Source organism: Anomaloglossus baeobatrachus, chromosome 1, assembly GCF_048569485.1.
Source record: "Anomaloglossus baeobatrachus isolate aAnoBae1 chromosome 1, aAnoBae1.hap1, whole genome shotgun sequence".
In the NCBI taxonomy this organism is placed as follows: Eukaryota; Metazoa; Chordata; class Amphibia; order Anura; family Aromobatidae; genus Anomaloglossus; species Anomaloglossus baeobatrachus.
Window position 1 is genome coordinate 952,334,791 of NC_134353.1, and position 71,694 is coordinate 952,406,484.

A 71,694-nucleotide genomic window follows, 5' to 3' on the forward strand; every position below is an offset into this window, starting at 1 on the left:
ACAATGAGGTGGGGGGACAACAAGGTACAAGTGCTTATTTAGAATGACAATCCAGCCATCTCAAGGAAATGAGGGATAGATAAAGGCTGCCTTTACCAGTCAGCCAAAAGTTAGCGCATCTCCTAACAACACTGAGGATTGCTGACCATTTCTCTGTCCGTGTTTCCCCCTACTACTCCTCTTCGTCCACCTCCTCATCTGGTCAGCATAACACATACACGACCAACCTCAGCTCAGGTTAGCTAGGGGGAAACAACAGCCGGCTGTTCTGAGACCCTCACCGAGCTGGAGCTGTGGACGGACTCTGTATGGGCCTTTTTAAAATTGATGCTCTGTAGGGGAAGTCTGGTAATCTTGACTGTGTGGGTTAATTGGGAATACAGGCTCTTTAAGGGCCCTTTTCTAGATTGGTGGTCTGTATAAAATCTCTTAAATTCATCACCGTGGGGATCATTGCAAAAATTTTCAGTTTCTTCGTTTACTTGTTATGTAACCATGAGTGCTATGGTGACAGAAGCCCTTTAACCCCTTCACGACCGGACGATTTTTCGCTTTCCGTTTTTTTCGCCATTCTTTTTCTGAGAGACGTAACTTTTTTATTTTTCAGTCAATTTGGTTATGTGAGGGCTCATTTTTTGCGGAACGAGCTGTATTTTTTAATGAAATCATAAGTTTTACCATATAGTGTACTGGAAAACGGCAAAAAAATTCCAAATGCAGAAAAATTTCAAAAAAAGTGCGATAGCACTATTGTTTTTGAGATATTTTATTCACTGTGTTCACTGTATGGTAAAACTGATGTGTGGGTGTGATGCCTCAGGTCAGTGTGAGTTCGTAGACACCAAACATTTATAGGTTTACTTTTATATAAGGGGTTAAAAAAAATGCGGAAGTTTGTCTGAAAAAAGTGGGGCACGTTTTACGCCATATTCCGTGACCCGTAGCGTTCTCATTTTTCGGGATCTATGGCTCAGTGACGGCTTATTTTTTGCGTCGCGAGCTGACGTTTTTAACGGTACAATTTATGTGCAGATGCTATGTTTTGATCGCCTGTTATTGCATTTTGCGCAAAAGTTGTGGCGACAAAAAAAGTCATTTTGGCGTTTGGAATTTTTTTGTCACTACGCCGTTTACTGATCAGATTAATTGATTTTATATTTTGATAGATCGAGCGTTTCTGAACGCGGCGATACCAAATTTGTGTATATTTTTTATTTTTTTAACCCTTTAATTTTCAATGGGGCGAAAGGGGGGTGATTTGAACTTTTAGGTTTTTTTGCTTTTTTTTAATTTTTTAAAACTTTTTTTTACTTTTTTTTTATTTTACTAGTCGCCCTAGGGGCTATAGCGATCAACAATCCGACCGCTAGGACGTAATTTTACTGCTCGCGGTCGTTAAGGAATTAAGGCATTTACATGTGCATATTTGTTTGCAGGACAATTGTCCTGCTCTTGCCTTAATTTTCTTTTCATCTGCAGCCCCCAAGCCCTTACTACGACCAATTTACAGCCCTGAGCTTTGGCTCCCTATTGAGTAGTATGCGGTTCATTGTTAGGGGTCAAGTTCACCAGCAGAACCTGATTTCTTTTCTGGTCCGTCCAAGTTCGGCGAATCCGAACATCCACGGGTTCACTAATTACTACTTAGCAGTAGTATATACATATGAATTAAAAACCTATTGCAGGAAATGGAGCGCAGGTTCTCCAATGTGCTGCAAGAAAATCCTCCAGTGGGGATCCACACAGAGGAAATGCTCCGCTCTCCGTCTCCAATGGCAATGTAGTAATGGGATAAGAAGGATCAATACACCAGATTTCAATAATATTTTATTAAAATTAATAAAATACAATGCAATGCATTTTGCTATGAACCGGCCTTCTTCAGGCTTGTAACTCAATTTATTTACTTTAAGGCCATGTGCGCATGCTGCGGATTTACCGTGGATTTGCTGCAGAAAATGTGTCTAACATTGCAGCAGTAAATTCCCTAGCAAAATCTATAGGTTTTAAAAAATGCTGTGCACACACTGCTTTTTTTTTATACTTGCAGATTTACTCGCGGATTTTCTGCTGAGGAATTAATGAGCATGTCACTTCTTTTCTGCAGGTACTTGCGGTTTTGGCCAAAGATAATGGTAAAAACCCGCAGGGACCAACCTGCGGAAAATCCGCTGTAAATCCGCACCAAAAACGTAAAACCGCAAGCAGATTTTGTTGCAGTTTTGGTGCGTTTTTTTACCATAGGTGTGGGATTCTTTCAGAGGGTCCGTTTTTTTCTTAAGAAAAAGGCACTTTCTAGTGTGCACATGGCCTTATAGCGTCAATAATTTCGCAGCTTTAGGCCCCCTTCACACGTCAGTGATTCTGGTATGAATGTGATTTTTTTTTATACGTACCAGAATCACTGACATACGCAGACACATTATAATCAATGGGTCTGCTCACACATCAGTGATTTTTCACTGAACGTGTATCCGTGCAGAGAACACGTGTGTCCGTGATTCTGCACGGAGACAAGTCCATTTTTTTCTGGCATCACTGATGACCCACGGACCACACTATGGTGTGATCCGTGTGTGATCCGTGAAAGACGCACCAGAAAACACTGACATATTAAATAATAAACATTTTCAACTAACCTTTCCAGCGATTCGCTGTGCAGCCTCCGCTCTCTGCAGCTCCTGCCCGGCTCATGAATATTCATGAAAGCAGGAACAGCCGAAACGAAAGTAGCTGCAGAGAGCGGTGGGCGGACGCTGCAGAGCCGAGGAGTTCAGCACCATGGGCAGCAGGAGCGAAGGCAGGTGAGTAATGTCCATTTCCAAGCACGGATCACGGATTGCACATGGACAACCCACGTGTGCTGTGAATCACGGAACACGGAGGGACATGTGCGTGTTTTACACGTCAGTGAAGAACGTCAGTGTTTTTCACTGACGTGTGAAACAGGCCTTACAGACATTATCACCACTGTACTCCTTAGGGCTCACAATCTACATTCCCTATCAGTCTTTGGAGTGTGGGAGAAAACCAGAGAAAACACAGGCAGAACATAAGACTCCTTGCAGCTGTTGTTCTTTTGGGGATTTGACAGAAACAATTGAAAAAAATGTCTGCTTCCTTGTTTGAATGTTTTGTGATGTCTACCAAGATATATGTTATAGACATGTTTTTTCTGTGTGAGTTTTTGATGTACAATTAGATGTAACTTTTGGTGATTACACTTTCCACATACAGAACATAAAAATGGCTTCTCCCCTCTGTGAATTCTTTGATGTCTGACAAGATTTGATTTCTGGGTAAACCATTTCCCAAATTCTAAACATGAATACGGCTTTTCCCCTGTGTGAATTCTTATCTGTTCAGCCACAGTTGATTTACTGCTAGAATATTTCCCACATTCTAAACATAAAAATATTTTCTACCTTGTGTGACTTTTCATGTGTCTAACAGAAGTGAATTTGTTAACAAAGCATTTCCCACATTGTGAACAAGAAAATGGCTTCTCCCCTGTGTGAGTTCTTATATGTATAACAAGCTGTGAGTTCCGAATAAAACCTTTCCCACATTCTGAACATGAAAATGGCTTCTCCCCTGTGTGAGTTTTTATATGCATATCACACTGTGATTTCCAAATAAAACATTTCCCACAATCTGAACATGAAAATGGCTTCTCCCCTGTGTGAGTTTTTATATGCATATCAAGCTGTGATTTCCAAATAAAACCTTTCCCACATACTGAACATGAAAATGGCTTCTCCCCTGTGTGAGTTTTTAAATGCATATCAAGCTGTGATTTCCAAATAAAACCTTTCCCACATACTGAACATGAAAATGGCTTCTCCCCCATGTGAGTTTTTATATGCCAATCAAGCTGCGATTTCCAAAGAAAACATTTCCCACAATCTGAACATGAAAATGGCTTCTCCCCCGTGTGAGTTTTTATATGCATATCAAGCTGCGATTTCCAAATAAAACATTTCCCACAATCTGAACATGAAAATGGCTTCTCCCCTGTGTGAGTTCTTATATGTATAACAAGCTGTGATTTCCAAATGAAACATTTCCCACATTCTGAACAAGAAAATGGCTTTTCCACCGTGTGAGTTTTTATATGGTTATCAAGGTATAGTTTCCTAGTAAAACCTTTCCCACATTCTGAACAAGAAAATGGCTTCTCCCCTGTATGAGTTCTTATATGCCCATAAAGCTGTGATTTAAAAATGAAACATTTCCCACATTCTGAACAAGAAAATGGCTTCTCCCCTGTATGAGTTCTTATATGCCCATAAAGATGTGATTTATAAATGAAACATTTCCCACATTCTGAACAAGAAAATGGCATCTCCCCTGTGTGAGTTCTTATATGGTAATCAAGGCTTGGTTTCTGACTAAAAGCTTTCCCACATTCTGAACAAGAAAATGGCTTCTCCCCTGTGTGAGTTCTTATATGCACATCAAGCTGTGATTTGACAATGAAACATTTCCCACATTCTGAACAAGAAAATGGCTTCTCCCCTGTGTGAGTTTTTATATGCCAATCAAGGTGTGATTTGCATCTAAAACCTTTCCCACATTCTGAGCAAGAAAATGGCTTCTCCCCCTTGTGAATTTTTATATGGATATTAAGCTTTGATTTGCCACTAAAACATTTACCACATTCTGAACATGAAAATGGCTTCTCTCCTGTGTGAGAATTTATATGCATATTAAGCTGTGATTTGCAACTAAAACATTTCCCACATTCTGAACATGAAAATGGCTTCTCCCCTGTATGAGTTCTTATATGCAGATCAAGGTGTGATTTGGATATAAAACCTTTCCCACATTCTGAGCAAGAAAATGGCTTTTCCCCAGTGTGAGTTTTTATATGGTCATCAAGGTTTCCTTTCCGAGTAAAACCTTTCCCACATTCTGAACAACAAAATGGCTTCTCCCCTGTATGAGTTCTTATATGCCCATTAAGCTGTGATTTAGAAATGAAACATTTCCCACATTCTGAACAAGAAAATGGCTTCTCCCTTGTATGATTTCTTATATGCTCATCAAGCTGTGATTTAGAAATGAAACATTTCCCACATTCTGAACAAGAAAATGGCTTTTCCCCACTGTGAGTTTTTATATGGTCATCAAGTTTTGGTTTCCGAGTAAAACCTTTCCCACAGTCTGAACATGAATACGGCTTCTCCCCTGTGTGAGTTCTTAGTTGTTGATCACCCCTTGTGTGGCTTTTATTTTGCTGAACATTCTGCGTTGAATCGGGAGACTGTTTAGAAACAGATGATGGATCTTGGTTGTGAAGGGCTGAGGGTTTTTCTGGCATACTGACTTGCTCTTCAGATGTATTCTTTATACTGCCAAAATCTTAAGTCAAAACAATAAAACAGATTTGTAAATTTTATACACTATAACCTTAAAACTTGGTTTTCACTGGTAAACTCAGGCCCCTGACTGCAGTCTCGTTAAGCTGTCCAGATAGTGATGGTCTTATTACCAAAACAACTCTACCACAATACCAAAATGAAATCACATAGAAAATGAGTTAATAATATTGATTACTTCCTGACTGTCATACCTGGCACCACAAGCTCAGTGTCCATGGATGCCTTATAACTGGGATATAAAAGGAATTAGACACTTGAGTTTATGGCCTCAAAGTACAAGTATTCTATAAAAAGAAAAGGACAGAGAATAGCGCTCCATGTGTGCATTGGCCGAGCACAGCAACCAAAATATTATCTATAGCGCTCACCACAACAAATTGTGCTAGCAGGTACAACACTGGAAATAGCCCAGGAAAATCCTCCAGAAGCTAATGCACCGACCTCCGGTCCCACCGCCCAAGGCAGAGAGCTTCTCATGGAAGGAAAGGGGCTGCAATAAGAGGACACGAGCAGTCAATCCTTACAGAATACCACTCTGCAGCCCTTTTCCTTCCATAAATCCTCTATAAGGCTAGTTTCACACTTGTGTTGTGCGGCATCCGTTACAATCTGCCGTCTTGAGGAATTACGGTAACCGTTGCAGGAATCCGTTTATTCCTCAAAGGTTTCTATTAAGGGCAGATTGCAATGGATGGTCTTGTGTTCCATCCGCCCCGTGGCGAATCAGATGTTTTGTCGGTGACCTTCAGTGATCATCGGGCGGCAGGAACGCATCATGTAACTTTTTTTGCTGCTGTAAAAATCGCACTCTGCAGGATTCTGTTGGGATCCATTAAGAGGCATAATGAATGTCTATGGTGCTGGATTCCATTTCCATGCGTTTGGCGACGGATTCCACTGCAGGATTCCGTCACGTTCTAATGAGCATGGTCAGCATGTCCAGCATAACGTTCTAGATCGTTTAAAAGCACTCCTGGTCTCTCTCTCTCTCTCTGTCAGTCTCTCTCTCTCTCTGTCGGTCAGTCTCCCTCTCTCTCTGTCAATCAGTCTCTCTCTCTCGGTCAGTTTCTCTCTGTCGGTCAGTCTCTCTCACTCTCTCTGTCAGTCTCTCTCTCTCTGTCGATCTGTCGGTCTCTCTGTCGATCTCTCTCTCTCTGTCGGTCTGTCTCTTCCTCTCTTCCCTTCTTTCATAGTCACCGATCACCGACGCGGCGCTGCACGACTGTCACACTGCTCTGGCGGCTTCTCCTGCTTTTGAAAATGCCGTCCACTCATTATTCCATCTCGTATTCACTGCTTCCCCCGCCCACCGGTGCCTATGATTGGTTGCAGTCAGACACGCCCCCACGCTGAGTGACAGCTGTCTCACTGCAACCAGTCACAGCCGCCGGTGGGCGGGTCTATTTTGTGCAGCACAATAAATAAATAAATAATTTAAACAAAAAATGGCGTGCGGTCCCCCCCAATTTTGATACCAGCCAAGATAAAGCCACACGGCTGAAGGCTGGTATTCTCAGGATAGGGAGCCCCACGTTATGGGAAGCCCCCCAGCTTAAGATTATCAGCCACCAGCCGCCTGGAATTGCCACATTCATTAGATGAGACAGTCCGGGACTCTACCCGGCTCATTCCGAATTGCCCTGGTGCGGTGGCAATCAGGGTAATAAGGAGTTAATGGCAGCCCATAGCTGCCACTAAGTCCTAGGTTAATCATGGCAGCCGTCTATGAGACCCCCCCATGATTAATCTGTAGTGAAAGTAAATAAACACATACACCCGAAAAATCCTTGAACGCAACACGTTATTTCACAGGAATCCGTTGGAGAGCAAAAAACAAAAAACGTAAAAACGGAAAGTGCCAGGGGGCTGAAGGGGTTAAACTGGAAAAACCCCTCATCAGCCCTGACAGCGGATAATAGGAAAGAGCTGGAGCTCGTCCTCGCTCACATCGGCAAAATTCATGTCCAGCTGTATTTCTCCTCTATAACATAACTGCACATCCCGTGTTATCACCTGCACCGGGATCACAGATTCATTCATATTCATGTGTATTTTACATGAAGGGTTAATATACCACTTGAGAAACTGACACAGCAAAGAGCATAAAATAGGAATGTGTGACTTGTGTGCGTTATTGGGTGGTCTGTACTCACCGGGGCGGTGATCTGTAGGAATCCCCTCGTTACTCCGCTGATCGCCCCTCACATTTCTCTCTGGAGAATTAATATTGTTCAGATCTTTATCCAGATCCAAAATCTGCAAAACAAAATATTGTAAAAGTCCCCGGGAATAATGGAGATAAGATCCGGACATGTGAGGTCTGTGGTCAGCTGTGATCCTGCCGTCTCCACCGCTCTCATTACACAAGTATAAAACATCTAATACTGGAGGAGAAAACAAGACTGAACACAAGGAGGTCACAGCCGTCTACACCTCATAGGGGAGATCTCCATCTACCTGAGGATCCTGTGGAGGAGGAGGAGGAGCGGGACATCTCTCTGGGGTCATCCTCGTACTGGAGAGACCTGCAGGAGACACAGACAGGACGGACATCATTATTACATACAGATAATTATAGGCCGGGTGTATTCAGTCCTGTCTATTACCTGGTGATGTGCGGGGCTGGAGCTCCTCCATCATCACCTCCTTGTACCGGTCCTTGTGTCCTTCTAGATACTCCCACTCCTCCATGGAGAAATAGACGGTGACGTCCTGACACCTTATAGGAACCTGACAACACAGTGATACCGTCATCACCCACAATCCTCCAGTGCCGTCCTGTATAATGTCCCAGCATTCCCGGCAGTGTCACCTCTCCAGTCAGCAGCTCCAGCATCTTGTTGGTGAGTTCTAGGATCTTCTGGTCATTGATGTTCTCATGTATCCAATGGGGAGATGGAGGCCCCAGGATTGGGCTCAGGGTTCCTTCCCGTCCTTCAGACACAGGGGCCTGACAGCGATCCCTAGAGGTCTTCACTACTGTGTAATCCTGAGTGTGGAGACATTAATAATATCACTACAGAGATTTCCAGAGTCCATCACCTCCCCGGTCATATCCTCTGTAGTGATGAGCGAGTACTAAAATGCTCGGGTGCTCGAGGCTCGGGCCGAGCATCCCAAGATACTCGTGTACTCGGCCCGAGCACCGAGCCCAATGTTATCCTATGGGAGACCCGAGTATTTTTATGAAATGACCCCGGCAGCATGTAGAAACCATAAAACTGTAAATTAAAAAAAAAAACGTGCGTTTGTGTGTAAGCGTGCATATATATATATATACACGCGGAGTGGTGTGCGGGAGGGGCCGTAGCCGAGCGGGGAAGTGTCGGGCTAAAGGCACGGTCATGCTGTGAGGGCCGGCCAATCACTGCAATTCCACAAGTAACAGGGCTGTGGCATTGCAGTGGTCTGCCAGCCAATCCCTGCATAAGGGCTGGCTCTAAAAAGGGCGCCAACATGCAGGAATGAAGTCCACGAGTACAGCACGAGTATCGCGAGATTACTCGGTCCCCGCCGAGTAGCCCGAGTACAGTGATACTCGTGCGAGTACCGAGTACTGACAAGCATACTCGCTCAACACTAATCCTCTGTTATTCTCAAAGATAATGATGTAATGTGATGACATCAGAGCCTCTCACCTCCCCGGTCATATCCTCTGTTATCCCCATAGATAATGATGTAATGTGGTGACATCAGAGCCTCTCACCTCCCCGGTCATATCCTCTGTTATTCCCATAGATAATGATGTAATGTGATGACATCAGAGCCTCTCACCTCCCCGGTCATATCCTCTGTTATCCCCATAGATAATGATGTAATGTGATGACATCAGAACCTCTCACCTCCCCGGTCATAACCTCTGTTATTCCCATAGATAATGATGTAATGTGATGACATCAGAGCCTCTCACCTCCCCGGTCATATCCTCTGTTATCCCCATAGATAATGATGTAATGAGATGACATCAGAGCCTCTCACCTCCCTGGTCATATCCTCTGTTATTCCCATAGATAATGATGTAATGTGATGACATCAGAGCCTCTCACCTCCCCGGTCATATCCTCTGTTATTCCCATAGATAATGATGTAATGAGATGACATCAGAGCCTCTCACCTCCCCGGTCATATCCTCTGTTATTCCCATAGATAATGATGTAATGTGATGACATCAGAGCCTCTCACCTCTCCAGTAAGATGGCAGATTATCTCCAGACTCAGGTTTAATATCTTCTCCATAATTTGGTCTTTGTTCATCTTTTATGTCAATCAGGAAAAAATCAAAAAGAAAACAACAGAAGATCCTTTATTGTAAAGAGGATGAGATGATGTTGAGAAAAATCAACTAAAAACACAAAAAAAATAACTGAAGAGAATAAGGGGAAATTATTTGAAAAGATAAAACAGTGCAGATGTCGTCTTCCCTTTTTTTCTGTCGGAGCCAACTGAATCCGATCTGAGGAGGAAACTGCAGCAGATCGGGCGACTCCAACACTTTATTCTTGGTCCTAAAATTGTCCAGTTTGTAGAGGAATGAATCATAAACCGTGTGTCGCTCTCTCTCCCCCATGTGTAGTGCGGGGTCTGTCGCTCTCTCTCCCCCATGTGTAGTGCGGGGTCTGTCGCTCTCTCTCTCCCTCATGTGTAGTGCGGGGTCTGTCGCTCTCTCTCCTCCATGTGTAGAGCGGGGTCTGTCGCTCTCTCCCCATGTGTAGTGCGGGGTCTGTCGCTCTCTCCCCCATGTGTAGTGCGGGGTCTGTCTCTCTCTCCCCCGTGTGTAGTGCGGGGTCTGTCTCTCTCTCCCCCATGTGTAGTGCGGGGTCTGTCGCTCTCTCCCTCATGTGTAGTGCGGGGTCTGTCTCTGTCTCCCCCATGTGTAGTGCGGGGTCTGTCTCTCTCTCCCTCATGTGTAGTGCGGGGTCTGTCGCTCTCTCCTCCATGTGTAGTGCGGGGTCTGTCTCTCTCTCCCCCATGTGTAGTGCGGGGTCTGTCTCTCTCTCTCCCCCATGTGTAGTGCGGGGTCTGTCGCTCTCTCCTCCATGTGTAGAGCGGGGTCTGTCGCTCTCTCCTCATGTGTAGTGCGGGGTCTGTCGCTCTCTCCCCCATGTGTAGTTCGGGGTCTGTCTCTCTCTCCCCCATGTGTAGTGCGGGGTCTGTCTCTCTCTCCCCCATGTGTAGTGCGGGGTCTGTCTCTCTCTCCCCCATGTGTAGTGCGGGGTCTGTCTCTCTCTCCCCCATGTGTAGTGCGGGGTCTGTCGCTCTCTCCTCCATGTGTAGTGCGGGGTCTGTCTCTCTCTCCCCCATGTGTAGTGCGGGGTCTGTCGCTCTCTGTCCCCCATGTGTAGTGTGGGGTCTGTCGCTCTCTCCTCCATGTGTAGTGTGGGGTCTGTCTCTCTCTCCCCCATGTGTAGTGCGGGGTCTGTCGCTCTCTCCCTCATGTGTAGTGCGGGGTCTGTCGCTCTCTCTCCCCCATGTGTAGTGCGGGGTCTGTCGCTCTCTCTCCCCCATGTGTAGTGCGGGGTCTGTCGCTCTCTCTCTCCCTCATGTGTAGTGCGGGGTCTGTCGCTCTCTCTCCTCCATGTGTAGAGCGGGGTCTGTCGCTCTCTCCCCATGTGTAGTGCGGGGTCTGTCGCTCTCTCCCCCATGTGTAGTGCGGGGTCTGTCTCTCTCTCCCCCGTGTGTAGTGCGGGGTCTGTCTCTCTCTCCCCCATGTGTAGTGCGGGGTCTGTCGCTCTCTCCCTCATGTGTAGTGCGGGGTCTGTCTCTGTCTCCCCCATGTGTAGTGCGGGGTCTGTCTCTCTCTCCCCCATGTGTAGTGCGGGGTCTGTCGCTCTCTCCTCCATGTGTAGTGCGGGGTCTGTCTCTCTCTCCCCCATGTGTAGTGCGGGGTCTGTCTCTCTCTCTCCCCCATGTGTAGTGCGGGGTCTGTCGCTCTCTCCTCCATGTGTAGAGCGGGGTCTGTCGCTCTCTCCTCATGTGTAGTGCGGGGTCTGTCGCTCTCTCCCCCATGTGTAGTTCGGGGTCTGTCTCTCTCTCCCCCATGTGTAGTGCGGGGTCTGTCTCTCTCTCCCCCATGTGTAGTGCGGGGTCTGTCTCTCTCTCCCCCATGTGTAGTGCGGGGTCTGTCTCTCTCTCCCCCATGTGTAGTGCGGGGTCTGTCGCTCTCTCCTCCATGTGTAGTGCGGGGTCTGTCTCTCTCTCCCCCATGTGTAGTGCGGGGTCTGTCGCTCTCTGTCCCCCATGTGTAGTGTGGGGTCTGTCGCTCTCTCCTCCATGTGTAGTGTGGGGTCTGTCTCTCTCTCCCCCATGTGTAGTGCGGGGTCTGTCGCTCTCTTCCCCATGTGTATTGTGGGGTCTGTCTCTCTCTCCCCCATGTGTAGTGCGGGGTCTGTCGCTCTCTCCCCCATGTGTATTGTGGGGTCTGTCTCTCTCTCCCCCATGTGTAGTGCGGGGTCTGTCGCTCTCTCCCCCATGTGTAGTGCGGGGTCTGTCGCTCTCTCCCTCATGTGTAGTGTGGGGTCTGTCGCTCTCTCCCTCATGTGTAGTGCGGGGTCTGTCTCTCTCTCCCCCATGTGTAGTGCGGGGTCTGTCGCTCTCTCCCCCATGTGTAGTGCGGGGTCTGTCGCTCTCTCTCCCTCATGTGTAGTGCGGGGTCTCTCCCCCATGTGTAGTGCGGGGTCTGTCGCTCTCTCTCCCCCATGTGTATTGTGGGGTCTGTCTCTCTCTCCTCCATGTGTAGTGCGGGGTCTGTCGCTCTCTCCTCCATGTGTAGTGCGGGGTCTGTCGCTCTCTCTCCCCCATGTGTAGTGCGGGGTCTGTCGCTCTCTCCTCCATGTGTAGTGCGGGGTCTGTCGCTCTCTCTCCCTCATGTGTAGTGCGGGGTCTGTCGCTCTCTCCTCCATGTGTAGTGCGGGGTCTGTCGCTCTCTCCTCCATGTGTAGTGCGGGGTCTGTCGCTCTCTCTCTCCCCCATGTGTAGTGCGGGGTCTGTCGCTCTCTCCTCCATGTGTAGTGCGGGGTCTCTCTCTCTCCCCCATGTGTAGTGCGGGGTCTGTCGCTCTCTCCTCCATGTGTAGTGCGGGGTCTCTCTCTCTCTCTCCCCCATGTGTAGTGCGGGGTCTGTCGCTCTCTCTCTCCCCCATGTGTAGTGTCGGGTCTGTCGCTCTCTCCCTCATGTGTAGTGCGGGGTCTGTCGCTCTCTCCTCCATGTGTAGTGTGGGGTCTGTCGCTCTCTCCTCCATGTGTAGTGCCGGGTCTGTCGCTCTCTCCCTCATGTGTAGTGCGGGGTCTGTCGCTCTCTCCTCCATGTGTAGTGCGGGGTCTGTCGCTCTCTCCTCCATGTGTAGTATGGGGTCTGTCGCTCTCTCCCTGTAAAATAATGAGTTTTATTATGAATATTTGTCTCATAATATACTCTACATACAGGCCTTTAGCATGTATGTATAGATCCCTTAGACGTGTGTTTGTAAGGTTGAGGAATTTCCGGTCTGGCACCTGACGTGATACATCATCAACTGGCTGACAGGTCAGTGCTATTCTTTATCTGGTCTTTTAGCAAGGGTCTGAAATTAGCCATAAAGAGCTTATATACATTACACTAGGTTAAAGGTTAATTATTCTTGTTCTGGAAAACACATTTCTGCGCATGACATATGTTAAAGACCACGTGAACGATGACTTAATGCAAAACTAAGAATGGGAATGAGTTGTATATTGGGTTCTGAAGACACTGCAGAACCATGTTTAGTCACAAGGAGGGAGTAGAGCTGTAGTAAAATGCTATATAAACTGGACCACAGTACACAGAAGTAAAATGTCCAACCATTCTCAACCCAGATGAATGCCCACCAGCCTCAACCTTCCAGACGGCTGATGGAAAACTGCAAAGGAGCACACTGCCGTGACATCACAGCTATGTAAGATATAATGGACTCTTTCGTTTTCTTTCTTATTACTCAATTTTAACTTAACCAAGTGTACCACCCCGTGGCTCGGCCGGCTGCCGAGCCGCTCGGATCCGTGCTCGTCGGTGGGTGGCTTGAGCTCCTCCCGGACCCGGGGGTCACGTCGCTCTGAAGGGCTGCTGGCGCTACGTGAGGGGTGGTTTTTGGAGTTTAAAGTTCGTGACGCCACCCACGGGGCTGTGGTGAGTAGATGGACACCACCGCTGCCGTTGACTAGGCTCCCGGGGATGGTGTTACGCAGCTTGGTGTTAACCCCTCCGTGGGTAGGGAGGGGGTGATAGTCCCGTGGCCCGAGGGGTCGCTGGTGAGATGCAGGTGTAGGGATGTGTTGATGCGGTGCGGTGCTCGGCCCGAGGGCACTGGTGTACTCACTCTGACAGACACACTGGAGTCTCTGGTAAACCAAACAAGATGGTGGACGGTGCCCGCAGCCGGCTGCGCTTCCCCCGTACGTCAGGTTGGTGGTTTCCGCCTTTCTCCTACACCTTTTTGTGTAGATTTAACTGCCTACGCTTCAGCGACGGTAGTCCGCTCCCCAGCTGGATGTGTGCTGGGGAACCAGTTTGCCTGCAGACGCTGGCCCTTTGGATCTCTGGCCTTGGCGGTGGCTCACTATCCCTAAGATGGGGCTGTTGTCTTCAGTCAGGCCTTGGATGGGAAGGGACCTCAAGTCCAGACCCCAATCAGTTGATCTGACATGGTCCAGTGGCTTCTGGACCTCGTTCAGGGTCTGAGTACCCCTCCTGGTGCTCCGGTTTCCAATCTGCTCCCCGGTTCGGTACCGGCAGGCCACCGCCCGTCCCCGGTGCCTACGGTTCCACCGGCTGTAATCCCGGCTCCTGCAGGCGGCCACCACCGTCTGCCTCCTGGCCAAAAGGGAATCCGGGCTCCGACCCAGACCCCTAACAGACTTTACTCCTCACTCTTTCACTCCTGTCACTGAACTGTCTGTCCTTTCCCGCCTCAAGCCATCCGAACTCCTCGGTGGGCGTGGCCAACCGCCTGGCTCCGCCCACCTGGTGTGTACATCAGCACCTGAGAGGGGTGACTCAGGGTTTTAGGCTGGCTGGTAGTACCTTTTTTAGGGGAAGGGTGTAGCGTGGGGGCCTAACTGTAACCACCTGGCTAGTCCAGGGCGTCACACAAGCATTATTTTTCTGTAATGATTTTTAACTTTTAATAAACCCATATTTTTCGCACCTCATCATTTTCTCTCTAAACAATCATTATATACTGGCTAAGTATATACGCCAATCCTAATATTTTTCCACATTTTGCGAGCTGATTGATTAAGAGGCACAGGTGTCTTTCCCGGTTTGGCATGCGTGGTGAATTCTCACTTTCACGCTAGTTCTCGCTGTTTGGTGCACGACTTTTTTTTCTTCCCTGACCTTAGGAGAGTGACAAGGATTGACATAATTCCACCGCAAAAAAAAGGTCGTATGAGTCGAGCCCTGACGGACATCTGAGGATCCATCCAGGACCATCAATCCAGGAAATCCCCAGGAGAATCCTTCCAGGACACCATCAACCCACAGACGGTTGGACCCATTCCAGGATACACGCATCTCTACATATAGGTGAGAAAATGGATTTTATTCATGATTTTTCTAAGAAAAGTAATGTGGAGTATACATTTGATCATAAGCATAGTGATGCTCAATTATGGTCAAATCTGTACCGACAATGTGAAATTGAGAATAATAAGATACCGTATTTTTCGGACTATAAGACGCACCGGACTATAAGACGCACCCTGGTTTTAGAGGAGGAAAATAGGAAAATAAAATTTTAAGCAAAAAATGTGGTCATGAGACACTGTCATGGGGCGAGGATCTGCTGTTGACACGGTTATGCGGGTAATGTCCACAAATTCTACTAAGGTTCCCCAGCCTGGTAATGATCCTCCTGCCTGGTATATACAGTATATGTCCCTCATCCTGCTATATACCGTCATGCTGCCATATGGCCGCATCCTGCTATATACTGGCATGTGGCCGCATCCTGCTATATAACCCATCATGGCATATGGCCCCATCTGGCTCATAATATGCCCCCATCTGGATCATAATATGCCCCCACGTGGCTCATAATATGCCCCCACGTGGCTCATAATATGCCCCCACCTGGCTCATAATATGCCCCCACCTGGCTCATAATATTCCCCCATCTGGCTCATAATATGCCCCCATCTGGCGCATAAAAAAAATAAACGTTCATACTCACCTCAGCTTACCTCACTTCCTGCAGCATTGCTCATCCTCCCGTCTTTGTCAGCGGCAGCACCGCTGAGTGGAGCCGTCCCCATTACCCTGCTGGATCGCGATCATCTTCTGTGTCTGTGCCGGCGGCTGCGTGTGGACACGTGCGCACAGCGATGACGTCATCGCTGTGCGCGCCGCTAGTCTGCACCCAGCCGCCGGCACAAACACAGGAGATGATCGCGATCCAGCAGGGTAACGGGGACGGCTCCACTCAGCGGCGCTGCCGCTGACACAGACGGGAGGACGAGCGATGCTGCAAGGGAACGGTGAGTACTGTACACTGATTCACTGCTCCCCGCGCTGATGATGATGCGAGGGGAGCAGTGAATACAGCCGCACATGATCACTCCAGGCCGTAGTTACCAGGGGTGATCATGCGGGCCGGCTGTTTATCCCCCGCCCATCATCCCGCCCACCTGTCAGTGCCTGTTTCAGCGCTGAGGGATGATGGGCGGAGGATGGGCGTGCATATTAAATAAGTGGGTCTACGTGGTCACAGCAGGCTGCTACAGCCTGCTCGTGCCCCCGATGACCCGCCCCACCGCAGTACCCACATTCCCCGCAGCCACATTCAGACCATAAGACGCACCCCCCACTTTCCCCCAACATTTGGGGGAAAAAAAGTGCGTCTTATGGTCCGAAAAATACGGTAGATAAGAAAATCTTTACTGTGAGAAAATTGCAGAGGAAGGTACAGAATGTATTAAGCATGGGCTATACCTATAACTCCATGGTGGGTGAGGCACAGCCAACCCACAACAGCTGCATGGTGACAGACACATCCAATACAACGGACACACAGATAGCAGATGCAGAAACAACAGATTGTCCAAATTGTTCAATATTGGCTGAACATATTGAAAATTTGGAAGATCAGTTGGAAACTAGAGCAGATTTAATATCAAAATTACGTAAAGATATAAAACATGTGTCTGCCAATACACGATAAAATCAAAAAGATGCCTCAGCATCACCTGCCTCAGGTTCAGATATTCCTGAACAGTTAAATACTACTGTGGAGGAAGATCTGGACGAGGAAGAAATGCGTAAAAAGAAATTACATGAAAAAGCAGCCCGTCTTAATATCAAAATCCATGACCAATTGATGAAAATCATAAAAGACAGACTCAAATATGATGATAAAATGGACGCCTTCCATAATGCGGACATTTTTTAATCAAATGCAAATAAGTATAATCTTACGGACGATCAAAGAAATAAAATATTCAGGGTATGGCTTCCCTCTCACATGACAAAAAGGTTACAAGCCACACCTAGGCCAAACGAACACAATGACCTGATCCATGATACAAAGGAAAATAGGCTGAAACAGTTAATTCTATTCACAACAGGAGAGTGTACCCCAACTGTTGAAATCTTAGAAAATCTTAAAATACACATACAAGAGGACCCATTTGTCTTTTTGGTCAAATTCGAACAAGCTTACCGTATGGTAATGGAGATCGGATCTGATCAAGAACCGACTTCCATGGTCAAAGCCTTTGTTAAAAAATTTAAATATTTGGACCCTGCTTCATTCGAAATTGCTTCTAGGATGGACAATCTACAGGAGGCCACGACATTTATTGATAGAATACGGAGACGAATGAAACAAAATCAGGTAAAGTGAAAAATAGCCATGATAGAGGAGACAAATGATGACAAATCAGTATCGCAGGAAGAACAAAATAATAAAAATAATAAGAACAAGAGACCCATACTGAATTCTAGGAACAAGGGTTTAGGGTGGGCAAGCAAAAGAGGCAACATTCATTGCTTTTTCTGCGGCCTTCCTGGTCATCTTAAGTGGGAATGTAAGAAATTCCTAAGGGCGGGAGCTGAGGAAAGGCTGGGTAAAGCGAATGGACTGATGCCAAATACATCAAGCGCACCTCCCCCATCTTCAGCGCCTCCACCTTCATACACGCCCACTCATACTGACTACAGGAATAACCAGTCACCATATGCACCACTGACCAAACAAATTAGGGAAATGACCATAAAGGAGTTAAATGCAAGGAACAAGACACCTGCTGCTCTTCTTCCTTCTCCATCTTCTTCCTGACTAGCAAAGCCGGTGCCCAGGCTGCATCCACTGGAATTTGTCACTCGAGTTTCAATGGATGGCTGTGGTCGACCATTTTTAAAGGTACACCCTAACGGCCAGGAAGAAACGTTTCTCCTTGATACAGGTGCACAATTGAGCGTCACAAATGTTGATTTACACTTAAAGCCAGATTCCCCTGTATGTACAATTGTTGGTTTCAGTGGCAAAAATGGAACAAAGGTAACTTTGGCTCAGGATGTTTTTCTGGAAATACCTGGTTCTTTGGAAACAAAAATGGATATTTGGTGTTGTCGGGATACTGAGAACATAATTGGCACTGATTTTATGGAAAAGCAGGGCTGGATTATTGATTTGGGTAACAAAACAATTTGGAAAGACTCTAACGGTTAATAAATCAGCAATCCCGGATAATCGTGTATAAGGTAAGCATTAAAATGTATCCTTTATTAATAATCTTTAAAAAGAACAACCTCAGTTATTCTCATATAACCAGATCAGGCTCACAAAGCCATCACCAGACTTGGAAATTAACCACAACCACCTTAGTCAGTCGACCGGTACATAATACCCTAGTTAGGGTCTTTTCTGGTGATGGCCACAGAGGTAGAAAAAAAAACCACAAGAAAAAAACTAAGGCTAAGTTCACATTTCCGTTGATTTGTATCAGTCACATGCGTCGCTTGACGCATGTGACTGATGCGCTGTTCAACGCTGTACAACGGATGACAAAGAACAGAATTCTTTGTCGGATTCCGTTGTGTGCGGGGGGCGGAGTTCGGGGGCAGAGCCGAGCGGGGGGCGGGGCCAGGCGCTGAGGATGTCAGTGGAAGTGCTGCGGTCTGCATGGCTGGGGACAGGTGAGTGTATCTGTGAGTGAGTGAGTGTGTGTATGTCCATGTATGTATGTATGTATGTATGTATGTATGTGTGTGTGTGCACATGCAAAGTGCTGGAGGGGGCGGAGCCAAGCAGGGGGCGGGGCCAGACGAGGGTGTCAGTGGCAGTGCTTGTCAGCATGGCTGGGGACAGGTGTGTGTGTGTGTGTGTGTGTGTGTGTGTGTGTGCATACATGTGCGGAGTGCGGGAGGGGGCGGGGCCGAGCGGGGAAGTGTCGGCCTCCCTGCACACGTAACCAGCCTAAATATCGGGTAACAGCAAAGCACCCGATGTTTACCTTGGTTACCCGATATTTACCTTGGTTACGGGCCTACACCGCTTAGCGCTGGCTCCTTGCACCGTAACCAGGGTAAATATCGGGTAACCAACCAAAGCTGGTGACGTGTGCAGGGAGCCAGAGAGCATGCGCAGCGAAATCCGACGGATCTCGCTGCTCAAAAAACGTTACATGCTGCGTTCCCCCCGCCCGGCGGTCAGTCGTTCCACGACTGATCAGTCGGGCGGAGGGTGCAACGCAGCATCATCAGTCACAATCCGCTGCTCATACAAGTCTATGGGAGCAGCGGAATCCGCTAAACGGATTCCGCTGTTTACAAGAGCAGCGGATTGTGACTGATAGATTTTAGCGGAAATGTGAACTTAGCCTAAACAAACAAAACAAAGAGTGATCGTGCTGGCATCAAATGACAGCGGTCCAATTGAAAAAAACTCAGCAAAATAAATTATAAATACCTATATAAATTGATTGGTAATCTCTAAAGCTGGGTTCACACATAGCGACAGCGACAACGACGTCGCTGTTACGTCACCATTTTCTGTGACGTAACAGCGACCTTGTAAGTCGCTGTTATGATCGCTGCTTAGCTGTCAAACACAGCAGAAGCAGCAGCGATCATAACGACGCTGTGCTACATGTGCAGAGAGCAGGGAGCCGCGCTTAGCGCTAACTCCCTGCTCTCCTTGCTACAGTATACATCGGGTTAATTACCCGATGTGTACTGCAGCTACATGTGCACAGAGCAGGGAGCCGCGCACACCGCTTAGCGCTTGCTCCCTGCTCTCCTAGCTACAGTACACATCGGGTTAATTACCCGATGCGTACTGCAGCTACATGTGCAGAGAGCAGGAGCCGGCACTGGCAGCGAGAGCGGCAGACGCTGGTAACAAAGGTAAATATCGGGTAACCACCTTGGTTACCCGATGTTTACCTTAGTTACAGCTTACCGCAGGCTGTCAGACGCCGGCTCCTGCTCCCTGCACATTCAGGCTTGTTGCTCTCTCGCTGTCACACACAGCGATGTGTGCTTATCAGCGGGAGAGCAACAATAAAAAAATGAACCAGGGCTGTGTGTAACGAGCAGCGATCTCACAGCAGGGGCCAGATCGCTGCTCAGTGTCACACACAGCGAGATCGCTAATGAGGTCACCAAAACCGTGACTTAGCAGCGATCTCAGTAGCGATCTCGCTGTGTGTGAAGCACCCCTAAGAATGCTGACAATGGTCAATCACAGATAGAAATTAACACATAAAGGTATTAAGATAGGAATGGTCTCACCCAGTCCTTTTTCATCTGAGGGCATGCAGTCTCTCCGTCCGAATCATATATTCAATAGAGTCGTCTGGTATTCGCTGTCCCTATTCAGCCCGTGGATCAGAAAATAATAAAGGCCTGCTGCCCCGAGCTTCTGTCCTAACAAGGACGGACCACATCTAAAGGTCTCGAGTGGACCCCTACGTTGACCATGATGGCATCCCGACGCGTTTCATCACAGCGACTCTTCAGGGGACATAGTGCTAATTAGCAGTCATGTCCTTGTTGCCAGCCCTCACAGCACCATAGTGTCAGAGAGTCTGGCATAGCAAAAAGTGGGGTCATTTAAACATATAGGTCATAAAATTCCTCCAATCCGGAGGTACAGCTCACCTGATGTTTATTTAATTAAAGCCATGTGGATCCTGCCATAGAGGCTCGATGCGGCACGTGTACTTAAAATTCCCAAGTAACGTCGCGTGCGTTCCACAAAGGTAACGCCCACCTCGGCCGGAGGTACACTATAATGAGGGCAGATAAACATTATCGCCTCAGCCATGTGCTTCCTCTCCCCAGTCCTCGTAGTGTGCGTTCCACCCGTAAGGGTATGCACCAAGGCCGAAAGTGCACGCACAAACTAACCCGTGCGTCACTTCCGGCCAAGCGCTTCCGGCCGAGGTGGGCGTTACCTTTGTGGAACGCACGTGACGTTACTTGGGAATTTTAAGTACACGTGCCGCATCGAGCCTCTATGGCAGGATCCACATGGCTTTAATTAAATAAACATCAGGTGAGGTGTACCTCCGGATTGGAGGAATTTTATGACCTATATGTTTAAATGACCCCACTTTTTGCTATGCCAGACTCTCTGACACTATGGTGCTGTGAGGGCTGGCAACAAGGACCTGACTGATAATTAGCACTATGTCCCCTGAAGAGTTGCTGTGACGAAATGCGTCGTAATCATATCATCGGTGCAGCGTCGGCGTAATCCATGATTACGCTGACGCGACAGTCCGATGTTGTTCCTCGCTCCAGCGGCAGCAAACATCGCTGTGTGTGAAGCCGCAGGAGCGAGGAACATCTCCTACCGGCGTCACTGCGGCTTCCATAGGATATGCGGAAGGAAGGAGATGGGCGGCATGTTTACATCCCACTCATCTCCGCCCCTCCGCTCCGATTGGCCGCCTGGCGTGTGACGTCGCTATGACGCCGCACGACCCGCCCCCTTAACAAGGAGGCGGGTCGCTGGCCAGAGCGATGGTCGCAGGACAGGTGAGTCCATGTGAAGCTGCCGTAGCGATAATGTTCACTACGGCAGCTATCACAAGGAAATCGCTGCTGCGACGGGGGCGGGTACTATCGCGCTCGGCATCGCAGCATCGGCCTGCGATGTCGCAGCGTGCAAAGTACCCCTAAGGCTATGTGCGCACGTAGCATTCTGCCACTGCAGAAATTTCTGCAGCGATTTGAACAGCACACGTGTGCTTCAAATCGCTGCAGAAAGAGTCCGTGATGAAAAAAAAAAAAGACGATTTCATGCGCTCTGAGTGCAGCCCCTCCCATAGACAGAGCGGGGGATGCATGCAGAGCGCACGGAATAAGTGACATGTCACTTCTTAGAAAGCGCACTTCGGGCAGCAGCCGAAGTGCTGCGCTCTAATACGCCACGTGCGCACGGCTCTGCATAATCTTCATAGATTATGCTGGGGACGCAGGACGCATGCAGTTACGCTGCGGTGCAGATCGCAGCGTAACTGCATGCAAATATGCAACGTGCGCACATAGCCTAAGACATTTTTTAGGACTTGTAAATTATTCAAGGGATTTCATTGAAAATTTTGCTGACAAAGCCAGACCTTTGTATGATCTTTTAAAAGGTGATAATGATGATAATTTTGGTCCCTGGGCTGTCGAACAGGAAAAAGCTTGCACACAATTGAAAAATGATCTACAACACTCACCTGCGTTAAGTATGGTGGAAAAGAACGCACCTTTAGCACTTCAAGCACACACTTCAGAGACAAGCATCTCTGTGGTTTTGCTGCAGCTGCAAGGGGGGGAATGGAGACTCTTCGGTTACTTCTCTAAGCTTCTCTCACCTGTTGAGAGGGGGTTCGAGGTGTGCGCAAGACACCTGGTCGGAGTGTATTTCGCAATAAAAATATCCCAACACATCATCGGGTTCCAAAAGGTTATTCTCCAAACGCCGCATTCCACACTAAATCTTCTCTTTGAGAAAAACATCCCAGGTGTGTCACATCAGAGATTTGCCCATTGGTTGCTCTCATTGTCTCCAAATCAAATTGAGGTAGATTATAAGGCCAAATATGTTCTTTCTCAATTGATGCAATATGAAGGACAAACCCATGATTGCCTATAAACGTTCCGAGAACCAAGTCCATCTCTTTTCAGACGTCAGTCGGAAGACACAGATGAACCTGTGTTTGAACGCGGTTCTAGATTTTTTTCTAGAAGGACATTTTTACACAGGATATGGAATTTTCTATTCCAAAAGAGGACAAGTGGTAAAGCACAAATTACCAAGTCATATCTCAGCTCATAGGGCAGAGATAGACGCAGTAAGAATGGTCCTACAGCTGAATGAAGCTGATGACCAGGTTCCAATGGTAATTTACAGTGATAGCTCCTATGTTGTCAGGTCCCTAACCGATTATCTGCCTATCTGGGAGAGAAGAGGTTATGTGCATTCTTCCAACAAGACCTTGGTGCACAGTGACACTCTAAAAACAATTTTTGAAATAGCATCTAGGGCCCCAAATAGGTTTGCTATAGTGAAAGTCGCTGCACATAAAAGATCTGATGATGAGTTATCTGTAGGAAATGCAACCGCAGATGCTCTAGCCAAAGAAGCTGCCCTGACAGGAGAGGAAGTGTTTGACTCTGAACCTTCTGAAATTTCAGCGGTTCAAAGAGCAGACACGTACATACCTTCATTTGCAGAAGAACAGAGGAAAGATCCTTCTCTTGTTAGGGGTGCTTCACACACAGCGAGATTGCTACTGAGATCGCTGCTGAGTCACGGTTTTTGTGACCTCATTAGCGATCTCGCTGTGTGTGACACTGAGCAGCGATCTGGCCCTGCTGTGAGATCGCTGCTCGTTACACACAGCCCTGGTTCGTTTTTTTATTGTTGCTCTCCTGTTGATAAGCACACATCGCTGTGTGTGTGACAGCAAGAGAGCAACAATCCTGAATGTGAAGGGAGCAGGAGCCGGCGTCTGACAGCCTGCGGTAAGCTGTAACCAAGGTAAACATCGGGTAACCAAGGTGGTTACCCGATATTTACCTTCGTTACCAGCCTCCGCAGCTCTCACGCTGCCGGTGCCAGCTCCTGCTCCCTGCACACACAGCTAAGCGGTGTGCACTGGTAACTAATGTAAACATTGGGTAACCATACTTGATGTTTACCTTAGTTACCAGTGTCCGCAGCTTCCAGACGCCGGCTCCGTGCAAGCGCAGCGTCGCTTGCACGTCGCTGCTGGCTGGGGGCTGGTCACTGGTCGCTGGTGAGATCTGCCTGTTTGACAGCTCACCAGCGACCATGTAGCGATGCAGCAGCGATCCTGACCAGGTCAGATCGATGGTCGGATCGCTGCTGCATCGCTAAAGTGTGAAGGCACCCTTACTTCTCAGAATGATCCAAAACCTCCTTTTATCTGTGAAAATGGGGTTTTGTGTCACAATTCAAATGGAGAATTGCGTCCAGTTGTACCAAAACATCTACAGGTAGAATTCACTCGATACAACCATGAGAGCTTAGGTCACTTGGGCCAACAAAAATTGTTAGTCATTCTCAAAGAGAAATTTTATTGGGAAAAAATGGACGAAACAGTTCAAAGTGTTGTACTATCATGTCTCATTTGTGCCCAAATAAATCCAAGACCTAAAGGACAGAAGCCACCGCTTCTACGAATCGCACCTGCAGATGGTCCATGGTCTACACTGCAAATAGACTATATTGGTCCTTTACCCTCAGGTAAACATGGTCTCAGGTATGCATTGATTGTGGTAGATGTGTTCTCAAAATGGGTAGAAATATTACCTGTTAGGAAAGATGATGCTTTGTCCACAGCAAGGGAATTGGTACAACATGTCTTTTGTACTTGGGGGATCCCAAGGATGATTACCTCCGATCGAGGAAGCCATTTCACAGGTTAAATCATGCAAACTGCTTGTGCTATTCTAGGGGCACGACAGCAATTTCATGACCCCTATCATCCACAATCTGCGGGAATTGTGGAAAGAATGAATAGAACTATCAAATCCAGAATTGCAAAGATGCTTTTGGATAAAGGTAACTTGGGTTGATAAGGTACCCTTCATACTCATGAGCATAAGAGGTTCAATCTCTTCTACAACTCAATTCACTCCTTTTGAGTTGATGACGGGAATAAAAATGCCATTGTGGTTTCCACCTGAGTCACTTTTATCCACTCCACAAAAAGATGCATCTCGAGGTCTCAACCCACATTTTTCGCAGCTCATTAAATTCTCTCTAAACAAACATTATATATGGGCTAAGAATATACGCCAATCCTAATATTTTTCCACACTCCCCCATGTGTAGTGCGGAGTCTGTTGCTCTCTCTCCTCCATGTGTAGTGCGGGGTCTGTCGCTCTCTCTCCTCCATGTGTAGTGCGGGGTCTGTCGCTCTCTCTCCTCCATGTGTAGTGCGGGGGTCTGTCGCTCTCTCCCTCATGTGTAGTGCGGGGTCTGTCGCACTCTCTCCCTCATGTGTAGTGCAGGGTCTGTCGCTCTCTCCCCCATGTGTAGTGCGGGGTCTGTCGCTCTCTCTCCTCCATGTGTAGTGCGGGGTCTGTCACTCTCTCTCCTCCATGTGTAGTGCGGGGTCTGTCGCTCTCTCTCCTCCATGTGTAGTGCGGGGTCTGTCGCTCTCTCTCCCTCATGTGTAGTGCGGGGTCTGTCTCTCTCTCTCTCCCCCATGTGTAGTGCGGGGTCTGTCGCTCTCTCTCCCCCATGTGTAGTGCGGGGTCTGTCGCGCTCTCTCTCTCCATGTGTAGTGCGGGGTCTGTCGCTCTCTCTCCCCCATGTGTAGTGCGGGGTCTGTCGCTCTCTCTCCCTCATGTGTAGTGCGGGGTCTGTCGCTCTCCCCCCCATGTGTAGTGCGGGGTCTGTCGCTCTCTCCCCCATGTGTAGTGTGGAGTCTGTCGCTCTCTCCCCCATGTGTAGTGTGGGGTCTGTCGCTCTCTCCCCCATGTGTAATGCGGGGTATGTCGCTCTCTCCCCCATGTGTAGTGTGGGGTCTGTCGCTCTCTCCCCCATGTGTAGTGCAGGGTCTGTCGTTCTCTCCCCCATGTGTAGTGCGGGGTCTGTTGCTCTCTCTCCCTCATGTGTAGTGCGGGGTCTGTCACTCTCTCTCTCCCCCATGAGTACTCCGGGGTCTGTCGCTCACTCTCCCTCATGTATAGTGCGGGGTCTGTCGCTCTCTCTCTCTCCCCAATGTGTAGTGCAGGGTCTGTCGCTCTCTCTTCCCCCATGTGTAGTGCGGGGTCTGTCGCTCTCTCTCCCCCATGTGTAGTGCGGGGTCTGTCGCTCTCTCTCCCTCATGTGTAGTGCGGGGTCTGTCGCTTTCTCTCCCTCCATGTATAGTGCAGGGTCTGTCGCTCTCTCTCTCTCCCCAATGTGTAATGCGGGGTCTGTCGCTCTCTCCCTCATGTGTAGAGCGGGGTCTGTCGCTCTCTCTTCCCCCATGTGTAATGCGGGGTCTGACGCTCTCTCCCCCATGTGTAGTGCGGGGTTTGTCACTCTCTCCCCATGTGTAGTGTGGGGTCTGTCGCTCTCTCCCTCTATGTGTAGTGCGGGGTCTGTCGCTCTCTCTCCCCCATGTGTAGTGCAAGATCTGTCTCTCTCCCTCATGTGTAGTGTGGGGGGGTCTGTTGCCCTCTCCGTCATGTGTAGTGCGGGGTCTGTCGCTCTCTCCCTCATGTGTAGTGCGGGGGAGTCTGTTGCTCTCTCCCCCATGCGTAGTGCGGGGTCTGTCGCTCTCTCTCCCCCATGTGTAGTGCAAGATCTGTCTCTCCCCCAAGTGTAGTGTGGGGTCTGTCGCTCTCTCTCTCATGTGTAGTGCGGGGTCTCTCGCTCTCTCTACCCCATGTGTAGTGCGGGATCTGTCGATCTCTCTCCTCCATGTGTAGTGCGGGGTCTGTCGCTCACTCTCCCCCATGTGTAGTGCGGGGTCTGTCGCTCTCTCCCTCATGTGTAGTGCGGGGTCTGTCACTCTCTCCCTCATGTGTAGTGTGGGGTCTGTCGCTCTCTCCCTCATGTGCAGTGCGGGGTCTGTCACTCTCTCCCTCATGTGCAGTGCGGGGTCTGTCGCTCTCTCCTCCATGTGAAGTGCGGGGTCTGTCGCTCCCTCTCCTCCATGTGTAGTGCAGGGTCTGTCGCTCTCTCTCCTCCATGTGTAATGCAGGGTCTGTCGCTCTCTCTCCCCCATGGGTAGTGCGGGGTCAGTCACTCTCTCCCTCATGTGTAGTGCAGGGTCTGTCACTCTCTCTCTCCCCCATGTGTAGTGCGGGGTCTGTCGCTCTCTCTCCCATGTGTAGCGCGTGGTCTGTCGCTCACTCTCTCCCATGTGTAGTGCGGGGTCTGTCGCGCTCTCTCATGTGTAGTGCGGGGTCTGTCGCGCTCTCTCCCCCATGTGTAGTGCGGGGTCTGTCGCTCTCTCTCTCCCTCATGTGTAGTGCGGGGTCTGTCGTTCTCTCTCCCTCATGTGTAGTGCGGGGTCTGTCGCTCTCTCTCTCCCCCATGTGTAGTGCGGGGTCTGACGCTCTCTCTCCCCCATGTGTAGTGCGGAGTCTGTCGCGCTCTCTCTCCCTCATGTGTAGTGCGGGTGTGACGCCCTGGCACAGCCAGGTTGTCACAGAAAGAGTTAATCCTCCTTGGTAATCTGATCTCACACAGGTGCAGCCAGACAAGCCACAGCCCCAGGGTAAGAGAAAAGCAGAGGAGAGGGGAGGGGCTGGAGCAGAGAGTGGTGGAGAGGAGACAGGAGAAGTGCCTGGAGTTGTAGCTCCCAGGCTGAGAGTGAAGCGTGCTCCGAGAGGGCCGGGAGAGGCTGTAGTGAGGAAGGGGCCAGAACAGGTAGCCGGAGCAGGGCGGTGGCCCCTCGGTACCTGGGTACCCGGATCACTACAGGGGAGTGGATTCCCCGTTCCCGGCTGAGGAGAAAGAGGAAGAGAGTGGAGAAAAAGGCACTTGGCTGCAGGGAAAGAACAACAAGGGCTGCTGCACCGTGTGTGGGACACTAACACCCCGTACCGGAGGCTGCGGACACCGGCAATTCTTAGTTTACCAGTGACTCCGTGTGACTTTTTTGTGAGTACACCCGTGCCCTCGGGCACCGCACTGCAGCACTGCGCCCTGCTCCCTGCATACCCCATCACCGGGCCCCGGGACAACCAACCCCCCTACCCTCGGAGGGGAGAAATAACATCTAGCTGCTCCATACCATCGCTCCCGGGATCCCCGTCCAAAGCAGCGGTGGTGTTTCAACCTCACCACAACCGTGGGTGGCGTCACGGACAATCTCCCTTACCCAAATCCCCTTTTACTGTGGAGCCTGGGATCACAGACCGGGTCACGCCACCGTGATACCCGCAGAAGTGACTCTGTGGCCCGGATCTGAGTACCCCTGGTCCCCGGGCGACACATTTGGCGTCACGAACAGGATCGAACCCATCCAGTTACCTGGAGGAAGTGCGCCTTGCCCCGTCCGTCAGCGGCGTCCCGCTGAGGCAAAATCCCGAAGTCCGCCATTTTAGCCGTCATTTTAGGCGCCAAAAACAACAGCTTGGCGCCTTCTTCTCCGAGCGGCGGGCGCGAAAAAGAGGCTCCGCCCCCTGAGAACGCGGGCGGAAGTGAAGCTCCGGAGGACCGGAAGCGAAAGAGAAACTTTAAAAGGTGCTAGAAGGACTGCTCCCGAGTACCAAGGGGGAGCAGTAGGAAGGAACTGCAGTTCATGTGACCGGGACTGTAAAGGCAGGGACGCCAGGACTCTGCTAGCATTTGGTTCCTGGAGAGGCCGCCGCAGCGATGCACCGACCCGTTACCCCTGTTACCGGTAGCGGAGCCCGCAGCGCCTGTTGGGGAGCACCCAGACCTGGGGTCCCCAGGCCTCACCTTTGTCACCGCCCTGCCACCGGCCCCGGCAGTCCGCCCGGCCGCGACGGAGATGACGACGGCTCCGGCAGTCCGCCTGGCCGCAACGGCAGCGAAGTACCGGTCCCGTTGACCAATCTGGAACCGTTTCTGGACTGGGGTCAAGGGGTGCTGCCCACTTCCTAGGGGCAGCACCAAGGCTAGGTTGTTTGGGTGGGTGACTAAAGGACCCGTTACGTTGACATTATTAAAAGTGTTATTTGTTGTTGCAACGTTGAAGCAATGTGCATCCCGCTGTGGGAAGATTGAAAATGTTTAAAATGTTTTATTCTTTTTCCAGTTGTAATAAATGTCGGTGCCTAGACGGCCCGAGGACGGGCCGTGTTTTACCAAGGGGGTGTGTGACGCCCTGGCACAGCCAGGTTGTCACAGAAAGAGTTAATCCTCCTTGGTAATCTGATCTCACACCGGTGCAACCAGACAAGCCACAGCCCCAGTGTAAGAGAAAAGCAGAGGAGAGGGGAGGGGCTGGAGCAGACCGTGTGGAGAGGAGACAGGAGAAGTGCCTGGAGTTGTAGCTCCCAGGCTGAGAGTGAAGCGTGCTCCGAGAGGGCCGGGAGAGGCTGTAGTGAGGAAGGGGCCAGAACAGGTAGCCGGAGCAGGGCGGTGGCCCCTCGGTACCTGGGTACCCGGATCACTACAGGGGAGTGGATTCCCCGTTCCCGGCTGAGGAGAAAGAGGAAGAGAGTGGAGAAAAAGGCACTTGGCTGCAGGGAAAGAACAACAAGGGCTGCTGCACCGTGTGTGGGACACTAACACCCCGTACCGGAGGCTGCGGACACCGGCAATTCTTAGTTTACCAGTGACTCCGTGTGACTTTCTTGTGAGTACACCCGTGCCCTCGGGCACCGCACTGCAGCACTGCGCCCTGCTCCCTGCATACCCCATCGCCGGGCCCCGGGACAACCAACCCCCCTACCCACGGAGGGGAGAAATAACATCTAGCTGCTCCATACCATCGCTCCCGGGATCCCCGTCCAAAGCAGCGGTGGTGTTTCAACCTCACCACAACCGTGGGTGGCGTCACAGACAATCTCCCTTACCCAAATCCCCTTTTACTGTGGAGCCTGGAATCACAGACCGGGTCACGCCACCGTGATACCCGCAGAAGTGACTCTGTGGCCCGGATCTGAGTACCCCTGGTCCCCGGGCGACACACGGGGTCTGTCGTTCTCTCTCCCTCATGTGTAGTGCGGGGTCTGTCGCTCTCTCTCTCCCTCATGTGTAGTGCGGGATCTGTCGCTCTCTCTCCTTCATGTGTAGTGCGGGGTCTGTCGCTCTCTCCCTCATGTGTAGTGCGGGGTCTGTCACTCTGTCTCTCATGTGTAGTGCGGGGTCTGTCGCTCTCTCTCTCCCCCATGTGTAATGCGGACTCTGTCGCTCTCTCAACCATGTGTAGCGCGTGGTCTGTCGCTCTCTCTCCTCCATGTGTAGTGCGGGGTCTGTTACTCTCTTCCCCCCCATGTGTAGTGCGGGGTCTGCCGCTCTCTATCCCCTATGTGTAGTGCGGGGTCTGTCGCTCTCTCTCCTCCATGTGTAGTGCGGGGTCTGTCGCTCTCTCCCCTTTGTGTAGTGCGGGGATCTGTCGCTCTCTCCCTCCATGTGTAGTGCGGGGTCTGTCGCTCTCTCTCCCCCATGTGTAGTGCAAGATCTGTCTCTCTCCCTCATGTGTAGTGTGGGGGGGTCTGTTGCTCTCTCCCTCATGCGTAGTGCGGGGTCTGTCGCTCTCTCTCCCTCATGTGTAGTGCGGGGTCTGTCGCTCTCTCTCCTCCATGTGTAGTGCGGGGTCTGTCGCTCTCTCTCCCTCATGTGTAGTGCGGGGTCTGTCGCTCTTTCTCCTCCATGTGTAGTGCGGGGTCTGTCGCTCTCTCTCCTCCATGTGTAGTGCGGGGTCTGTTGCTCTCTCTCTCCTCCATGTGTAGTGCGGGGTCTGTCGCTCTCTCCCCCATGTGTACTGCGGGGTCTATCGCTCTCTCTCCCCCATGTGTAGTGCGGGGTCTGTCGCTCTCTCCCTCCATGTGTAGTGCGGGGTCTATTGCTCTCTCCCTCATGTGTAGTGCGGGGTCTGTCGCTCTCCCCCCATGTGTAGTGCGGGGTCTGTCGCTCTCTCCCCCATGTGTAGTGTGGGGTCTGTCGCTCTCTCCCCCATGTGTAGTGTGAGGTCTGTCGCTCTCTCCCCCATGTGTAGTGCGGGGTATGTCGCTCTCTCCCCCATGTGTAGTGTGGGGTCTGTCGCTCTCTCCCCCATGTGTAGTGCGGGGTCTGTCGTTCTCTCCCCCATGTGTAGTGCGGGGTCTGTTGCTCTCTCTCCCTCATGTGTAGTGCGGGGTCTGTCACTCTCTCTCTCCCCCATGAGTACTCCGGGGTCTGTCGCTTTCTCTCCCTCCATGTATAGTGCGGGGTCTGTCGCTCTCTCTCTCTCCCCAATGTGTAGTGCGGGGTCTGTCGCTCTCTCTTCCCCCATGTGTAGTGTGGGGTCTGTCGCTCTCTCTCCCCCATGTGTAGTGCGAGGTCTGTCGCTCCCTCTCCCTCATGTGTAGTGCGGGGTCTGTCGCTTTCTCTCCCTCCATGTATAGTGCGGGGTCTGTCGCTCTCTCTCTCTCTCCCCAATGTGTAATGCGGGGTCTGTCGCTCTCTCCCTCATGTGTAGTGTGGGGTCTGTCGCTCTCTCTTCCCCCATGTGTAATGCGGGGTCTGACGCTCTCTCCCCTTTGTGTAGTGCGGGGTCTGTCGCTCTCTCTCCCCCATGTGTAGTGCAAGATCTGTCTCTCTCCCTCATGTGTAGTGTGGGGGGGTCTGTTGCTCTCTCCCCCATGCGTAGTGCGGGGTCTGTCGCTCTCTCCCTCATGTGTAGTGCGGGGGGTCTGTTGCTCTCTCCCCCATGCGTAGTGCGGGGTCTGTCGCTCTCTCTCCTCCATGTGTCGTGGGCGGGGAGGAGGGTGTCAGCACACCGCGCTCACCCCCTTCTGCTCGGGTCCGGCGGCTGCCGCTGCTCAGTGGTGGCTCGAGCTGTGGGCCGGATCCCGGGGGTTTCTCGAGCGACACTCCTCGCCCGTGAGTGAAAGGGGGGATTTGGGATGTTGGGACAATGTCCGTGACGCCACCCACGGTTGTGGTGATTTGTAGCACCACCGCTGCTCAATACGGGGATCCCGGGGATGGTGAGGTGGAGCAGCTAGATGTTGTGTTGCCCCTCCGTGGGTAGGGGTTGGTGATCCCGGGGCCCGGTGATGGCTTGTAGGGTGCAGGGCCTGGTGGGCGCAGGGACGCGGGGGCAGCGCTGTGCCTTGCGGCACTGTGGTACTCACTCAGCCTGAGACAGTGACACAGTTCTTGGTAAACAAACGGCTGGTTGGTCGGTCCCACGGACGGCTGCACTTGTTCACCCAGTCGGTAGTGGTGATGTCCCTTATCCTTGCACCTAAAGTTGTCTGTTGGTCGCGATGGGTTCCCACCGGTAACCCGCTCCCCGGCTTCAAGCTGGGCCGGAGGAGCACTACTCTTTGCCCGCAGGCGCTGGCCCTCAGAAACTGGTGCCCTGGCGGTGGCGGTGTCTCTGTTGTACAGGTTGGGCTGTTGCCTTCAATCGGGACTTGGTTGTTGGGGGATCTACGTCCCCTTCACTGACGGATTTGGCAAATTTGGCGACTCCTAGCCTTGCCGGGGTCCGAGAGGCCCCTGCCCTGGTGCTGACTGTCCTTTGGTACACTGCTCCAGACCGCCGGGTCACTACCCGTCCGCGGTCCTTCCAGGAACTTCCAAACGGTCACCCCTTCGGACAATCACCACTGTTGCTAACCTTGCTGATTCCGTCCTGCACACAGCCGGACACACTACAAGCTTCTCTTCTGTCACTGTTCTTACTTTCTTTCAGCTTCTCTTACTCCTCCTTTACCACTTCCACTTTACTTCACTACTTTCACTTCCGTAGCTCATCTTAGCTGTTTACTCCTTCTCGTCCCTAGCTTAACTGCCGTTTTTTCCCGCCTCCAGAGCTGTGAATTCCTCGGTGGGCGGAGCCAATCGCCTGGCCCACCCCCTGGTGTGAACCCCAGCCTCTGGAGGAAGGCAAAAAGGATTTTTGGTTTAGTTTAGGTGTTCCTAACTGGGATGTAGGGTGTGTGTGTGCACTGACCTGTGACCCCTGGCTTGCCCAGGGCGTCACACATGTGTAGTGTGGGGTCTGTCGCTCTCTCTCTCATGTGTAGTGCGGGGTCTCTCGCTCTCTCTCCCCCATGTGTAGTGCGGGATCTGTCGATCTCTCTCCTCCATGTGTAGTGCGGGGTCTGTCGCTCTCTCTCCCTCATGTGTAGTGCGGGGTCTGTCGCTCACTCTCCCCCATGTGAAGTGCGGGGTCTGTCGCTCTCTCCCTCATGTGTAGTGCGGGGTCTGTCACTCTCTCCCTTAGGGTGGAAACACATCTATGCGAGTAAAATCGGTCCGACTGGGCTGAAAAAAACTCGGCTGATTTTAGTTCACGTTAGGTGCGAGTGCAACGCAAGTGCGATGCTATTTCTGAGATTTTACTAGCGTGTGTAATGCGTGTGTAATGCGTGTGTAATGCGTATTTTTTACTATGTCATCTGCCATTCAGCGCTGCTACATGGCCGCTGACAGCAGACACAGACAGCCATGTAGCAGAGCTGAATGGCAGATGACAGCAGACACAGACAGAGCTGTACTGTCAGAATGAACTCGGGTGAACTTCACCCGACTTCATTGTCATGCTGCGGCTCTGTCTGTGTCGCGCCCTGATTAGCGGTCACCAGTGAAGACTCACCGGTGACCGCTAATCTCCTGAGTAACTGAAGTTAGCAGCCCTCTCTCATATACTCACCAATCCCCGATCCCCGGCGCTGCACGGCTTTCTCACTGCTCCGGCGGCTTTTACTGTTTTGAAAAAGCCGGCCGCCCATTAAACAATTTCGTATTCCCTGCTTTCCCCGCCCACCAGCGCCTATGATTGGTTACAGTGAGACACGCCCCCACTCTGAGTGACAGGTGTCACACTGCACCCAATCACAGCAGCCGGTGGGCGGGTCTATACTGTGCAGTGAAATAAATAAATAATTAAAAAAAATGGCGTGCGGTCCCCCCCAATTTTAATACCAGCCAGATAAAGCCATACGGCTGAAGGCTGGTATTCTCAGGATGGGGAGCTCCACGTTATGGGGAGCCCCCCACCCTAACAATATCAGCCAACAGCCGCCCAGAATTGCCGCATACATTATATGCGACAGTTCTGGGACTGTACCCGGCTCTTCCCGATTTACCCTGGTGCGTTGGCAAATCGGGGTAATGAGGAGTTATTGGCAGCCCATAGCTGCCAATAAGTCCTAGATTAATCATGTCAGGCGTCTATGAGACACCCTCCATGATTAATCTGTAAGTTACAGTAAATAAACACACACGCCCGAAAAAATCCTTTATTAGAAATAAAAAACACAAACACATTCCCTCATTACCAATTTATTAACCCCGACAAACCCTCCATGTCCGGCGTACTCCACGGACTCCAGCGTCGCTTCCAGCATGAAGGTGACAGGAGCTGCAGAAGACACCGCCGCCCCGGTCACCTCCAAGCAGCAACTGAGGTGAGTAGCGCGATCTGCTGAGCTGTCACTGAGGTTACCCGCTGTCACCGCTGGATCCAGTGACAGCGGGTAACCTCAGTGACAGCTCAGCAGATCGCGCTACTCACCTCAGTTGCTGCTTGGAGGTGACCGGGGCGGCGGTGTCTTCTGCAGCTCCTGTCACCTTCATGCTGGAAGCGACGCTGGAGTCCGTGGAGTACGCCGGACATGGAGGGTTTGTCGGGGTTAATAAATTGGTAATGAGGGAATGTGTTTGTGTTTTTTATTTCTAATAAAGGATTTTTCGGGTGTGTGTGTTTATTTACTGTAACTTACAGATTAATCATGGAGGGTGTCTCATAGACGCCTGACATGATTAATCTAGGACTTATTGGCAGCTATGGGCTGCCAATAACTCCTTATTACCCCGATTTGCCAACGCACCAGGGCAAATCGGGAAGAGCCGGGTACAGTCCCAGAACTGTCGCATATAATGTATGCGGCAATTCTGGGCGGCTGTTGGCTGATATTGTTAGGGTGGGGGGCTCCCCATAACGTGGAGCTCCCCATCCTGAGAATACCAGCCTTCAGCCGTATGGCTTTATCTGGCTGGTATTAAAATTGGGGGGGACCGCACGCCATTTTTTTTAATTATTTATTTATTTATTTCACTGCACAGTATAGACCCGCCCACCGGCTGCTGTGATTGGGTGCAGTGAGACACCTGTCACTCAGCGTGGGGGCGTGTCTCACTGCAACCAATCATAGGCGCCTGTGGGCGGGGAAAGCAGGGAATACGAGATTCTTTAATGAGCGGCCGGCTTTTTCAAAATAGTAAAAGCCGCCGCAGCAGTGTGAATGCCGTGCAGCGCCGCACCGGGGGATCGGGGAACGGTGAGTATGAGAGAGGGGGGGGAAACTGACCGACAGACTGTGAGAGAGGGACAGAGATAGTGACGGACCGACAGAGAGAGAATAGAGACCGAGAGGGAGAGACCGACTGACAGAGAATAGTGATTGACAGACATTGGGAGACATCGCTCGTTTCCAGTGTTTTAGGAAACATGCGAGAAATGTATTTAGAAAATCGGATGTCACTAAGATGGTGTGAGTGCCGTCCCGTGACATCCGATTTTTTACACGCTCCCATAGACTTGCATTGGAGAAACTCGCAGTAGAAACTCGCAAAAAAGCAGCATGCTGCGATTTTTTTCTCGGTCCGATTTGGACTGAGAAAAAAATCGCAGATGAGAGCTGAATCATTCACTAACATGTGTCCGATTCCAATGCGAGTTTTTCTCGCATTGCTCTACTGCGAGAAACTCGCAAGTGAGAAGCAGCCCTTATGTGTAGTGTGGGGTCTGTCGCTCTCTCCCTCATGTGTAGTGCGGGGTCTGTCGCTCTCTCCCTCATGTGCAGTGCGGGGTCTGTCGCTCTCTCTCTCCCCCGTGTGTAGTGCGGGGTCTGTCGCTCCCTCTCCTCCATGTGTAGTGCAGGGTCTGTCGCTCTCTCTCCTCCATGTGTAATGCAGGGTCAGTCGCTCTCTCTCCCCCATGCGTAGTGCGGGGTCAGTCACTCTCTCCCTCATGTGTAGTGCGGGGTCTGTCGCGCTCTCTCTCCCATGTGTAGTGCAAGATCTGTCTCTCCCCCAAGTGTAGTCCGGGGTCTGTCGCGCTCTCTCTCTCATGTGTAGTGTGGGGTCTGTCGCGCTCTCTCCCCCATGTGTAGTGCGGGGTCTGTCGCGCTCTCTCTCCCTCATGTGTAGTGCGGGGTCTGTCGTTCTCTCTCCCTCATGTGTAGTGCGGGGTCTGTCGCTCTCTCTCTCCCCCATGTGTAGTGCGGGGTCTGTCTCTCTCTCTCCTCCATGTGTAGTGCAGGGTCTGTCGCTCTCTCTCCTCCATGTGTAGTGCGGGGTCTGTCACTCTCTCCCTCATGTGTGGTGCGGGGTCTGTCGCTCACTCTCCCCCATGTGAAGTGCGGGGTCTGTCGCTCTCTCCCTCATGTGTGGTGCGGGGTCTGTCGCTCTCTCTCCCTCATGTGTAGTGCGGGGTCTGTCGCTCTCTCTCCCTCATGTGTAGTGCGGGGTCTGTCGCTCTCTCTCCCTCATGTGTAGTGCGAGGTCTGTCGCTCTCCCTCCCTCATGTGTAGTGCGGGGTCTGTCGCTCTCTCCCTCATGTGTAGTGCGGGGTCTGTCGCTCTCTCTCCCTCATGTGTAGTGCGGGGTCTGTCGCTCTCTCTCCCTCATGTGTAGTGCGAGGTCTGTCGCTCTCCCTCCCTCATGTGTAGTGCGGGGTCTGTCGCTCTCTCCCTCATGTGTAGTGTGGGGTCTGTTGCTCTCTCTCCCCCATGTGTAGTGCGAGGTCTGTCACTCTCTCCCCCATGTGTAATGCGGAGTCTGTTGCTCTCTCTCCTCCATGTGTAGTGCGGGGTCTGTCGCTCTCTCCCTCATGTGTAGTGCGGGGTCTGTCGCGCTCTCTTCCCCTATGTGTAATGCGGGGTCTGTCGCTCTCTCTCGTCCATGTGTAGTGCGGGGTCTGTCGCTCTCTCTCTGCCTCATGTGTAGTGCGGGGTCTGTCGCTCTCTCTCTCTCCCCCATGTGTAGTGCGGGGTCTGTCGCTCTCTCTTCCCCTATGTGTAATGCGGGGTCTGTCGCTCTCCCTCCCTCATGTGAAGTGCGGGGTCTGTCGCTCTCTCCCTCATGTGTAGTGCGGGGTCTGTCGCTCTCTCTCCCTCATGTGTAGTGCGGGGTCTGTCGCTCTCTCTCCCTCATGTGTAGTGCGAGGTCTGTCGCTCTCCCTCCCTCATGTGTAGTGCGGGGTCTGTCGCTCTCTCCCTCATGTGTAGTGTGGGGTCTGTTGCTCTCTCTCCCCCATGTGTAGTGCGAGGTCTGTCACTCTCTCCCCCATGTGTAATGCGGAGTCTGTCGCTCTCTCTCCTCCATGTGTAGTGCGGGGTCTGTCGCTCTCTCCCTCATGTGTAGTGCGGGGTCTGTCGCTCTCTCTTCCCCTATGTGTAATGCGGGGTCTGTCGCTCTCTCTCGTCCATGTGTAGTGCGGGGTCTGTCGCTCTCTCTCTGCCTCATGTGTAGTGCGGGGTCTGTCGCTCTCTCTCTCTCCCCCATGTGTAGTGCGGGGTCTGTCGCTCTCTCTTCCCCTATGTGTAATGCGGGGTCTGTCGCTCTCTCTCCTCCATGTGTAGTGCGGGGTCTGTCGCTCTCTCCCCCGTGTGTAGTGCGGGGTCTGTCGCTCTCTCTCCTCCATGTGAAGTGCGGGGTCTGTCGCTCTCTCTCCCCCATGTGTAGTGCGGGGTCTGTCGCTCTATCCCTCATGTGTAGTGCGGGGTCTGTCGCTCTCTCTCCCCCATGTGTAGTGCGGGGTCTGTCGCTCTCTCTCTCCTCCATGTGAAGTGCGGGGTCTGTCGCTCTCTCTCCCCCATGTGTAGTGCGGGGTCTGTCGCTCTATCCCTCATGTGTAGTGCGGGGTCTGTCGCTCTCTCCCCCATGTGTAGTGCGGGGTCTGTCGCTCTATCCCTCATGTGTAGTGCGGGGTCTGTCGCTCTCTCTCCTCCATGTGTAGTGCGGGGTCTGTCGCTCTCTCTCCCTCATGTGTAGTGCAGGGTCTGTCGCTCTCTCTCCCCCATGTGTAGTGCGGGGTCTGACGCTCTCTCTCCCTCATGTGTAGTGCGGGGTCTGTCGCTCTCTCCCTCATGTGTAGTGCGGGGTCTGTCGTTCTCTCTCCCTCATGTGTAGTGCGGGGTCTGTCGCTCTCTCTCTCCCTCATGTGTAGTGCGGGGTCTGTCGCTCTCTCTCTCCCTCATGTGTAGTGCGGGGTCTGTCGCTCTCTCTCCCTCATGTGTAGTGCGGGGTCTGTCACTCTCTCTCCCCCATGTGTAGTGCGGGGTCTGTCGCTCTCTCCCCCATGTGTAGTGTGGGGTTTGTCGCTCTCTCAGGGGGAGTCATTGGAGACGGTAGTAGCGGTGTCGGCGGGGGGAGGAGCGCCGGTACTCACACAGACCGAACAGGTTAAGCTGGTGTCACACATAACGACAACGACGTCGCTGCAACGTCACCATATTCTGTGACGTTGCAGCGACCTCAACAGCGACGTCGCTGTGTGTGACACATAACAACGATCAGACCCCTGCTGCGAAATCGTTGCTCGGACCTGAATGCTCCAGGTCATTTTTTGATCGCTGCTATCCCGCTGCGCCATGCTGATAAGCTGATAATCCTTTTGTTTGACACCGCAGCAGGGACGCTACGCTACGTCTGAAACCACACAACGACCGTCGACGTCGCTATGATCGCTGCTCCGTCGCTGCTTTTTATATCATGTTTGACAGCTTACTAGCGATCATCTATGGTCGCTGCTACGTCACAGAATAAGGTGACGTTGCAGCGACGCCGTTGTCGTCGTCGTTATGTGTGACCCCAGCTTTACAGGGGATAAGGGCAGCACACAGCATGACCACTGTGAAGTGCACAAAGACGTCGCTAATCTCCTCCCTCTGCTGTGGACAGCTCAGGGGGCGTCTACAGGCCACAGCGGGAGCTCTCCTGTGTTAAGTATAGAGTCGCAGCCCGACCATCAGAGTTAGTGATGGACGGTCCGGCTCTTTTTAGTGATCCGGTTCCCATGGCTCCGTTCACCAAAAAGAGCCGGATCTTTCAGCTTGTTCTCGGCTCCTTATTCTCGGCTCCTCACCTTCACCCCAGGTGAACACGTATTTAAGATTATATAAACGCCGCCAAAGCTTCGCCCACCCGCGGCTAAGCCTCACCCACTTACAAGCGGCCAATTAGATTGCTGAGTAGGCGGAGTTTAGCCGCGGGTGGGCGGGGTTTTAACTGCGAAAAGAGCCGTTTAGTGATTTCAGTGGCTCACTCTAGTGATCCGGCTCCTGTCGTTCACAGCAGGGAGCCGGATCTTTGTGTCGGATCGTTCGCGACCGACACATCACTAATCAGAGTGAATGCCCAGGGGCTGCCATAAAGGAGGCGACTGTCGTTACACAGCAAATCCATTTAATTTCATACTATTATTACTAACATAAAGAACGCGGCACCTTCCCTTTAATCCCTGCAGTTCTCGGAGGTGTCTGCCGACCGGGCCGGGATTTATCTACTTTACTGGTTTTGAAGCGGTTTTAGAATTTTTACTAATAATCACCAAGATAAAGTTCATTATCTCAGCTAGAAACAATAGAATATATCAGCTGTAATCCACACATCCGCTGTAATCCACACATGAGCTGTAATCCACACATCCGCTGTAATCCACACATCCGCTGTAATCCACACATCCGCTGTAATCCACACATCCGCTGTAATCCACACATCCGCTGTAATCCACACATCCGCTGTAATCCACCCATCGGCTGTAATCCACCCATCGGCTGTAATCCACACATCCGCTGTAATCCACACATCCGCTGTAATCCACACATGAGCTGTAATCCACACATCCGCTGTAATCCACACATCCGCTGTAATCCACACATCCGCTGTAATCCACACATCCGCTGTAATCCACACATGAGCTGTAATCCACACATCCGTTGTAATCTACACATCCGCTGTAATCCACACATCCGCTGTAATCCACATGTTAGCTATTCTACTAAAAGTGTAAAGTGATAAGAAGCTGTTACTTCCATATTAAATAAAATATACATAGGGATTTATGAGGAGGGTACTCAACTTTCCCAACAACGGTCATCCCTTACCTCTGCGGCTTGAGTCAATCTGGTCGCTCTCTAATTGACCCCTCCACGACCCCCTCCCCACTTTCCTCTGTGACCACTTGTTTACTCTGTCTATGGTCCCCACATCTGGGCTCAGCTTTGATGTAATTGAGGAGTACCGTCTAGAGATGAGCGAGGACCAAAATATTTGTAATCGCTATACTGTGAACGAGTAGCTTGTAATATTCGTGCTGAATAGCGAGTACAATGCAAATCAATGGGGAATGCGAGTAATTTCCTGCTGAACCCAACAAAGAGGTCTGGAGCCTGAGGAAGAGGCTGAAATGGATGGGAAAGTGATGAAACTGAATGGGGAGAGGCTGGAGAATGTGCTGCATGCAGACTCCTCCATCACCGGCTGTCACACTGCTCCGCTGCCTCTCATTCTTATTCCGGAGCCGCTCATTAGGCTCACACATATTCACTGATTCTCCGCATACTGGTGGTTGTGATTTATTGCAGTCAGACGCACCCCAACACCTAATGACAGCTGACTGCAACCAATCACAAACACCAGTGGGCGGGTCCATATCGTACAGTAAAATAAATAATTTAAAAACAAAAATAAAAACGGCGTGCGGTCACCCCCAATTCTGATACCCAGCCAAGATAACGCCCCACAGCTGGGGGCTGGTATTCTCACACTGGGGAGGTCTATGGTAATTAGGCTCTCCCCAGCCTAAAAATTATCAGCCAGCAGCTCTCTGTGAGCCAGGTAAAAGGCCGAGACTGTCGCATCTAATGGATGTGGCAATTCCAGGCGGCTGCAGGCTGATATTTTAGGCTGGGGGCAGCCTAATAACCATAAGCTTCCCCAGTTTGTGAATATCAGCTCCCCGCTGTGGGCTTTATCTTGGCTGGGCATCAAAATTGGGGGAACCACACACCATTTTTTAAAAATTTATTTTACTGTACGATATAGAACCACCCACCGAGCTTGTGATTGCTAGCAGTCAGAAAGTTGTCACTCAGCATGGGGGCGCGTCCGACTGCAACCAATCACAGAAGCCGGTGAAAGAGCTGCCGCGGGAGTTGTGTTACAGCCGACCCGGTCATCGGTGAGTATGAAGCGCTTGCTCTTAAGCCTGCTTTACATGGTACGATCGATTGTGCGATTTCACAATCGATCGTACCCGCCCCCGTCCTTTCTGCGTCACGGGCAAGTCGCTGCCCGTGTCGCACAAAGTCAGTAACCCCCGTCACACATACTTACCTCTCGTGCGACCTCGCTGTGGGCGGCGAACGTCCACTTCCTGAAGTGGGAGGGACGTTCGGCGTCACAGCGACGTCACACGGCCGCCGGCCAATAGAAGCGGAGGGGCGGAGATGAGCAGGATGTAAACATCCCGCCCACCTCCTTCCTTCCACATAGAGCCGGCGGCGGCCGCGGGAGGCAGGTGAGCTGCTCATCGTTCCCGTGGTGTCACACGGAGCGGCGTGTGCTACCACGGAAACGATGATCAACTAAAATAAACGATATTATGGAACCTAGCGACCAGTACACGACTCACGATTTGTGAGCGATACTGCGTCGCTAGGAGGTGTCACACAGGCCGGCATCGCCAGCGATGCCAGATGTGCGTCACAAAAACCGTGACCCCGACGATCTATCGCACGATAGATTGTCTGGTGTAAAGCAGCCTTTACCCTTTGCGCCGTATTCTGGTCCCCATACACTTTATATGGGGAGCAGCATCTGTCCAGATACCAGCGATCAATCCCCCGCCGACCCAGAGTCAGAGGGGATTGATCTGCCAGTTCTCCGAAATGCAGTGACAAAAAGCAAAAAGAATGGACATGCTGCATCTTTGTGGTCACCTCAAAGATGCAACAAAAAAATAAAAAATAAAAAAACACAACCCTGCAACGGAAAGGCTTTTATAGACCCTATGACGCTGCGTGGCCAGCCAATCACAGTAATGGCAGAACCAAGATGGCCGCGGCATTACTGTTCTTGGATAAGAAGTCGAGCACGTTTATTGGCTACAAATCAGGCGCTATATCTTCTGGGCGGGACAAACAAATATTGCGAGGTGAATACACAAAAACTTGCAATGTAACGAGTAACCCGAATACCGTATTACTATCCGTGCGAGTAGCGAATAGTAACGAATATACTCGCTTATCACTAGTACCGTCCTCTTCCTCTGGGTCACACCTGAGCGCACTTCTAATAAATTTTGTATCTAATCTGCTTGTGCATCTATACGTGTTCTATAATGAATTAGACCAGAACTGAACCAGAAGGGAACTGGATCCACAGTCACTGTAAACCTCCCTGTTGCTCTTCACCTTCACTCCTATACACTGTGTTCCAAATTATTATGCAAAAAATATTTTTTCATATTTTCCTAAATTAACTTTATGAATTGCAGTCAGTTATTTTCCAGGTATCTACTATTCGAGTATAATTGAAATGTTTTTGATCAAACTGCCTATGAAAACAATATATTTTTAAAAAATAATAAACACTCAAAATGCATGTTCCAAATTCTTATGCACAGCAGAGTTTTCAACCTTTTTATTTTGAAAAACAAAATGGTGAATTGTGAAATTCTAAGCATTATCAGCTTATTACAAAATGAAATCAAACAGTTTTCAAGTCAAAACTTAATTCTAGGTGATGTTACATTGGCACATAGGACCCCTTGTTCGAAAGAAGCTTCTGAACTCTCTCGTCCATTGATTTTGTCAGTTTTTGGATGGTTTGTGCTTCAATTGTTCTGCATGTGGACAGAATACCCTTCCACAGCTGTTGCTTAGATGTGAACTGCCTCCTGCCATCATAGACACTCCTTTTGATGATGCTCCAGAGGTGCTCAATGGGGTTGAGGTCAGGGGAAGATGGTGGCCACTCCATAAGTTTGTCCTCTTTTATGCCCATAGCAGCCAGAGATGCAGATGTGTTTTTTGCAGCATGAGACGGTGCATTATCATGCATGAAAATGATCTTGCTGCGGAATGCACGGTTCTTCCTCCTGAACCATGGCAGGAAGTCCTGTTTTAGAAACTCCGCATAGATTATGGAGTTCATTTTTAACCCTTCAGGGATCCTAAAGGGGCCAACAATCTCTCTCCCCATGATTCCAGCCCAAAATATCACTCCACCTCCTCCTTGTTGGCGCATTAGCCGTGTTTTCATGGGGTGTCCATCAACCAGCCATCCTCCACTCCATCCATCTGGACCATCGAGCGTTGCACAGCACTCATCGGTGAACAAAACAGTTTGGCCGGTGTCCCACTTGCGATTACCGCGCGTATATCTCGCGCGTGTTTCACGGTGCAACACCCGTCACAGACTCACACGCTGCTCATAGGAGCAGGTCAATTGCATGCATCTCTATGCAGCCGACCTGCTCCTGTGAGCAGCGTGTGAGTCTGTGACGGGTGTTGCACCGTGAAACACGCGCGAGATATACACGCGGTAATCGCAAGTGGGACACCGGCCTTTGGAAGTCAGTCTTTATGTATCGTTTGGCCCACTGGAGCAGTTTCTGCTTGTGTGCAGTGGATAGAGGTGGTCAACAGGATGGCTTAAGCACAGCTGCAAACGTCTGAAGGACCCTGCATCTTGTTGTTCGGGGGACGTTGGAGGCTCCAGCAGCTTCAAAAACTTGTCTGCTGCTATGACAAGGCATTTTAGCAGCTGCTCTTTTAACCTGACGCAATTGCCTGTTGGAAAGAGTCCTCAATTTTTCCTTATCAGCATGCACACGCGTGTGCTGTGGATCAGCTACATACTTCTTGATTGTGTGATGATCACGATGAAGTGTCTTGGCAATGTTGATTGTAGTCATGCCTTGACCTAAATACTCCACAATTTGTTGCTTCTCAGCAGCGACACATCCTTTTTCTTTCCCATTTTGGCAAAAAATGTAGCTGCTTAATAATGTGGAACATCCTTCTTAAGTAATCTTGCCTTTATTTGGACACACCGAACGCCAAACTAATGTGCACAGGTCTCTGCAATTGCTTTCAGTGATATAAAGAGCCCTGACACCATCACCAGCAATGAGTTCAAATGACAAACAAAACATTTCTAACCTTATCACTCCTAAACTCTTTTTGCATAATAATTTGGAACACAGTGTAATTCTTCACCTCCTACTTTCCCCCCAATCCCTATGCCCAGTAATGACCTGGTCATCTTCCCCTCCATCCTCCCCACACATCTCAATAGAAGCCACGACAAAGGTGTCACAGACTGCAATAATGCAAGATCAATGCAGCACACTGAAAACTACACCATCTCCTAGTGTTTACAGTCAGCAACCGGGGTGGAAACATCATTCCATATCTACGAGTAGTTCATCTTGATAAAAGTTAGGCGGTCTGCACTTTCAGGGGACAGCCGGATGCTCTTATGTGTCATGATGCCACCAGCAGCGCTGAAGACACCTCCTGAAAGAACGCTGGCTGCCGGGCATGACAAAACCTCCAAGGCGTGACTGACGAGCTCAGGCCACTCTTCCATTTTTGAAGACCGAAATGCAAAAAATTGTCAGTCCTACCCCTAGTGGCATCAATATTGATCTCTAGATACTCCTGCATCATCCTCTCCAGTCGCTTACTATGTGTCCTCTGTTCTGCTGGTGCATGGATGGTCTAAAAAAACATGTGCCGAACCTCACAGAAAGTGCTTCTGCCACTTAAACTGAGCTAAAAGTTCGGCAATAACGACTCGATGTTCCCGGGTTTCAAAGTCTAAAAAAGCAACGCGCACACCGTCTTGGGAACACCACTCTAAAGATTGTGTACAAGTTGGTTTTGATACTCCAGCATGCTTCACTTTCCAGAGTCAGAAGCAACTGGCAAAATGTACTCTTGTACCGTGGATCTAAACCATCCAAGTAGTCAGCACAATTTCTAATATTAACAATTCGGGAATCATGTTCAGATTCAGAGTGCAGCAAGAAGGCGCTCATGTGTCGGACACTTCCGTAAGGTACAAGTCGATGGTGTGTTGGTGCCGAGGTAACCTTCAAGCTTGCTTCCTCCGTCCTGTGCGACCAGCCACGGACAACAGAGGAGGGGATAAATATCTTGTTCATCTCCTGACTGTTGCGCGCCCATCACCTCTTCTTCCTCTATTTGTTCCTTGGTTCCTGCACCTTCATTAACAGTTTTTTTCGTACCATGAGACCTCCTCGATTGCTGAACTCTGCCCTCTCATGTCACCTCGCCTGCGCGACGACAGTCTGGACCTTAGAGATATTAGTTTCCCTTCTACATCCTTCTCTGCTTCCTCCTCTGTTACCATTACATCCTCCCGTAGACTATTCAAAGTGTGCTGCAGCATGTAGACCACCGAAATAGTGATGGGAAGGACGTCATTATCAGCGGTAACCATCTTAGTAGCCATTCTTAAACTCTACAAAAGGATGCAGAGGTCCTTCATCTGTGCCCACTCTGTAAACATGATTTACCCCACGACCGGACTGTGTTGGTCCAGGCTATGCCTCATGACCTACTGCCCCAAGGCTCATCGCTGTTGCACCAGTCACTGCAACATATGCAGAGTGGAATCCCACATCAATCGGTTAACCGGTAGGCCAAAAAACCTCTGTTGGGATACAAATCCATTAACTACGGTGTGTGAACGGCGAAAGTGAGCACACAGCGACCATGTCTTCTGCAGCAGCGCATCCAGGCTGGGATAATGGCCTAGAAACTGCTGTACAACCAAATTGAGGACATGAGCCATGCAGGGCACATGTGTGAGGTTGCTCTGGTGCAGTTTAAGACCGCCACCAGTTTTGCACCATTATTGCACACTGCCTTCCCTGGCTCCAGGTTCAGTGGAGACAGCGAATGCTGAAACTCGGCCTGGACAGCTGTCCACAACTCTTCAGCTGTGTGACTGTGTTGTCAAATGCATTTTAACTTGCACACTGCCTGACTGCGTTGAGCCCTGGCAGTCCTGTATGGAGGAAGGGTGCTCTCTGAACTGTTGGAACACGTGTTACATTAATGTACGGTTGAGGGCGCAGGTGGAGGCCCTAAAAGAGGTGGAGGAAGTGTGGCGCCCTGGACAAGCCAGGGGCCACAGAGCACAACACCTACACACCCCACACTCCCGGTCAGGCACACCGAAGTCAGACACAAAACCCTTGTTGCCTTCCTCCAGGGGCTGATGATCACACCAGGGGGTGGGCCAGGCGGTTGGTCCCGCCCACCGAGGAGTTCACAGTCCTGGAGGCGGGAAAACCAGGCAGATCAGTTTAGACAGTGGAAGTGAAAGGAGTAAAGTGGCAAAGGAGCAGCCTGAAGTTGGTCCGGGTGTGTGGCCCGAACGGATCAGCGAGGTTGGCAGACGGTGGTGACCGTCTGCAGAAGTGGCCTATCGGAGCTTGCCGTAGGGACCGTGGACGGGCGGTGGCCCGGCAGTGCCGGACCGGTACGCGAAGAGAAGCCAGCACCATCTGGCAGGGGCTTGCGGACCCCGGCAAGGCTAGGAGTCGCCGTGAATTTGCCGAATTCATTGGTGAAGGGGACCTTCTGGGTTTCCCAGTGGCCAGGTCCCGACAGAGGGCGGCAGTCCAGCCGAGGGAGGGAGACGCCGCCACCGCCAAGGCAACCGTTTCCCAGGGCCAGAGCCTGCGGGCAAAAGGGGCTCCTCCAGCCCATATCCAAGCTGGGGAGCGGCCGTCTGTGGGACCCGTCCATCCGGCCGTGTGTTTTGCCGAGAACTGTGTCCTCATCATTGGCTGAGTGAGTGCCACCGTGCCGTGCGGCACAGCGCTGCCCCCGCGACCCTGCACCTCACCAGGCCCTGTAGCCCGCCTGCCATCCATCCCTACCCCCATCACCGGGCCCCGGGACAACCAACCCCCTACCCACGGAGGGGAGAACTAACAACAAAGCTGCTCCCTGTCACCGCTCCCGGGATCCCCGTCTAGAGCAGCGGTGGTGTCACCAATATCACCGCAACCGTGGGTGGCGTCACGGACAATAACCAAATCCCCACAATCAATCCCCATCCCTTTTCACTCACGGGCAAGGAACGCCGCTCGAGTCCCCGGGATCCGGCCCACCGCTCGAGCCACCACCGAGCGGCAGCGGCAGCAGTAGCCGGACCCGAGCAGTGGGAAAGCGCAGCGTTCCCTCCTCCGCCCGCGACAGAAGCAGAAGCAGTGGAGGAAGTGATAGATACAGAGGTTTATCCCACAAGCCTTGGAGATTCCAGGATTTGTGGAGCAGCCCCTTGCCCCAGCAGCCACCAGAATCACCCAGTGAGCGAGACGTGACACCCCTGGCCACGCTTGCTCGTCCAGGTGTCAGTGGTGAAATGCACCCTGGCAGTCACAGAGTCTTCCAGGGAACAGGCAATGTTTCCTGCGACACACTGGTCTGGTTCTGGCACAGCTTTATTAGAGAAATATTTTCAACTGGAGGACTGGGACGGCCATCAACTTTCAGAAACCGACTCTGTCCACAAGGTGAAAAGGCTGTATTTCAATGTCCGACAAGCTGATGGACTGTGACGGAGGCCTAGGCGGAGATGTTATGGTGGGTTGAGAAAGATGTGGTTGGCTCTGTATCTGACATCCGTCAAAAGCACCTGGCATGTCCATTTCCGTAACAGGTGATAGGCTCTCACTCACCCTGACTGTGGCGGGAACACAAGTGGAGGCTCTGCGGCCGGAGACCTGTGTGAGAACACTTGCCACGGTAATGGAGGAGGCAGAAGCAGCAGACACAGTTGATGTGGTGGCCGGTAGTAAGCAAGGTGTTTTAGTGCAGTAAAATTCACAGAATAACTCATGTAGGTTGTGGATGTGCAGTTTCATTCAGGTAGTAGTCAAATTATTGGAATTTCTGCCTCTACTGAGTCGTTTTTTTGTTTTTTTTAAGAAAGTTGGCAGATAATGTAAGCTGGGTCATTCTTTGCAATCTCAAAAAAAAAAAAAGCCCAGACTAGGCAACCCCTCCTACGAACTGCATACCCACAGCCTGAGGTTTTCGCTGAGAATGAAGCACATGGTGTGGTTGCATTACTACGAGTTTGCTCGGAAAGCGGCAGCGTAACCTCCTCGTCTTCCTCCTCTCCTGAGCTACTTGGCTGCATGTCTCTGGGTTCACACCAAGTGGAATCTACAACTACAACCTCATCATTATCCTCGCTGTTGTCCCATTCCTCGCCCGTGAGTCATTCTTCCTCCTATTCCTGCCTTCACAGCACAGTACATTAAGCGTGCTCCTCAGGTATCCGAGTATCAACATCATCACCTCCAGCCCTGGAGGATAACGTCTGTTGACGAGGGTCTGGATCATGCTCGGACACAATTTCGTCCGGGCCCGGTTCCAATTGACAAAGATTTTGGGCATCAGTGCAGATGCTTTCCTCCTCTTGAGTCTCAGAATCTTTGGAACAAACCTTTGATAGAATGTGTGAACAGCTCTGCAGACTCGCTCATCTGTGATTCCCCACAGTCACTGGATGGTTGGAGAGTTGTGACGCGGGGAGAACAAGAGTAATTGGGGTGCCACCTCCGAAGACTGTACTGTGTGTGATGTTGAGGAAGAGGAGGAGAGGCCACTTGATGCAGAGCTTGCTGTCCACTGTAGCACATGTTCTATCTGGCCCTCATCTACAAGTCATACCATTGTGAGGCTACCAAAGAAAAGGAGCGGCGTAGCCCGCCCGGTAACAGAAGCTGTCAGCTGTCTTTGGATAAGACATGCCCGTGTTTGTTCAGTAGAGCTTGCAGGAACATTAGCACCTGCCCTATGTACACCTCAAACACCACGCCTATGCCCCCTTCCACCACAATTGTGGGATTAATTACTCATGTTTAATGTATCTTTCCCCTCTTTTAACCCCTTCACCCCCGGCCACTAAAACACCCTAATGACCGGGCCATTTTTTGCAATTCTGATCAGTGTCACTTTGACAGGTTATAACTCTGGAACGCTTCAATGGATCCTGGCGATTCTGAGATTGTTTTTTCGTGACATATTGTACTTCATGTCAGTCGTAAATTTAGGCCGATATTTTTTGCGTTTATTTGTGAAAATTTAGGAAATTTTGCGAAAATTTTGAAAATTTCGCAATTTTCAAACTTTGAAAATGTATGCCCAGAAATCTGAGAGATATGTCACACAAGATAGTTACTAAATAACATTTCCCACTTCGTCTTCTTTACATCAGCGCAATTTTCGAAACAAAATTTTTTTTCATTAGGAAGTTAGAAGCTGTCAAAGTTCATCAGCAATTTCTCATTTTTCCAACAAAATTTACAAAATAATTTTTTTTAGGGACCACATCACATTTGAAGTGACTTTAAGAGGTCGAGGTGACAAAAAATACCCAAAAGACACCATTCTAAAAACTGCACCCCTCACACTGCTCAAAACCACATCCAAGAAGTTTATTAACCCTTTAGGTGCTTCACAGGAACCAAAGCAATGTGGAAGGAAAATAATGAAAATTTTACTTTTTAACACAAAAATGTTACTTTAGCCATAAAATTTTCATTTTCACAAGGGAGAAAAGAGAAAGTGCACCATACAATTTATTGTGCATTTTCTCCTGAGTACGTTGATACCCCATATGTGGTAAAAATCAATTGTTTGGGCGCACGGCAGAGGTCGAAAGGGAAGGAGCACCATTTGAATTTTTGAACGCAAAATTAGCTGCACTCATTAGTGGACGCCATGACGGATTTGAAGACCCCCCTGAGGTGCCTAAACAATGGACTTCCCCCGATAAGTTACCCCATTTTGGAAAATAGAGCTCTCAAATAATTTTTCTAGATTTTTGGTGAGCACTTTGAACCCCTGGGGGCTTCACAAAAGTTTATAATGTTGAGCCGTGAAAAGAAAAAAATTTTTTTACCACAATACTGTTGCTTCAACTAGGAATATTTTTTTTCACAAGGCTATCAGGAAAAAATGCACCATAAAATGTATTGTGCATTTTCTCCTGAGTACGCAGATACCTCATATGTGGTGGAAATCAACTGTTTGGGCACATGGCAGGACTCAGAAGGCAAGGAGCGCCATTTGAATTTTTGAGTGCAAAATTAGCTGGACTCATTAGCAGACGCCATGTCGGGTTTGAAGACCCCCTGAGGTACCTAAACAATGGAGCTCCCCCAAAAGTGACCCCATTTTGGAAACTAGGCCCCTCAAGGAGTTTATCTAGATGTTTAGCGAGCCCCAAGGGGCTCCACAGAAGTTGATAATGTTGAGCCATGAATACATTTTTTTTTTCACAACAAAACTGTTACTTGAACCAGGTAGCTTTTTTTTCACAAGGGTATCAGGAAAAAATACACCAAGAAATTTATAGTGCATTTTTTCCTGAGTACGACGATACTTCATATGTGGTGGAAAGTAATTGTTTGGGCGCATGGCGGGGCTCAGAAGAGAAGGAGCACCATTTGACAGCAAAATTGGTTGGAATCATTAACTGAAGTAATGTTGCATTTGGAGACCCCCTGAGGTGCCTAAACAATGGAGCTCCCCCACAAGTGACCCCATTTTGGAAACTAGACCCCTCAAGGAGTTTATCAAGATGTTTAGCGAGCCCCTTGTACCCCCAGGGGCTCCACAGAAGTTGATAACGTTGAACCGTGAAAATTATTTTTTTTTTTTACCACAAAATTTTTGCATCAACCAGGTAGCTTTTTTTTTTTTTACAACGGTACCAGGAAAAACTGCACCATAAAATATATTGTGCAATTTTTCCTGAGTACGTAGATACCTCATACGTGGTTGAAAGTAATTGTTTGGCCGCATAGCGGGGCTCAGAAGAGAAGGAACGCCATTTGACTTTTCAAACGCACAGACGCAGTGTACTGATCGGCCGCTGCAGGACGCACAGTCGGATGAGATCCAAAAAGCGTCGGGGATACGGAAAAAATAAAAATCACGCCAAAAATTGAGCAGGGATGCCGATCCGTTATGTGCATCCCTGATCAGCGCTCGCCGGGACGCGCGGACAGATACGATACAAAAAGCATCGAGAATACAGAAAAAAAAAATGTCCCGCCGAAAACTGACCACGGATGCAGATACGTTATCTGCATCCCTAATCAGCGCTCTGCGGGACGCACAGACGGATGAGGTGTAAAAATGGACAGGGGATACAGAAAAAAAAAAAAATTATACTCACAGTACCCAGAGGATTAGCAGGAGGATCACTGACCAGAAGAACTGCAGGAGGAACAGAAGGCAGCAAGATGGACAGCTTTACAGGAGCAGCAGGCAGGACGTTGGACAGATCAGCAGAAGACCCAGGAAGAACCCAGCGATGGAGGCAGATGTGATTGGGCCAGTGAAGACCTCTGACGACCCGGTGAAGGCAGGTAAGAGGACGTCGGGGGGGGGGAGCAGAGGGGGAGGGGGATGGGGGAGAGGGATACCGGAGAACAGAGGCAGAAGGAAGGAAGCAGAATAGAGATCACAGGGGAGGCAGGCAGATCGCGGAGGGAGCAGATCGGGATGTCGGGGGGCAGATCGGGGAGTGGGGGGGCAGATCGCGGGTGGGCACGGGCAGGGGCCATCGCGGGAGCGCGCAGAAGCTGCAAGGTGAGCACAATACTCATGTGGAGCCGAAGCGGCGGTAACATCAGCGGCAGCAGCAGCAGCAGTGGTGGCGTGGTACCACAGGTACCAGCCAGTGCACGCTGCAGACATGTTGGGGGAGGGCTCGCAGACCAGCACAGGCCTGGGGAGGGCGGCCACCTGCAGATCAGACCGCCCCACTGCACACTGATTGGAGCGATTGCGCGTCATAGCACGATGGCTCCAATCAGTGCTGCAGGGGCTGGGGGCGACATGTTAGAGCTCCAGCTATGATGTGCTGCAGCTGCTACAGCACCTCATAGCCGGATCTCACAGTACCGCACTAATTCAGGCATTATTTTTGCCAAAATCAGTGCAAACGATGTGGTTGGCGGTTCAGATTTGAACAGCCAATCACATCGATTGTCGATGGGGGGTGGCGATGGCACCCCCCCTGGGGTCAAGCAAAGGTCCCCTGCTGTAAGAAACAGCAGGGGACATAATTTGAAAGCCGTTGCTATGGCCACGGCAATCAAATGAAGTTTAGGCCGTAAAATTACGTCCCTGGTCGTTAAGTCACGTTAAAATAGGACGTAATTTTACTGCCCGCGGTCGTGAAGGGGTTAACGGACCCTTTAATGCCTGGCACATACCTTGCCTTCAGTCCAATTCCCACACAAAGGCCCGGGAGGCCAAGCATTTCCCCTGTTTTGGATTGTTAGCTCTTAAACAGAGTGGATAAGAGGACCACTTTCATTTCTACTATTGATATGAGGGTGCCAAGGCTCTTTATGAGTGGTGTATGTTAGATACCCGCAACAGATCATTCCATGCGATATATGTTATCCCACAACCAATTGAGTCCTTGAGAAAGACCAAAGATTATGGTCGAAACGTCGGACCTGTCAATTTGTCGTTGCTATGGCCACGGCAATCAAATGAACTTTAGGCAGTAAAGTTACGTCCCTGGTCGTTAAGTCACGTTAAAATAGGACGTAATTTTACTGCCCGCGGTCGTGAAGGGGTTAAGCAGCTGTTTCACAACCCGAGGCCCACACCTGTGTCACCTAAATTAATAATCAGTATTTACATGATGAAATGTCAATATGGGGCTGGACCACGGATTTGCAATCTCCATTTACATGATGAAATAGCAATTTTTGGCTGGACCACAGATTTTGTATGTGAGGTCTGTGGTCAGCTGTGATCCTGCCGTCTCCACCGCTCTCATTACACAAGTATAAAACATCTAATACTGGAGGAGAAAACAAGACTGAACACAAGGAGGTCACAGCCGTCTACACCTCATAGGGGAGATCTCCATCTACCTGAGGATCCTGTGGAGGAGGAGGAGGAGCGGGACATCTCTCTGGGGTCGTCCTCGTACTGGAGAGACCTGCAGGAGACACAGACAGGACGGACATCATTATTACATACAGATAATTATAGGCCGGGTGTATTCAGTCCTGTCTATTACCTGGTGATGTGCGGGGCTGGGGCTCCTCCATCATCACCTCCTTGTACCGCTCCTTGTGTCGTTCTAGATACTCCCACTCCTCCATGGAGAAATAGACGCTGACGTCCTGACACCGTATAGGAACCTGACAACACAATGATACCGTCATCACCCAGAATCCTCCAGTGCCGTCCTGTATAATGTCCCAGCATTCCCAGCAGTGTCACCTCTCCAGTCAGCAGCTCAAGCATCTTGTGGGTGAGTTCTAGGATCTTCTGGTCATTGATGTCCTCATGTATCCGGGGGTGAGGTGGAGGCCCCGGGATTGGGCTCAGGGTTCCTCCCCGTCCTTCAGACACAGGGGCCTGACAGCGATCACTAGAGGTCTTCACTACTGTGTAATCCTGAGTGTGGAGACATTAATAATATCACTACAGACATTTCCAGAGTCCATCACCTCCCCGGTCATATCCTCTGTTATCCCCATAGATAATGATGTAATGTGACGACATCAGAACCTCTCACCTCCCCGGTCATATCCTCTGTTATCCCCATAGATAATGATGTATTGTGACGACATCAGAACCTCTCACCTCCCCGGTCATATCCTCTGTTATTCCCATAGATAATGATGTAATGTGATGACATCAGAGCCTCTCACCTCCCCGGTCATATCCTCTGTTATTCCCATAGATAATGATGTAATGTGATGACATCAGAACTTCTCACCTCCCCGGTCATATCCTCTGTTATTCCCATAGATAATGATGTAATGTGACGACATCAGAACTTCTCACCTCCCCGGTCATATCCTCTGTTATTCCCATAGATAATGATGTAATGTGATGACATCAGAGCCTCTCACCTCCCCGGTCATATCCTCTGTTATTCCCATAGATAATGATGTAATGTGATGACATCAGAACCTCTCACCTCCCCGGTCATATCCTCTGTTATTCCCATAGATAATGATGTAATGTGATGACATCAGAACCTCTCACCTCCCCAGTCATATCCTCTGTTATTCCCATAGATAATGATGTAATGTGATGACATCAGAACCTCTCACCTCCCCGGTCATATCCTCTGTTATTCCCATAGATAATGATGTAATGTGATGACATCAGAACCTCTCACCTCCCCGGTCATATCCTCTGTTATCCCCATAGATAATGATGTAATGTGATGACATCAGAGCCTCTCACCTCCCCGGTCATATCCTCTGTTATTCCCATAGATAATGATGTATTGTGATGACATCAGAGCCTCTCACCTCCCCGGTCATATCCTCTGTTATTCCCATAGATAATGATGTAATGTGATGACATCAGAGCCTCTCACCTCCCCGGTCATATCCTCTGTTATTCGCATAGATAATGATGTATTGTGATGACATCAGAACCTCTCACCTCCCCGGTCATATCCTCTGTTATTCCCATAGATAATGATGTAATGTGATGACATCAGAACCTCTCACCTCCCCGGTCATATCCTCTGTTATTCCCATAGATAATGATGTAATGTGATGACATCAGAGCCTCTCACCTCCCCGATCATATCCTCTGTTATCCCCATAGATAATGATGTAATGTGATGACATCAGAACCTCTCACCTCCCCGGTCATATCCTCTGTTATTCCCATAGATAATGATGTAATGTGATGACATCAGAGCCTCTCACCTCCCTGGTCATATCCTCTGTTATTCCCATAGATAATGATGTAATGTGATGACATCAGAACCTCTCACCTCCCCGGTCATATCCTCTGTTATCCCCATAGATAATGATGTAATGTGATGACATCAGAACCTCTCACCTCCCCGGTCATATCCTCTGTTATCCCCATAGATAATGATGTAATGTGATGACATCAGAACCTCTCACCTCCCCGGTCAAATCCTCTGTTATTCCTATAGATAATGATGTAATGTGATGACATCAGAGCCTCTCACCTCCCCGGTCATATCCTCTGTTATTCCCATAGATAATGATGTAATGTGATGACATCACAGCCTCTCACCTCCCCGGTCATATCCTCTGTTATTCCCATAGATAATGATGTAATGTGATGACATCAGAGCCTCTCACCTCCCCGGTCATATCCTCTGTTATCCCCATAGATAATGATGTAATGTGATGACATCAGAACCTCTCACCTCCCCGGTCATATCCTCTGTTATTCCCATAGATAATGATGTAATGTGATGACATCAAAACCTCTCACCTCCCCGGTCATATCCTCTGTTATCCCCATAGATAATGATGTAATGTGATGACATCAGAGCCTCTCACCTCCCCGGTCATATCATCTGTTATTCCCATAGATAATGATGTAATGTGATGACATCAGAACCTCTCACCTCCCCGGTCAAATCCTCTGTTATTCCTATAGATAATGATGTAATGTGATGACATCAGAGCCTCTCACCTCCCCGGTCATATCCTCTGTTATTCCCATAGATAATGATGTAATGTGATGACATCACAGCCTCTCACCTCCCCGGTCATATCCTCTGTTATTCCCATAGATAATGATGTAATGTGATGACATCAGAGCCTCTCACCTCCCCGGTCATATCCTCTGTTATCCCCATAGATAATGATGTAATGTGATGACATCACAGCCTCTCACCTCTCCAGTAAGATGGAAGATTATCTCCAGATTCAGGCTGAATATCTTCTCCATAATTTTGTTTTTCTCCTTATTCATCATTTATGGGTCAATCAGAAAAATAAAAAGAAAACAGAGAATCCTTTATTGTAATGAGGATGAAATGATGTTAAAAAAAATCAACATTTGTGAAGATAATAAGGGGAAATCATTTGAGGCAATAAATTGTAGGTATAGTCTTTAGTCCTCTCTGCCGGCACCGACTGAATCTGATCTGAGGAGACTGTGCAGTAGATCGGGCGATTGCAACACTCCTGGTCCTATAATTGTCCAGCTTTAAAGGAGTTAATCATAAATCGTGTTTCGCTCTCCCCCCTCCCCCCGTGTAGTGCGGGGTCTGTCGCTCTCTCTCCCTCATGTGTAGTGCGGGGTCTGTCGCTCTCTCTTTCCCCCATGTGTAGTGCGGGGTCTGTCGCTCTCTCTCCCCTTGTGTAGTGCGGGGTCTGTCGCTCTCTCTCCCCCATGTGTAGTGCGGGGTCTGTCGCTCTCTCCCCCATGTGTAGTGCGGGGTCTCTCACTCTCTCCACCCCCCATGTGTAGTGCTGGGTCTGTCGCTCTCTCCCATCCCCCCCCCTGGTTTGTAGTACCGGGTCTCTCGCTCTCCGCCCCCCACCCCGTGTGTAGTGCCGAGTCTGTCACTCTCTCCCCCTTGTGTAGTGCCGGGTTTGTCGCTCTCTCTTGCTCTCCCCTGCCATGTGTAGTGCCAGGCCTATCGCTCTCTCCCCCTCCATGTGTAGTGTCGGATCTGTCGCTCTCTCTCCTTCCCCATGTGTAGTGCCGGGTCTGCCGCTCTCTCTCGGCCTCCCCAAGTTGCTGTACCGGGTCTGTCGCTCTTTCTCTTCCCCAATGTGTAGCGTCAAGTCTGTCGCTCTACCACCCCCATGTGTAGTGCCAGGTCTGTCGCTCTCTCTTGCTCGCCCCCGCATGTGTAGTGCCTGTTTGTCGCTCTCCCCTCCCCATCTGTAGTGCAGGGTCTGTTGCTCTCTCTCGCTCCCCCCCATGTGTAGTGCGGGGTCTGTCTCTCTCTCCCATGTGTAGTGCAGGGTCTGTCGCTCTCTCTCCTCCATGTGTAGTGCGGGGTCTGTTGCTCTCCCCTCCCCATGTGTAGTGTCGGGTTTGTCGCTCTCTCTCCCCATGTGTAGTGCCGGGTCTGTCACTCTCTCTCCCCATGTGTAGTGCCGGGTCTGTCGCTCTCTCTCCCCCCCATGTGTAGTGCCGGGTCTGTCGCGCTCTCCCCCCCTATGTGTAGTGTGGGGTCTGTCGCTCTCTCTCCCTCATGTGTAGTGCGGGGTCTGTCGCTCTCTCCTCCATGTGTAGTGTCGGGTTTGTCGCTCTTCCTCGCATGTGTAGTGCCTCTCTGTCGCTTCTCCCCTCCCCATCTGTAGCGCTGGGTCTTTCGCTCTTTCTCGCCCCCCCCATATGTGTAGTGCCGGGTTTGACGATCTCCCCTCCACATGTGTAGTGGCGGGTATGTCGCTCCCCCCCCATGTGTAGTGCAGGGTCTATTGCTGCACCCATAGTGGGAGCTTATGGCGGAGAGAGTATCCTAGTGAGGAGGAGAAAATGCTGAAAGCCATGAAACTGGTGACTACAAGTAAATGTTTTGTTAAGAAATCCCCGATGTGTCACAATTCCTGCACAGCAGCTTCAAAGTGACAAAGTATGAAGTGAGAGCCGCGCACCCCCCACAGGTCACACACACTCCGGGACCCCTCAGTGATGGACGCACACACCCCACAGGTCAAACACACTCCGGGACCCCTCAGTGATGGACGCATACCCCCCACAGGTCAAACACACTCCGGGATCCCTCAGTGATGGCCGCGCACCCCCCACAGGTCACACACACTCCGGGACCCCTCAGTGATGGCCGCACACCCCTCACAGATCACACACACTCCGGGACCCCTCAGTGATGGCCGCACACCCCTCACAGATCACACACACTCCGGGACCCCTCAGTGATGGCCGCGCTCCCCTCACAGGTCACACACATTCTGGAACCCCTCAGTGATGGCCGCGCTCCCCTCACAGGTCACACACACTCTGGAATCCCTCAGTGATGGCCGCACACCCCTCACAGGTCACACACACTCTGGAATCCCTCAGTGATGGCCGCACACCCCTCACAGGTCACACACACTCCGGGACCCCTCAGTGATGGACACGCACCCCCCACAGGTCACACACACTCCGGGACCCCTCAGTGATGGACACGCACCTCCCACAGGTCACACACACTCCGGGACCCGTCAATGATGGACGCAGCACCCGAGCGGCCCGGCGCCTCTTTCCTGTTCACAGCCAGTGAGAAACCACCGGGCTACAAGAGAGCAGACGAGGCAGAAGACTCACACCGACTTAATCCAAGGACAAACAACATAACGGGAATAACAGCAGAAGGAAGGACGGTGGGAGCCGGGGACACAGGCTGTGCCCCAGCTATGGCGGGAGCCGGGGACACAGGCTGTGCCCCAGCTATGGCGGGAGCCGGGACACAGGCTGCGCCCCAGCTCTGGCGGGAGCCGGGGACACAGGCTGCGCCCCAGCTATGGCGGGAGCCGGGGACACAGGCTGCGCCCCAGCTATGGCGGTAGCCGGGGACACAGGCTGCGCTCCAGCTATGGCGGGAGCCGGGGACACAGGCTGCGCTCCAGCTACGGCGGGAGCCGGGGACACAGGCTGCGCCCCAGCTACGGCGGGAGCCGGGGACACAGGCTGCGCCCCAGCTACGGCGGGAGCCGGGGACACAGGCTGCGCTCCAGCTACGGCGGGAGGCGGGGACACAGGCTGCGCCCCAGCTATGGCGGGAGGCGGGGACACAGGCTGCGCCCCAGCTATGGCGGGAGCCGGGGACACAGGCTGCGCTCCAGCTATGGCGGGAGCCGGGGACACAGGCTGCGCTCCAGCTATGGCGGGAGGCGGGGACACAGGCTGCGCCCCAGCTATGGCGGGAGGCGGGGACACAGGCTGCGCCCCAGCTATGGCGGGAGCCGGGGACACAGGCTGCGCTCCAGCTATGGCGGGAGCCGGGGACACAGGCTGCGCTCCAGCTATGGCGGGAGCCGGGGACACAGGCCATGCTCCAACTATGGCGGGAGCCGGGGACACAGGCTGCGCCCCAGCTATGGCGGGAGCCGGGGACACAGGCTGCGCCCCAGCTACGGCGGGAGCCGGGGACACAGGCTGCGCCCCAGCTACGGCGGGAGCCGGGGACACAGGCCGTGCTCCAGCTGTGGCGGGAGCCGGGGACACAGGCCGCGCCCCAGCTGTGGCGGGAGCCGGGGACACAGGCTGCGCCCCAGCTATGGCGGGAGCCGGGGACACAGTCTGCGCTCCAGCTATGGCGGGAGCCGGGGACACAGGCTGCGCTCCAGCTACGGCGGGAGCCGGGGACACAGGCTGCGCCCCAGCTACGGCGGGAGCCGGGGACACAGGCTGCGCCCCAGCTATGGCGGGAGCCGGGGACACAGGCTGCGCCCCAGCTATGGCGGGAGCCGGGGACACAGGCTGCGCTCCAGCTATGGCGGGAGCCGGGGACACAGGCTGCGCTCCAGCTATGGCGGGAGCCGGGGACACAGGCTGCGCCCCAGCTATGGCGGGAGCCGGGGACACAGGCCGTGCTCCAGCTATGGCGGGAGCCGGGGACACAGGCTGCGCTCCAGCTATGGCGGGAGGCGGGGACACAGGCTGCGCTCCAGCTACGGCAGGAGCCGGGGACACAGGCTGCGCTCCAGCTATGGCGAGAAAGAGCGTAACCGCAACAGGAATAACCATCTCTACAGACTGGTTTGAATCAACAGTATCCCAGGCACCGCTCCACACTTGTGCTGGTTGGTGCAGCTCTCCACCAGCTGCAATTTTGTAAAGAATCCAAGGCACCGAGAAGCCCCACTCCGATTATAAATCCGTATTTGTTCCAGCATACAGAAGGAAAAAGTGCAAAAAGAAAACAAAAACGTTTCGGCCGACAAAGGGCCTTTTTCAAGCCATAAAAATTACCTCTCTACAGACCGCGCTGCTCTACACTGCTAAGGCTGGTTTCACATCAGCGTTATTTTAGCTGCGGCATGAAAGGATTTTTTGCCGCAAAACCGGATCCTTTACAATTGCGTTGTCATTTTAATGCATTTCCAATGGAATTGCGGCAACATCCGGTCACATGCGGTTGCGTGCGTCACACACTGGATCCGTTGCTTTGGGGTATTTTATCTTTTGTCAAAAATGCTACTTCCTTCTTAGCGTTTTTGTCCTTTGTCAAAATACCGCATGTCAATGGATCCGTGATATTGCAGCGCTAGCTGCAATGTATTTGAATCAGCGCCGGATCCTGCTGTACCGGAAGTCGCCGGATCCTGATACACAGGATCCTGTTGTCTGTATTGAGCATGCCCAGAAAGCAGCCTGGCATGGTCAGTACAGAAATCTGTCTCTCAGACAGAAGACCAGGATCGTGGAGGGGTGAGAGGGAGTAATAAACATGGAGTCCCTAAAGGGGGCTTTACACGCTACGATATCGTAATGTTTTGTCGTCGGGGTCAAGTTGTTAGTGACGCACATCCGGCGTCATTAACGATATCGCAGCGTGTAATACTTACCAGTGACCTTAGGTGACCTCAAAAATGGTGAAAATCGTTCACCATGGAGAGGTCGTCCCACACTCAAAAATCGGTAAGGCTATGTGCGCACGTTGCGTAAATACATGCAGTTACGCTGCGCTTTGTAGCGCAGCGTAACTGCATGCGTCCTGCGTCCCCTGCACAGTCTATGGAGATTGTGCAGGGGCCGTGTGCACGTGGTGTCTTAGAGCGCAGCACTTCGGCTGCTGCCCGAAGCGCTGCGCTCTAAGAAGTGACATGTCACTTCTTCCGTGCGCTTTGCCGGCAGCTCCTGCTCTGTCTATGGCAGGAGCTGCAGGCAGAGCGCATGGAATCGGCTTTTTTTTTTTTACCTACAGACATTTTCTGCAGCGATTTCAAGCGCACGTGTGCTCTTCAGATCGCTGCAGAAATTTCTGCAGGGCTAGTACGCAACGTGCGCACATAGCCTAAGGGTTGTTTAGCGTTGTGGTTCATCGCTCCTGCGGCAGCACACATCGCTATGTGTGACACCGCATGAGCGAGGACCGTCTCCTTACCTGCCGCCAGCCACAATGCAGAAGGAAGAGGTGGGCGGGATGTTTACATCATGCTCAGCTCCGCCCCTCCGCTTTCATTGGCCGGCCGCTTAGTGACGTTGCGGTGACGTCGCTGCGATGCCGAACGTCCCTCCCCCTTGAAGGAGGGATTGTTCGGCAGTCACAGCGACGACGACGACCAGGTATGTGTGACGCTGCGTAGCGATAATGTTCGCTACGGCATCGATCACAAACAATCGCATGCGCGACGGGGGCGGGTACTTACACGCTCGCTATCGCTAGAAATTGCTAGCGATATCGCTAACGTGTAAAGCCCCCTTAAGTGTGTCTGTGGATTTATTTCAAATAAAGTATTTTTTCTCTGTGTAGTCTTTTCTTTTTTAACCCTTTATTACAGATTCTTAATGGTTGGGTCAAACGTGGCCTGACAATAATCTCGGGCTTTATACCAGCTAGTAAACAAAGCTGGTATTAACTGTTTATTACCCAGCATGCCACCCGGCGCCAGGCCCGATGAAGAGTTGGATACAGCGCCAGAAGATGGCACTTCTATGAAAGTGACACTTTCTGGGGCGGCTGCGGACTGCAATTCTCAGCGGGGGGGGGGGGGGGGCAGAAAGCTTGGCCCACCCTGCACTGTGAATTCCAATCCCCAGCTGCCTAGTTGTACCTGGCAGGACACAAAAAGTGGGCAAGCCCATGTCATTTTTTTTTATTATTATTTCATGAAAATTAAAAAAAAAAGGGCTAACATACAAAAATACGGTGAAGCCCACATAATTTATTTTTTTTTTTTTTAGTTTTTGGGCAAAAAAAAACAAAACAAAAGGGCTTCGACTTCTGGGTGGTGGAGTTTCATGATGGCCGCGTTGTAGAAGAGCTCCCCACAGCAGATTGACCTAAGGTTTGCTATCCAGGTCGGTGAATCACCGAAAAGCGGAGATAAGGTCGGGACAAGGGTCGTGCTGCAGGGACCCAACTTTCCCGAGATCCCGGAGGTACCAGGGGTAAGTCTCACCAGCCAACAGTGGGCGCTCAGGGAAGAAGCCTGACTACTCACCCACGCAGAGGCAGTGACGGCTTCACACAAAGGCAGGAGGTCGGTGAACAGCGGGGACGGTGAGTCTGTACAAAGCCACAGCCAGTGTGAGGAGTGGGAACAACAGCCGGATAAGGAGGAGGAGCGTCACTCTCACACCAGCTCCACGAGGCAGGGACACAGCGCTTGTTACACAGGAGAGGCTGAAGAAACATAAAGCAGAGCCTGTGCACTCAGCTCAGCCATACAGGAGAAGGAGGGGGGCTGCAGCCGAGGGTCTGTGTCTACATCCAGCACCTCCCCCTGAAGTATAGAGAGCTGACAACCAGGACCAGCAGCCTCATACAGAACCAGCACCAGAACCAGCACCAGAACCAGCACCAGAATCAGCACCAGAGCCAGCATGCCTCATACAGGACCAGCACCAGACCCAGCCCGCCTCATACAGACCCAGCCCGCCTCATACAGGACCAGCACCAGAACCAGCACGCCTCATACAGGACCAGCAGCCTCATATCTCCACACGTCCTGAGTGTAAGGGCTGGTCTCCATCTGCGATTCAATAATCTCTACGATACTCGCCCAGAAAGTGGGTTGTCATGCGTATGGTCTGCGGTTTGTTTCTCACCTAGCATTTGTATGATATGTAATAATAATAATAATAATAATAATCTTTATTTCTATAGCGCCAACATATTCCGCAGTGCTTTACAATTCAGGAGGATCATATACAAACAAGTAACAGTTATAGAAAATACAATATTATAAGGGGAAAAAAAGACAACCCTGCTCGTGAGAGCTTACACTCTACAATGAGATGGGGGAGGACAAGGTACAAGTGCTTATTTACAATGACAATCCATCCAGCCATCTCAAGAAAATGGGGAGTGTGTCATGAGTGAGTGCTATGCAAGTGCCGTGCAAGTGGTATGTGAGTCTGTAGATGTTTCATACCAAGGATCCGTGTGACATGCGTATGCCATCGGTGTGACATGCATATGCCATCGGTGTGACATGCATATGCCATCCGTATTGCGATATTTTTCTTGCTCCCATAGGGTTGCATGGGGGTGCGAGAGCTGAGTCTCACTGACAATCGCAGCATCCTGCGATTTCACTATGAGTGCGATTCGTGTGGAGAAACAAGGGTCAGGATGGCATGGTCACATAGATTAACACTGGTGCGAGTGCAATCTGATTTTTGCATCGGATCGCACTCGCACCAGAAAATCTCAGAAAAGCGCCCTAAAAGTAAAATCCAGCACCCCACTGATATCTACAGTGGCATTAGCAACCCTGAAATAAAGCTGTATCATGGTGAATCCCATCACAAGTTCTGGTCAGTGAGCTTTTTACTCCCCTAATCCATCAAGTCACACTGAGAATAACATTAAATACAACAGCAGCTCAAACAAAGAGTGAATCACAGCAATCACTAGAGATGAGCGAGTATGCTTGTTACTACTCGGTACTCGCACGAGTATCACTGTACTCGGGCTACTCGGCGGGGACCGAGTAATCTCGCGATACTCGTGCTGTACTCGTGGTCTTCATGTTGGCGCTCTTTTTAGAGCCAGCCCTTATGCAGGGATTGGCTGGCAGACCAATGCAATGCCACAGCCCTGTTGTGGAATTGCAGTGATTGGCCGGCCCTCACAGAATGACAGTGCCTTTAGCCCGACACTTCCCCGCTCGGCTACGGCCCCTCCCGCACTCCACTCCGCGTGTATATTTATATGCACGCTTACACACACACGTACGTTTTTTTATTTAATTTACAGTTTTATGGTTTCTACATGCTGCCGGTGGTCATTTCACAAAAATACTCGGGTCTCCCATAGGATAACATTGGGCTCGGTGCTCGGGCCGAGTACACGAGTATCTTGGGAGGCTCGGCCCGAGCCTCGAGCACCCGAGCTTTTTAGTACTCGCTCATCACTAGCAATCACCAATATAAACTAACTCAGAAAAACAAGGCTGCAAGCTAAATAGCAGCAGTCCATATATCTGCAATACAGGGGACACTCCGAAAAGCAGCCTGGCAACAGATAATGACACTAGCTGCCTATAAAGGCTACTTTACACGCTGCGATATCGGTGCCGATATCACTATCGTGGGTACCTGCCCCCATCTATTGTGCGACACGGGCAAATCGCTGCCCGTGCCGCACAACATCGCCCAGACATGTCACACATACCTGCCCGGTGTTAGGACCAGGAGGACGGGTAGGCCCAGGAGGTGGATCCACTGGACTGAGCACCCCACCGAGGGCAAGGTGCCCGGTAGCCGGAGCACTACGGGTAGCAGGACAGTCCGTTCAGAGGAGTGGATTGAAGAAGTCCCTGGGACCACAGAGTCTCTGAAGGTAGTCCGGGTGACGGAGCTCAGGTTCGGAGGCCGGGTTGATGTCAGGCAGAGTCCGGAACCAGCTGAGCGAGGAGGTCGGTCACCACACGGATCCAGGGATCGGAGACGGTAGGGACTGACGAGATGGCGGACAGTCACCGTTCGGGGTTCTGGAACCGTCAGGACCGGTTGGCGAGACAGGAGCGGCTCTACAAGAGAGATAGGTGAGTAACGGACAAGGCACAGGGGGACCTGACTCCTAGCTTAGCAAACACGAACAGGCCCCGCCCACTTGGAAAGGAACCCCCTATATACCCTGTACCTGAGTCTTCAATATCCTGTTGGAGGACGCTGGCCCTTTAAGAGGGGGTCAATGACCGCGCACGCGCCCTAACGCGCATGCGCGAGGCCCGGGTACCAGTAGCCAGAGCAGGAAGCGGTGCACAGAAGGCAGGAGTGTCGGGCTGGCTCAGCGGAGCGGGGGACCGGGGAGCGTGGCACGGGAGCCGGGGAGCGTGACACGGGAGCGGGGAAGCGTGACAGGGGAGCCGGGGAGCGTGGCAGGGGAGTCGTGGAGCGTGACACGGGAGCTGGGGATCGTGACAGTACCCCCTCCCCGCAACCGGGACAGGAAGGCACGTATCAGGAGAGTACCCACATTCTCCAGGGGTTCCCAGGACCTATCCTCAGGACCATACCCTGCCCAGTCCACCAGGAAGAACTGTCGGCCCCGCACGGTCTTCATGGCCACGATATCCCTTACCGCATAGATGTCATCGTCAGCAATAGGAGGAGGAGCAGAACTGGCATCAGCGGAGAAGGGACCAAGGACAACCGGCTTGAGCAGGGAGACGTGGAAGGAGTTGGGTATCCTCATCGTGGCCGGGAGCTGCAGCTTGTAGGAGACCTCATTGATCTTGCCGATGACTTTAAATGGCCCGATGTATCGAGGACCCAGCTTGTACTATGGTAGCTTCAATCGGACATATTTGGAAGCAAGCCAGACCAGATCTCCAGGAGAGAAACACGGAGGAACCAGACGCCTCTTGTCCGCGTGTCTCTTCATCCACAGGGAAGCGCGTCCAAGGGACGTCTTGACAGAGTCCCAAATTGTTGAGAAGTCACGGACTACGGTCTCAGCAGCAGGGACATCCGAGGTAGAGGATACAGGTAATGGGACGGAAGGCTGAAGTCCGTAAACGACATGGAAGGGAGAGCTGGAGGTGGATTCACTGACGTGATGGTTATGGGAGAATTCAGCCCAAGGGAGGAGCGTGGACCAATCGTCGTGATGGATGTTAACGTAGTGGCGCAAGAAGGAGGTCAGGATCTGATTGACTCATTCCACTTGGCCATTCGACTGAGGGTGGTAGGCCGAAGAAAAGTCCAGAGTCACTCCCAGATGTTTGCAGAGAGCCCTCCAGAAGCGCGAGGTAAACTGAGTTCCTCTGTCGGACACAATGTGTGAGGGAAAGCCATGCAACCGGAAGATGTGCTGTATGTAGGCGTCAGCGAGCTCCTGGGCAGAGGGCAGTCCAGCCATAGGGACGAAATGAGCCATCTTGGAGAAACGGTCCACCACGACCCATATGACCGTGTGTCTGGAGGACAAGGGCAAGTCTGTAATAAAGTCCATTGCAATGTGTTGCCACGGAACGGAGGGAATTGGCAGCGGCAGAAGACGACCATATGGCAGGTGTTTGGGCGTCTTGTTCCGGGCACAGGAGGAGCAGGCTGAGACAAAAGACGCGACGTCCGTGCGAAGGGATGGCCACCAATAGTGACGTACAATTGTACTCCATGTTCTCTTCTGACCAGCATGGCCGGCTATTTTCGAGGCATGGCCCCAGTGCAAGACTTTTTGTCTGTCGGTTTCAGAGACATAGGTCTTCCCGGGCGGTATCTGGGCCAGAGTGACAGGAGCCACCGGAATGACTTTACTTGGGCAGATGATGGGCTGGGATGTCTCCTCCTCCTGTTCCATGGGAACGAATGACCTGGACAAGGCATCTGCTCGCACATTCTTATCCGCGGGCCGAAAATGGAGTTGAAAATCGAACCTGGCAAAGAACAAGGACCACCTGGCTTGTCGCGGGTTCAGTCGCTGAGCAGACCGCAGGTATTCCAGGTTCTTGTGGTCCGTGTAAATGATCACGGGGTACACTGCTCCCTCCAGAAGATAGCGCCATTCCTCCAGAGCCAGTTTGACTGCTAATAGCTCTCGGTCACCGATGGTGTAGTTGCGTTCAGGCGCCGAGAAGCTCTTGGAGAAGAATCTGCAAGTGACCATCTTCCCGGTGGAGGACTTCTGCATGAGCACTGCCCCAGCCCCAGAGGAGGAGGCATCCACCTCCAAGGTGAACTGTCGGTTTAACTCAGGACGGTGGAGCACAGGAGAGGAAGCAAATGCCCGCTTCAGGGAGCCAAACGCGGCGTCGGCCGCAGGTGACCAGTCCTTCGGATTAGCCCCCTTCTTGGTCAAGGCAGAGAGAGGCGCAGTCAGGGCAGAGAAGTGAGGGATGAACTGACGGTAATAGTTCGCAAAGCCAAGAAAACGTAGAATTGCCTTCAGTCCGGAAGGAGGGGGCCAGTTGAGAATGGAAGAGACCTTCTCCGGGTCCATCTGCAGGCCGGTATCGGAGATTACGTAACCCAGGAAGGGAAGAGAAGACTGCTCGAACACACACTTCTCGTACTTGGCGTACAGGCGATTCTCTCTAAGCCTTTGTAGTACCAGCTGCACGTTCTCTCTGTGGGTCTGGAGGTCTGGAGAGAAGACCAGGATGTCATCCAAATATACCACCACACAGACGTAGAGAAGGTCCCGGAACACGTCATTCACTAGTTCTTGAAAGACCGCCGGTGCGTTACACAGGCCGAAGGGCATCACACAATACTCGTAGTGCCCATCGCGAGTGTTAAATGCGGTCTTCCATTCGTCCCCAGAGCGGATGCGGACCAGGTTGTAGGCACCACGAAGATCCAACTTGGTAAACACACGAGCTCCTCTAAGCCGATCAAACAATTCGGGGATGAGCGGCAGGGGGTATTTATTCTTTACGGTGATTTGGTTCAATCCCCGGTAGTCAATGCAGGGGCGCAGGTCACCCTCTTTCTTCTTAACGAAGAAGAAGCCTGCTCCAGCAGGAGAGGAGGATCACCGGATGAATCCCCTTGCCAGGTTCTCAGTGATGTAGGCAGACATGGCCCTAGTTTCAGCGGTGGACAAAGGATATATCCGTCCTCGAGGTGGTGTGGTTCCCGGGGAGTAGGTCGATGGCACAGTCGTAAGGACGATGTGGCGGCAGTACCTCTGACTCTTTTTTATCAAAAACGTCCGCGAAGGACCAATAGGCCGAAGGCAGTCCTGGTAGGGACTCCGGGACCAGAGGTCGTCGGATGGGCTGTATGGACTTCAGGCAGTTCTCGTGGCAAGAGGAGCCCCATCTGGTAATTTCGCCAGTACGCCAGCTGACCGACGGTTCGTGTGTCCGTAACCAGGGGAGTCCCAGCAGGATTTGATGAGACATGTGCGGGAGGACGTAGAGAGTGATTTTCTCGGTGTGCAGGGCACCGATACGTAGTTCTACAGGCTTGGTGATCCACGAGATGGTTTCAGAGAGGGGTCTCCCATCTACAGAGGCAATCACGAGGGGTTTGTCGAGTGGAGTAACAGGCACCTGGTACTTGTCCACCGTGGCCTGCTGGATGAAATTGCCTGCTGCCCCGGAATCGAGGTACGCCTCTGCCGTGAACCTCGTCTCTCCCGCTGTCACTTGAACAGTTCAAGTAACCGGATCGGAGAGAGTCCCAGTACCTAGGGTGGCCTCTCCTACCAACCCTAGGCTTTGGAGTTTCCCGGCCTCTCTGGACAGGACCGTAGCAGGTGTGTGCCCTCTCCGCAGTAGAAGCAGAGGCCCTTGGCGAGCCGTTCTGCTCGGCGTTGTTCGGACTGCCGCAAACGGTCAATCTGCATGGGCTCGTGGACAGACGCCAGAAGACGCCAACTGAGGTACGGCGGGCTTCTGCGGAGGAGAGGAATGCCGTATCGGACATCTCTCGCAGGACACCTCTTTGGATCGTTCCTGAAAGCGGAGGTCCATGCGGGTGGCTAGTGCGATCAGGGCATCCAGGGTGGAAGGAACATCGCGGCCCGCCAGCTCGTCCTTAATACGACTGGAGAGTCCTTCCCAGAAGGCGGCGGTTAGGGCCTCATTGTTCCACCCTAATTCTGAGGCCAAGGTGCGGAAGCGGATGGCATATTGACCCACCGTCAAGGTCCCCTGACGTAGCCTGAGGAGTGATGAGGCGGACGCGGCGGCACGTCCGGGTTCGGCAAAGGTGGTTCTAAACGCCTGCAGGAATTCCTGGATGTTAGTAGTTACAAGGTCCTCCTTCTCCCACAAGGGGTTCATCCAGGCCAGTGCCTCACCCTCTAGATGGGACATCACAAACGCCACCTTGGCTTGGTCGGAGGCAAACAGATGCGGAAGCAGCTTAAAGTGGAGGGAGCACTGATTCAAGAATCCTCTGCAGGTCTTAGGATATCCGGCATACCGGGGTGGAGAGGCCAAGCGGAGTTTAGAGGCTTCCGAGGAAGCTGCCACGGGAGCTGTGGACTGTGATGCCAGGGACGTGGCTGTTGCTTGCAGCGTATTCAGGCGGGTGTCCACTGAGGTCATGAAGGCTAGCATGCGGGATTGGGTCTCGCGTTGTCGTCCGAGTTCCTGCGACAATCCGGCCAGCTGGGATGCTAGTGCTTCGGCGGGATCCATGGCCTGTTCTTGCTGTTAGGACCAGGAGGACGGGTAGGCCCAGGAGGTGGATCCACTGGACTGAGCACCCCACCGAGGGCAAGGTGCCCGGTAGCCGGAGCACTACGGGTAGCAGGACAGTCCGTTCAGAGGAGTGGAGTGAAGAAGTCCCTGGGACCACGGAGTCTCTGAAGGTAGTCCGGGTGACGGAGCTCAGGTTCGGAGGCCGGGTTGATGTCAGGCAGAGTCCGGAACCAGCTAAGCGAGGAGGTCGGTCACCACACGGATCCAGGGATCGGAGACGGTAGGGACTGACGAGATGCCGGACAGTCACCGTTCGGGGTTCTGGAACCGTCAGGACCGGTTGGCGAGACAGGAGTGGCTCTACAAGAGAGATAGGTGAGTACGGGACAAGGCACAGGGGGACCTGACTCCTAGCTTAGCAAACACGAAGAACAGGCCCCGCCCACTTGGAAAGGAACCCCCTATATACCCTGTACCTGAGTCTTCAATATCCTGTTAGAGGACGCTGGCCCTTTAAGAGAGGATCAATGACTGCGCGTGCGCCCTAACGTGCATGCGCGAGGCCCGGGTGCCAGAAGCCACAGCAGGAAGCGGTGCACAGGAGGAAGGAGTGCCGGGCTGGCTCAGCGTCGCAGACGGGCGCCGGGAGCGAGGACCGGGTCGCCTGAAGGATGGAGGTGAGGGAGCATGGAGGCTGTGGAGCGGAGGACCGGGGAGCGTGGCACGGGAGCTGGGGAGCGTGACACGGGAGCGGGGAAGCGTAGCAGGGGAGTCGGGGAGCGTGGCACGGGAGCCGTGGAGCGTGGCACGGGAGCTGGGGATCGTGATACCCGGCGATGTCGCTGTGACTGGCGAACCGCCTCCTTTCTAAGGGGGCGGTTCGTTCAGCATCACAGCGACGTCACAGCTGCATCACTGAACCGCCGCCCAATAGAAGTGGAGGGGCAGAGATGAGCAGGACGAACATCCCGCCCACCTCCTTCCCTCCGCATAGCAGCCGGGAGGCAGGTAAGGAGAGCTTCCTTGTTCCTGCGGCGTCACACGGAGCGATGTGTGCTGCTGCAGGAACGAGGAACAACCTCGTTACTGCTGCAGTAACGATTTTTGAGACTGGACCCCCATGTCACCGATGAGCGATTTTGTATGTTTTTGGAACGATTCAAAATCGCTCATAGGTGTCACACACAACGGCATCGCTAATGCGGCCGGATGTGCGTCACCAATTCCGTGACCACAACGAGTTCGCATTAGCGATGTCGTAGCGTGTAAAGCCCCCTTAAGGCTATGTGCACACAGTGCGTTTTTCGCGGCGTTTTTGTGCATTTTTCGGGGGCGTTTTTGGCCTCAAAACTGCATGACTTTGCTTCCCCAGCAAAGTCTATGAGTTTTCATTTTTGCTGTCCGCACACAACTTTTTTTTAAGCTGCGTTTTTGAGTTGAAAAAAAAAAAAAAAAAATGGATATGTCAAGTCTTTCCTGCGTTTTTCTGCGTCTTCCCCCCAAGCAATGCATTGGAAAAACGCAAGGATCAAAAACGCAGCAAAACGCAGCCAAAAACGCACCAAAACGCGGTAAAAACGCATGCGTTTTTTGCCACGGGTGCGGTTTTGTGCATTTTTTAGCGGACAATAACGCAGCGTCAAAAAAAACGCAGAGTGTGCTGTTAAAAATATACTTCTTAAATATATTTTTCCTCAAATACGTAAAAGCGCATGAAAGCACATAGCCTAACCGATACTAATATAAACTGCTCTCCTGCAGATAACGTGTAAATACGCAAAGATGTAATCATAATATACTAAAGCTCCAATCACATATAAACCATGGAGAAATTTGTTGGCAAGAACTCTGCTACAACATCAGGGAAGGGCAACAGAGTGCAAAAGCGGGGACAAAGCACACTATCGCTGATGAAAGTGGCCTCTGAGACTGACCCTGACTCCCCTTAATCCACAGCTCAAGCTATCACTGATCTGTTGATGCCGGTGGTAGATGGACGACTGGCAGCCTTTCAATCCTCCCTAGATGTCATCGTCGCCCAAATTAATGCTCAGGGTGCGAGGCTCACAGATGCAGAACAGAGAATCTCTGACCTAGAGGACACCTCCAGAGAGCTTAAAGAGAAAATGGAGGACAGGAATAAAGTCATTAATGAGCTGTTAAATAAAGTTGATGACCTAGAAAATAGGTCTCAAAGCGATAATCTTCGATTGGTGGGTCTTCCTGAATCAATCCAGCAATCTGAACTTCTGAATATCACATCAGAACAGCTGCCCAAGGCCCTGAACCTGGAGTTACAGTCAGGCAAAATAGCTGTTGAAAGAGCACACCGGGTGGGACCACCCAGGAGAGACAGCAAGGACAGACCCCAACCAGTCATATTCAAAGTACTGGACTTCCAGGATAAGACCAAGATGCTGGCGGCCTTCAGGAGGAACCGGACCCTGACATATGACAACAAGCTTCTTTTATTTCAGGACTTCTCGGCAGCCTTGATGGCAAAACATAGAGCCCTTGGACCTGTGTGCAAAGCCCTGCTGGAAAAGAACATCAGGTTCACTCTCCACAGGGGCATAACTACCGCGGTCGCAGCAGTCGCCATTGCGCGGCCACCTGGCAGATCAGCAGCCAGCTCCTTTCTGTGAGAGAGAAGCTGCGCTGTTGTGCCGCAGACCACGCGGCGGCTGCTATATGACCCGGTCACCGCCGCTGACACCTGACACTGGCTGCATGACACATGGAGGCCCGGGGGGGCTGGCTGCATGACACATGGAGACCCTGGGAGAGCTGGCTGCATGACACATGGAAGGCCTGGGGGGGCTGGCTTCAGGACACATGGAGGCCTGGAGGAGTTGGCTGCATGACACATGGAGGCCCTGGGGGGGGCTGGCTGCAGGACATATGGAGGCCTGGAGGAGTTGGCTGCATGACACATGGAGGCCCTGGGGGGGCTGGCTGCATGATACATGGAGGTCTATGGGGCTGCATAATAGAATATGAAGGTTTATGGGGCTGCATTGTAAAACATATAGGACTATGGGGGCTACTTTATACATGGAGGACTATGGGGATGCGTTAAAAAACATAGAGGACTGTGGTGCAGTATAATATATAGAGAACTATGGGTTGAA

At 51.5% G+C, this 71,694-nt stretch overlaps 1 protein-coding gene across 1 annotated transcript; it reads right to left on the reverse strand.

The window, feature by feature from the left end:
* Positions 1-1,860: 1,860 nt before the first annotated feature.
* Positions 1,861-53,399, reverse strand: LOC142259935 (uncharacterized). The gene is made up of 10 exons (XM_075331895.1): positions 53,388-53,399; positions 52,818-52,994; positions 52,612-52,735; positions 52,463-52,530; positions 9,567-9,638; positions 8,197-8,373; positions 7,991-8,114; positions 7,842-7,909; positions 7,538-7,640; positions 1,861-5,364 (listed from the first exon to the last, which is right to left on the reverse strand). Exons 1-10 carry the CDS (start codon positions 53,397-53,399, stop codon positions 3,422-3,424), a joined length of 2,868 nt encoding a protein of 955 aa, XP_075188010.1. The 3' UTR covers positions 1,861-3,421.
* Between the last annotated feature and the right edge of the window lie 18,295 nt (positions 53,400-71,694).

Coding starts and splice junctions, on each gene's coding strand:
- LOC142259935 (XM_075331895.1), bottom strand. Junction 7,910..7,990: donor CCAGCCCCGCACATCACCAG/GTAATAGACAGG, acceptor TGTCTCCTGCAG/GTCTCTCCAGTACGAGGATG. Junction 5,365..7,537: donor TCCTACAGATCACCGCCCCG/GTGAGTACAGAC, acceptor TTTTGACTTAAG/ATTTTGGCAGTATAAAGAAT.